This window comes from Phocoena phocoena, chromosome 5 (assembly GCF_963924675.1).
Source record: "Phocoena phocoena chromosome 5, mPhoPho1.1, whole genome shotgun sequence".
Classification (NCBI taxonomy): domain Eukaryota; kingdom Metazoa; phylum Chordata; class Mammalia; order Artiodactyla; family Phocoenidae; genus Phocoena; species Phocoena phocoena.
This window is the reverse complement of record NC_089223.1, coordinates 67,240,397-67,312,485: the sequence shown is the minus strand read 5'-3', so window position 1 is coordinate 67,312,485 and position 72,089 is coordinate 67,240,397. Positions and strand designations below refer to the sequence as shown.

The window sequence follows — 72,089 nt, the reverse complement described above, 5'->3', positions numbered from 1 at the left end:
CAATGCAGAGGACAAGGGTTCAAGCCCTAATCCGGGAAGTTCCCACATGCCGCGGAGAAACTAAGCCCGTGCGCCACAACTACTGAGCCTGCGCTCTAGAACCCGCGAGCTACAACTGCTGAGCCCGTGAGCCACAACTACTGAAGCCCGCGTGCCTAGAGCCTGTGCTCCGCAACAAGAGAAGCCACTGCAATGAGAAGCCCGCGCACCGCAACAAAGAGTAGCCCCCGCTCTCTGCAACTAGAGAAAGCATGCACTCAGCAAGGAAGACCCAACGCAGCCAAAAATAAATAAATTAAAGAAAAAAAAACAACAGTGTGGACTTCATATCATTAATTCTGGAAAGAAAAGCACAAAGTCCATTTTCTAATCTTAATTTGTTGTACGTGAGTATCTTGTGCTGACTTCTGGCATCAGTGGGAGTTCGGTGCTTTCGTCCATTAATTGATTTTACAAGCATTTATTGATATCTGCTTTATGGCAGGGATATAGTGGCGAACAATTACAACCACAAAAAAACAGACTCTGCCCTCCTCAAGCTTACATTCTAATGGAAGAAATAGACAGCAAACAAAGGATCAGGGGTGGTTATAATTCTCTGGGGTTGCTGTGTGGAGTGTGGAATGTGGTGGGGTGAGGGGGAAGAGGCACGGTGGTGACAGCAGACAGAGATGACCAGGACAGAAGCGGTGGCTTGGCTGAGAGCAGTAGCAGTGGAGAAGGAGAGAAATGGACAGATTGGGGATAAGATTTGAAATAGAGCTACGGATCTCCAACATACTATATGTAAGGCTACCTTGGTCCAGCTTCCCAGAAACAGACTGAGATGGAGATTTGGGGGCAGGAGTTGCTTGCAGAGTGTTCTCAGAATGCCTGTGGTCTGTATATGTATAACTGATTCACTTTGTTATAGAGCAGAAACTAACACACCATTGTAAAGCAATTATACTCTAATAAAGATGTTAAAAAAAAAAAAAAGAACAGCTGTGATGGAGTGAAGGAAGCAGGGTAGGGGAGTCGACGTTGAACTGCAGTTACAACAGAGGCCTCAGCTGACCTCAGGAGGAGAGCTGAAGTTGGGCTGGCCCTTCCAATATGTCCCAAAATGAAGCGAGGAAGGGGTGGGTCTTTGTGCCCCTCATGAACAAGTCATCGGAAATGGGCTGCTCAAGGAGAGGACCTGGGCCAGGCAGCCCCCTTCAAAACAGGCAATTCCTGAAGAGGGACTCAACTGGGAGTTGTCAGGAACCAGCATTCAGTGGCTGGGAAAATAGGTGCCTAGGTCCTAATGGGGGGCATTTGGGTGGCACATCACACCACCCACTAGAGTACACGTAGCTCTCACTTCCCTAGCAGGTGTTATGTTCTAACCTAGACTGATGATAAAATGGTAATCTCAAATTTTTGAATTCTCCAAATTGAGTGAGCATCAGTCATCTGAGAGGTAAAGTGCATATTCCTGGACCCAGTCCCCCCAGTCAGAGGTCTGTGCTGTGATCAGAGATGCTTCATTTTTAATGAGTATTTTAAGTTATTCCGATGCAGGGGTCTGCAGATAACACTATGGAAAAAACAAAAAAAAATCTTGTGTTAGGTACAATTCTAAGAAGTGGCCAAGGCTTCCTGCCCCTGGTGTACATGCCCTGCATAATCTCAGGATTGTAAATTGGTGGATTTTACTCTAGTGATTAGATTACATTATATGGCACAGTGGATCTTAAGGTAGGGAAATTGTCTAGGTGGGCCTGACCTAACTACATGAACTCTTTAAGATCAGAGAGCCTAGCCTCATCATGTGAGACACTTAAACCTACAGAACAGTGAGTTGATAAATGGATATTCTTTTAAGCCACTGAATTTGTGGTGTTTGTTATGCAGTAACAGAAAATTAATACAAAAATTATTGCATTAAGCATATCCTGGAGACAGAACAGAGAAGAAATAGACTTGGTTCTGAGACTAGTTGTTCTAGGTGAGAGCATGGCAAGAAAGGGGATGTCCCCTTAAGTTCTTCCCAGTTAAATGGAGATGATATGCCCACCATGCCTCCCTCATGGGATTTTTTTGGGGTGGGAAGGTCCAATTCAGGTATAAACGTAACATACAAAAGACTGAATCGTTATTACAATATGAGCTCTAGGACTTTTACAAGATTCTTCATAGTGATTCTTCCAAACTAAATATATAGATTTTTGAATGAAAAAATTTTTGTGTACCTTAAAGATATATTGAAAGTACTTCCTCTGACTTTGAAACAAACAATAGAGCACCAAGCTACTCACTGGCTTGCCTGCCCAGTGCCAACACACCGTGGAACCCGGGTGAGCAGAGACTCAGGGTGCACTCCTTGCACATTGTAGGGCTGGGTCGAGACTCTGTTAATGGGGGCAACAAGGGTGGACAACAGAGAGTGGAGTTAGGATCCAGCCAGGAAAAGAGAAGCCACATTGGCTATTACAACAGAGGAAATATAATGTACAGAATAGGTGTTGGAGGGCTGATGGGGCAAAATGGAACACTGGTGTAAACAGATAATAACTACAGGGAGTACTGATCACCACTTAGAACCGTGGGAAGAAAAGAAGAAGTTGGGATTAGCAAAATCTAGAAATTCAGAGGAGGGACCTCTTGGAGCTGGGATGCAGATCTCTGACGAAGAAGCCCAAGTGGTGCTGGCACCACAGAAGAGGTGAAATGAGGCAGATTCTGGGCACGTTGAAAAAGCTGGAGTCTGGAACAGCTACTGCTGCTGGGGCAAACGGCCACTGCTAAGCTCGCAGTCTCTTTAATACCCCCTGTTGGCAGAACCCAGTAGGGGAACAAGCAGGCAGAAGGAAAAGACTGTGTGCAGAGTCCAGCCACAGCATCACAGAGCAGGTTGTGAAAGGGTGGGTTTGGAGCTAAGAAGCAGTACCTTAATAACCAGCGGCCAGGGAAGTCTGATCTCATTTGAAGGATTCAAGACAGTGGTTGGAGATGGGAATGGTGGGAGAGGGCTGACTTATTATCAACTCCCCCTTTGCCCTAAGAAAAGATCCAAGGTCTAAGGAGCCTGAAAGGGACAGCTTTCTGACAATAGAAACCCTGGGTTGGAGAGAGAGAGATGAGAGCGGTAGGTGGCTGGCTAGAGACTACCTGTCAGGGCATGTTCCGATATGTCCCAAAATGAAGCGAGGAAGGGGTGGGTCTTTGGAGAGCATATGAGTGATGCTCTCCATCAGAGCCAGGCTGGGGGACTAAGCTCCTACTTCTCCAGTGAGGGTACTTGTCCCCCTGGAGGGACATAGAAGAATTCCAGGAAGTGTATAAAACTATAGGATGAGCATGGTGTATCTTCTAGGAATGTCACCTTTTCTGGAAGGTTTTAGGGAAAATATTTGAAGAAATCTAGGGGTTTGAAAGTGGTAATGGTGTTCTTGAACTATTTGGATATTACGAAAGTCATAGTGGAAACTATAGCCATAATAAATCTGTACAACATTCCATACATCATCTTTTGGGGATGGAATTATGTTAGCTCCTTCAGGTGACACTGGCTGACATACAGGTCTACAAGCGGAGGCCCCTGAAAATATTTTCATATTAAAAATGTATTGTGGAATGGGGTGCAAATTTTACTTTTAACACTAATATATAAGATGTCGAAGCAAATGTGTGTTTACAATAGACAACATCAACTCACCCATCCTTCCAGAGTCCTTGAAAAAGTTTGGGGACTTCTAGTCATTATGAACTGTCACCTGAATTTTTTAATGCTCAAGGAGGCGGTCTCTATTTTTTTTTTTTTTTTTGGTCTAGAAAAGACTTTTTCTTTTCTATTTGAAATTACAAACATTTTATTTTATTTTTAAAATAAATTTATTTATTATTTATTTATTTATGGCTGCGTTTGGTCTTCGTTGCTGCACGTGGGCTTTCTCTAGTTGCGGCGACCGGGAGCTACTCTTCGTTGCGGTGCACGGGCTTCTCGTTGCGGTGGCTTCTTTTGTTGACGAGCTCGGGCTCTAGGCACGTGGGCTTCAGTAGTTGTGGTGCACGGACTCAGTAGTTGTGGCGCACGGGCTTAGTTGCTTCGCGGCAGGTGGGATCTTCCCGGACCAGGGCTCGAATCCGTGTCCCTTAGCAGGTGGATTCTTAACCACTGTGCCACCAGGGAAGCGCCTGAAATTACAAACATTTAAATTATAAAAATTAAAACTTAGTTTTCTTAAGCCTTTCTATTAAATTTAGAAATCTTGTTAGACTTTTTAATAAGCCTACTAAAACAAGAAGAGTCATCTTTGTTCTCAGATTAACGGTAGATTAACTCAATTTGAACAGATGAAATCCCCCGCACATTGGTCGCACTTATAAACTTAATTAAATTCCCTTAAACATTTTAAATTGCATTTGTACATTTAATATATTTGATTTTCTTAAGTGTTTCAAGTGCCCAACAAGGCAAATTTATGACCTAAAAAGCAAAACCTTTCTAAGTACTTAGATAACTCTCATGTATTAAGTAAATTAAATTTATAAATATAGTTATCTTTTTGTTCTCTTAAATATTACAATGCTGGTTAAATATTTCCTCAAGGTTTCTTTTGTTTTTCAACTTAAAATTAGAAGTCAAAAACCAATTATACCTTTCAAACTGAGTTCACAGGATAAGCCAACAGATTTTCTAATCTGCCATGTTCTCTAGCCCTTTAAATAACCTTGATTATTACAAAACTGATTCCAAAAGTGAATATAAAATTATGAGTTATATGGCTTTGATTTGCTTCTTCATCTCTATTCAATTCTAATCTTTTCCAGTGTTGAAAGGCATTTTCCCAAATACAGGAAAACAATTGTACCATCTTGGGTGGGTCCATATGACAGGATTAACCATTCCTGACTACATTGTTGGGATTTTGATCAGGGTACAGACCTTTGGGGTCCATGAATCACAAATGATCATGTTGGATCATTTTTGAAGATGGAGGTTTGAAGCCCTATCTTGGGTTACATTTAATAAATTTGTTTTCTGGCTATTTCTATTCTATACTCTATTTTTAAAATTGAGATATAATTTGCATATAACATTGTGTAAGTTTAAGGTATACAAAGTGTTGATTTGATACACTTACATATTGCAATGTGATTACCACTGGTAGCACTGGCTAACCTCTCTACTGTGTCACAGAATTACCATTTCTTTTTTGTTGTGGGAATAATTATGATCTATATCCTTTCATTTTCTCCTCTTGTCTGATATATTAGTGCCTTCTCTTGTCTGGGTCTGGTCACCACTTAAAGACATTTTCATTTCTTATCTTCTGGTTCTCCCAGCAGAGCATTATTCTGCTGTGGTGGCAAGATAGCAGGTGTGGGTACATGTGGGAGAAGGCCTTCCATCTCACCCTCTGGATACAACCGCAGGTGCAAAAAACACTTAGTGTGAATGAACAAATGCGTTTATAGGAGGAGCCAGGAGAAGCAAGAGTCAGCATCCCTCTCCCACTCTCACTTTCCTTTCTGCCGTTGCCACTGAAGGGATGTAAAATTTGTGCTAACCAGACAGGGGCCAGAAGAGAGTAAGGGGCTTGGGCTCTAAAAATACCTCTTGATGTACACCCCTGAAGGAGTTAGGAACTTGGCGTGTGGCTTCAAACAGACTTGGATTTGAATCTTGCCTCCACAATTGAAGAAAAGCACGGAAAAGTTATCTGACCTCTCCGATCCTATTTTCTCAACTTTGAAGTCCCCAACTCATGGCATGATGGTTATAATCATTTGAAATTGTGTACATAAAGCAGACAGCACTGTGCCCAGCACACAGTTCACTATAATTGCCAATTTATCGATTCATTTTTCCATCTCCATCTTGTTCAGTGTACTGTCTCCGGCACTTAGCATAGAGCCTGGCACCAGCACTTGTTGGATGGATGACTTCCTATCCATGACAATATTTGGGCCAGCTGCTAGAACTGTCAATGTTGGATGCTACTTGTACCCAAGTGACTTGCTTGGGCCATGCATGGAGCATCGGTGTTATATGAATGCTATGGTGATTGTTTTGTGTGATGTGTGTTTATGCTGTTGGATATCAGGGTAAAGCCACAGTCATGTATACAGAGTGAGGTCAGACCTGAAGGATAAGAGAATTCATTGTGTCATCAACTAGATAAAAGGCCTCTATTGCAGAATTGGGTGGGAGAAGCGTAGGTGGGTAAGAGAACAGTGATCTTTCTTTCTCTTGGACTTGACCACAGAGGTGTCAAGATGACTGGGAAGAGATTGTGACAAAGTCTTTACATGACACCCTTCATATATGGCCACTTTCTGAGTCTTAGCCCTATCTTATTCTAATTGCCATCCGAGATAGCTACACTCTGACTCCAAAAGGCTGGGATTTCTTCTTTCTCCTGGCTCTTAACCGGTTACCAGGGATTCTCAATTTCATCACTATTGACATTTTGGCCCAGATAATTCTTTGCCGCAAGGGGCTGTCCTGAGCATTGTAGGAGGGTTAGTAGGTACTGTAGCGGGGAGCAATGGGATGCTGTACTCACGAGATGCCAATAGCATCTCTACAATTGTGACGATAAAAAATGTCTGCAGACATTGCTGAATGTCCCCTAGGGAAGCCCGTTTGCAAACCACTGAACCAGACTCTTTCTTATGTTTTTTGTATTTACTTCCCTCATATGCCCTTTGGCACTTTGTAAAGTCTTCTTGAAAATTCTATCCTAACTGTGCTAAGGAGTAAGGAAACATATTTTGCATAAGCATAAACCAGGTCCTTAAAGGAGCAGACCGTGACAGGTTGATGGTGGCAGTAAGAATCAAAGCAAAAGAATCTTAAGGGGAATTAATTAAAATGCAGTTTCCCATCTGGAACTTCTCTTTAAAGCATTCGACACTAAGAAGGATGGTGGATTTGCTTATGTTGATTTTGGAATTTTTTCCACTCTGAGACAGGTGCACATTTAAGAAGTTCTGAATAAATGTCATGTCCCTTTATGGAGGCCTAATTAGAGCTGGGTTTCATAGTTTTTAACTGGGAAGGGAAAATACAAAGGGTAAAAGTTTAACGTGGCTGAAAGCCCAAGAAATAAATTTGCCAAGTGCTTTATGGCCTTTCCAGCTGTATCAGAAATTAAGAGAGAATGACGGTGCCATTTCCTGGTAGCCAAACATCTGGAAATGTTTTTCCCTTGTTTTCATGGGCACCATGGTTGACTCACAAGGGACTCTCCCTCTTGGCATCTTTTACATGGAGTGCTAGTTGCAACTTGTTGGCAGAGAAGATTGATGGATCCTTCAATTCCCTACACTTTCCTTGTCTTTCGAAACATTCCATCCAGGCCCCAAAATGCAATCCAGTGGAACAACACAATGGGGTGGCCTGCAAAGCAGGTGCAAAGTTTTGGAAGACATTCCAATACAGGTATCTCTGGGCAAGTGACAAGTCAATAAATGTATGTCCTAGGGCTAATTTGCATTTTTTAAAACCTGAGATATTGTGGAATAGGTAGGGGACAGTTTGCATATTAAGTTGAGTTCAAGAGACATTATTAAATGATGCAAGGGATTGGGCTGGACATCGGACTAGACATGGGACAGGGGAGGGGAGTTTGGTCGGGCAGGATCGCTTTTGGAAACATCCTCAGGTTGTAAGGGAGTGAAGTCAGGCATGAAAATAACTGTGATACACTTTGATACCCTGTAGAGGCAAAAGGCTATGGGAGAGAGGAGGGGGGAGAGGCTACTTGTGATCCAGAAGGATGTGGGATGACCTCATGGAGGAGAAAGCATTTGAGCTCTGTAGGATTTTGACAGATGGAGTTAGTTGGTGTGGAAGGACCCTGTAGCTGCAAGGAATGGAAGAGTACAAGCAAAGGAACGGAAATGTGAAAGAGCAGGATGTGTTCTGGGGCTCAAGTGTGGCTGGGTACTACTGGGGGTACACAGGATGATTTTAGGTGGGCTGTGCAGGGCTGGCACTCAAGTAGTAAGAACCAACAGAGCATTGCTGCTCATTCATTGTCCCTTAAATGTTTCATAAATAATCCCTAGGTACATGGGTACATTTAAAAATGTTAATCATTATATTCAACTGTGAATTCAAGAACTGCTGTATAATATAAATTTTTCTCTTAAAATACATTTATTTAGGAAGAAAAAGTGAGTTAATTTAAAGAGAAAATTAAATAATAGAGTAGGTGGATAAGCAAATTCTGAAGATGGCATGTGAATGACTGAAGTTTGGGAAACACTAGAACAGAGGCACAAGAGATCAGAGGCAGAGGACTGGTCAATAGCCATTGGATTGACCGTTTTTGCAGTCAGCTAGATCATGACCAGTATTTGTGACCTGTGGCATAACAAGTGTGTAGTACTGAGCCCATCCATTTTTACATTTTTAAAAATGTAAAAAACATTTACATTTTTAACCTTTAACCTTTTTACTTTACTGTGCATGAAAAGCTCTATTCAACTTAAAGGGATTTCTAAAAAATCATATACAAAAGCTTGCTAAGCCTGTAATTCTACTTCTGTAAATATTTTGAGCATTTCCTTCTAGACTTTTCTCCACTTACCCATGCACATATTTGATAAAGTTGGGATCATACTTTGTAAACTGTTTTGTATCTTCTTTGGCCATCTATGATAGTTTCATGTGCATTATCCCACGTTACTCTGTATTCCCTCAAAAAAGATTTTTTCCATTTGGAGGAATGTACCATGATTTAATCATTCCTAATGTTGGACTTTTAGGTTGTACCCAGTTGTTTGGACAGATAACAAAGTTGTTAGAAACAGTCTCTTTATGGCCATCGTCAAAAAAAATGTACAAATAGGGGCTTCCCTGGTGGCGCAGTGGTTAAGAATCTGCCTGCCAATGCAGGGGACACGGGTTCGAGCCCTGGTCTGGGAGGATTCCCGCGTGCCGCGGAGCACCTAAGCCCGTGCGCCACAGCTACTGAAGCCCGCGTGCCCAGAGCCCGTGCTCCACAACAAGAGAAACCACCACAATGAGAGGGCACCGCAATGAGAGGCTCGTGCGCCACAGTGAGGGGTGGCCCCTGCTCACCACAACTAGAGACAGCCCGCGCAGCAACGAAGACCCAACGCAGCCAAAAATAAATAAATTTATTAAAAAAAAGTACAAATAATAAGTCCTGGCGAGGGTGTGGAGAAAAGGGGACCCTCCTACACTGTTGGTGGGAATGTAAATTCATAAAGCCACTGTGACGAACAGTATGGAGGTTTCTCAAAAAACTGAAAATAGAGCTACCATATGATCCTGCAGTCCCACTCCTGGGCATATATCTGGAAAAGGCAAAAGTTCTAATTTAAAAAGATACATGCACCCCAGTGTCCACAGCAGTACTATTTACAATAGCCATGACATGGAAGCAAACTAAGTGTCCATCAACAGACGAATGGATAAAGATGATGTGGTGTGTATATATATATCACTCAGCCATAAAAAAGAATGAAATCTTGTCATTTGCAGCAACATGGATGGACCTAGAGATTATCATACTAAGTATAGTAAGTCAGATAAAGAAAGACAAATATTATATGATATCACTTATATATGGAATCTAAAAAAATGATACAAATGAACTTAAAACAGAAACAGGCTCAAAGACATAGAAAGCAAACTTATGGTTAACAAAGGGGAAAAGGCAGAGGAGGGATAAGTTGAGAATATGGGATTAACAGATGCATATTACTATATATAAAATAGATAAACAACAGGACCTACTATCTAACACAGGGAGCTATATTCAATATCTTGTAATAAAATATAATGGAAAAGAATCCAAAAAAAGAATATAGATATATACATATATATGTATAACTGAATCATTTTGCTGTACACCTGAAACTAACACAATATGGTAAATCAACTATACTTCAATAAAAAAGAAATAGCCTCTCCTTCTTAAAATGTACAATTAGAGGTTTTTTTAGTATAGTCACAAAATAGTCCAACCATCAACATTCATTCCACAACACTTAAATCACCCCAGAAAAAAACCCCATAACCCATTAGTGGTCACTCCCATTTCCTCCCTCCCCCACACCAGCCCCTGGCAATCACAAATCTACATTCTGTCTCTATAGATTTACCTGTTCTGGACTCTTCATATAAATAGAATCATATAATATGTGGCCTTTTATGACCAGTTTCTTTCACTTAGTATAATGTTTTCAAGGTTCATCCACACTGTAGCATATATTAAGAAAGCATTAAAAATCCACTTATCTTCCTTATTTAAAACAAAACAAAACTTCTAGTTAGCTTCTAACAGAAAGGTGTCTCCTCTCCTCTCCCCTCCTCTCCTTTTCTTTCCCCACTCCTCTTTCTCTCATTTATATTCCCTCTCTCTCTCTCTGTCTCTCTCTTATGAAAAATAATTGTCTGCCTGCTGTGGGTTCTCCTGATTTTAGCACATCTTGATATGATGTCCTTCACCTCTTTCCCCTTTTCTGCTCCAGTCTCCATTTCTTCCAGGCTAATTTAAAGAAACAAGAAGGAACAACCTCTTTTTTTAGCTACAGCTTTCTCATCTGTATCTGCTGACTGATCATAAGGAAACTTACCTTATTCTGGAAATGATGGTAGAGGACTTCCTTTCCGGACAATGTTGTATGAAGAGCAGGCAAGCACTATTTTGCAGCATTTTCTTAACCTAGATCACGCATTTACTCAGTGCATGGCACCATAGGGGATGCTCTGCGGCCTATGAAGGTGGGAAAACCAAAGACCTGCTTTAGCTAGCTTGTATTCTAAGAAGGGATCTAAAACGTTCTTGATAATTCTGCTTCATAGTCATCCACTGGACTACACTCCTTCTTGGGTTGGACCCACGTTCTGGTTCCAGAACACCTGCAGTGCTTTGCACAAAGCAGCCCTTATTTTTGTTAGGATGTCTTAAAAGAGATACACATAAAGTGCTGAGAAAGGTCAGGTGAGGTAGGGGCTAATTCTGGCTGGAGAGACCTAAGTAGGCTTCATGGAGAAAATGGTTTCTGTGGAAGGCAGTGAAGGAGAAGTAGGAGTCAGGCCTGTAGAGCTGGAAAGAGAATTCTAGGAAAAGAGGAAAGGTACAGAGGTGAAGTGGTGTGAGGCATGCAAAGGGAACCATGAGTCAAGTTAATGAGGAGTTAAGTTTGAAATAAACAAGAAGGGGGCTTCCCTGGTGGCGCAATGGTTGAGAGTCCACCTGCTGATGCAGGGGACACGGGTTCGTGCCCTGGTCTGGGAAGATCCCACATGCCACGGAGCGGCTAGGCCTGTGAGCCATGGCCGCTGAGCCTGCGCGTCCGGAGCCTGTGCTCCGCAATGGGAGAGGCCACAGCAGTGAGAGGCCTGCGTACCACAAAAAAAAAAAAAAAAAAGAAGGAAGTTCAGAAGCTCACATCAGATGTCTCAAACTTCCAAGTAAGGAAAAAAGCAAGGGTGTCTTCAAAACATGAAAGGAATGGGGGTGGAATTTGGGTCCAAAGGAGTGTGGAAAAGGGTTTGGCTGTAGGATGTGGGTTGGAAACTCAAATAGACACAAGACATGAGATCTTGAGGTGTTTGTGGTCATACGTATGGAGATATCTACAAATATTGAACCATCTAGATTATAATTCAACCAGTATCTTAAATATATTGGTGCACATATTTTACATTTTAATAACTTACTTTCTATTAAAAATTAAAGTATAGCATACATTCATTTATTCATCATCTAGCAACAAATGTTACTAAACACTGTTTTAGACTCTGGGGACATAGCAGTGAACAAGATAGACAAGATTCCTGCCTTTTTGAACATTTACATTCTAGTGGGGAGTGGGGAGATAGCAAAAGCAAACAAAGCAAGTAACAGAAAGGTATATAATAATAGCAGAGACAAGCATAGTTAAATATCATTAATTCAAAACGATTTATTCCAAATAATACACAAACATTAAAAGGCTGTTTCCTAGCTAATGCCATTTCCTAATATAAATATTAGAAAATCCAAACATGGTTCATTTGCGTGTATTTTCTCAAACACTTCATATGTCAAATTCACAGGGTTTTATTGTACCAAAGCAAAAAAGTTATTCAGTACAATATGAAAGGCAATTTGAAAATGTCTGGGACATTTCAACACAGGGTATATCTGTAATTAATGTCCAGAAAATCATGCTAAGAGTTATAACATCTTGGTAACAATAGGTAACACTAATTTTTTCCTCTTGAATGTATTTATGTACATATTTAGATGCATAAGATGCAAAGATACATAAGATACCATTCCTACTTTCAAAGAGCTCCTAGTCTGGAAGAGGAAAGAATCCATTAGAAAGCTAACAAAATACACTGTAAATAACTGGTCCAAGTTCCAAGGGAGGCAAGCTGGGCCTTCCCTTGAACCTTCACTAACGTCACAACCTGGCCTTGAAGGATTCGGGGAGGGGGTGGGAAAGGTCTGCTTAGGTAGAAAGAACTGCATTAACAAAGGTGAGGAAGAAGCAGGTATAGAGAAAAGGAACTAATATTCATTGAGTTCTCAGCTCAACCTTAGGTACATAGTAGATACTCTCTAAATGTTTGCTCAGTGCCTAGGCATCTTTGTTGAAAAAGGACCATTAGAGCCATTTTGGAGATAAAGACACTGAGTGTCAGACAGATGAGATCATATTTCTAAAGTCACGTAGCTAGAAGTTGGGAGATTTAGATATTGACCCCCTGGCTGTCTACCTAACAAACTTCTGTTCTTTGCCCTGTCCAGATGGGTAGCTAAAGTCTAGGGTGTGTAGTGAGGGAGCAGAGTGGGCATTGTAGCTGGAGGGGAACTTAGACACACAATTTGGGACTGGACTGCAGCCATCCCTAAATGACATTCTAAGGAACATATGCTGCTCCTAGTAGGAAGCCACCAAAGATCTTAAGGTACGAGAGTAATGTCATCAGTCTTTATTTTAGGAACAAAGTAAGTGTGATAAGAGTGGAAGTTAGGGGGTGGGAATGGGGAGAGTGGCTATGAAAGTAGACTGATAGACAAGTTAAGAATGCTATTGTACAGAGTTGATGAGGGTGAGTAGATCTGAGACTGAACAGGGGCTGTGGAAATGGAGACCCAGGGGAAAGAGGCCTGGAAACAAGTCACCACCATTCACTGACCAGACGGATCTGAGGGACGGGAAGGGATACACGATAGTGCTGGGATATCTAGTTCCGGTTTGGATGATGTCATTAACTGAAACAGGGTAAATAAGAAAAGGAATGCAGTTGGTGGGCAGAAGATAATATTTTGGACATTTTGAGTAGAGCCATCCAACGAAAGATGTATAATGGACGGCAGGAAATATGAGATGAGCACAAAGGAGACTGGCTGGAACAAGAAAGTGTTGGAAACCACTGGTCTCTAAGAGACAGGGCCAGATGATGGGAGGGCCAAGGAGAGGTGTAGAAGGAGGAGAGAAGAGAGGAGAGGGGCAAGGCAGAGGAGGGGAAGTCAGCAATGGAGGCTAAGGAAGGAAGGCAGAGAGGTACCAGGAGACCCAGAGAAGGCTTATGGAGGCCAAGGGAAGAGTCTGGGGGGAGGTGGAGTTGGCTGATTGAAGGTTTTCAGTGACCTCACTGAGATCAGCTGCCCGAGAACGGATGGGGCAGAAGCCAGGGTGAGGAGTAAAGAGTGAGTGAATGATTAGGAAAAGACAGTACAGTCGATTCTTTCAGAGTTTCACAGCAATGAGATGAGAGACTGTATAACTTGAGGGGAGTACAGAGTAGAGAGAAATCTTAGTGTGGTCCTGTGGGAAGTTTGTGAAGTGGCATCTGCCTTCGTCAGTCACCAGAGGAGAAAAGTGAGTGAAGCACAGTTCTCTCCCTTCCACTCGTGGGCAATGCAGCTTTCCGAACATGGAGTGGAGAATCCGACTTAGTAGCAGCATCCTTTCTACCACTTTTAAAAGATCGGAGTATTGCAAAATTGCTGTTCTTGGGGTATGTCCTACTGATCGCTTTATAATGATGTTCTCTTCGGGAGGGAGAAAGATAGGACTGGACTTGTAGCAAAAGGCTGTAGCAGGTGGCTAAGTGCCTCAATTCTGAGCCAGGCTGCTGAGACTCAAAGCCCACCTGCCATTTGCTGTGCAACCTTTGTCAGTGATTTAACCTCTCTGTGGCCCAGTTTCCTCATCTGAAAACAAGAGTAGTAGTAGTGCTACAATAGTGATGGATTGTTGTGAGCATTACCCGAGTTAATAAGACAATATGAAGAACTTGGTATAATGCATGGCATAGAGTCAGCCCCATGGAGGTATTAGCTGTTATTGTTAATAGTTACGCCAAGGATCTTGGGCATCAGTGCTGCAAAGGACCCTGGGGTTTAACTAACCGTGACCTTTCCACCTGCCACCAGCCCATGTTACCGCTATGATTGCTTTGTCTGTTCTTCACCAACATGAAATTCTTTTAATTTTGCATGAAACAGACCTGCAAATTAATATTTGCTTTTTCAAGATTAGAAGAGGCAGTTCTTAAGTAGAAAAACAATGGACTCTCCTGCAAGGTAATAAGGAAGAAGACACTCTTTAGGAGAAACTCATTTTGGTGTAGTAAAATTCTGAAGCACAGTGCTCATAACTGTATAACCAAATAAATAATTATAATACTGGGGATGGAGGGGTGTCTACATGCATTTAATTATCTGACTCTTTTGATTTGTTTTAACTGTATAGGGAAGCTATGTTTATGCTTCACATCTTTCTTAAAACATTTGTCCTCTAAAATATTCCAAAGCACCAAAGTAAAACCTCTGGCCTCAGGCAGTATGCAAAAATAACCTTTTATTTTGTTGTTAGCTTTGATGGCAATGCAGTCTATTATTTGGAATTGCTCTACTTCACTGTCCCCTGCTGGTCAAGGCCCAGGACAACCCACAGTTCCATGACCACACTGGTCAGCTTCTGATTTTGTGCTCCCCAAAGGCTGCAAAAAGATAGCCCAATTTCTTCTAATTAAGAAAATACATTGCTATTTTAACTTACATCCTGGCCAAGTCCTGGTTTTGTGTGACCTGTAACTTATTCAGTTTGGGGGACCCTCTTTAAGATGAAAGAATAAAAAATTAGAAACACAAAATCAGATATGGAAGAGAATATCTATTTTTGAATGAGAAAAGAAATAACAGGTCACAAATTTCAAAATGCTGACAACTGCTACAAACACCACATAATCCAGAAAACTAAAATAATTTTTATTAACGAGCTCTCTCACACACCTCCCTAACACTCTTTTTCCCTGCATTAAACAATTCTTCGTCTCTTAGTTAAAAAAAAAAACGATTTTGTAATATTTTCTGTGGTGGGAATAGAAAGATAATTCAGATTTCCCTTGATCATGGTTCATCAAATTTTTTTACTGTTGAGAAGAATTTCTCTCAACTTCACAAGCCATTTGTAGTGTTGCATGCATTTTAGGCTGGTGGTAAAATTTGGGGAAATTTCTATGATCCATGTATGAGATTTCAGGACATTTTCTAACTTTCTTGTATAATATGTAATCTTGAATACTCTTTGAAATTGATAGCACTTATTAACCAGTTTATCTCTATTGTTCCAATTAAAGGTATTTTCGCTTCCCTCCCTTAATGGGATCATCAAACAATCCAAAAACCAATTTATTACTTCTATTTGAAATTCGTCTCTTCCTCTTGATGAATTACTGCTTTTGGTATGATCTGAAATTTTTTGGTCACAATTTGCTTTTCAATGTCAGTCTAATTTCTCTTGGTTTCATTCTTCATAGTAAGCACTTTTGTTTCATATTCCACTAATTTTTTAATCCGAATTTTCTTTCAAAATGGTAACTATGTGAGGTGATGGGTGTGTTAGCTAACTTTATTGTGATAATCATTTCACAGTAGATATGTATATTACATCACCATGTCGTACACCTTAAATTTATACAGCTTGGTCAATTGTACCTCAATAACGTTGGAAAAAAATGTTTTCTTTCAGTTCTTTAATAAAATAAATGACAGATCAAATGATGTTTGTCGCTTCTCATTTGTTTTACTGAGATTTTGCAAAACAACTTTCAAAACTGCAGCTGATACATTCCCCACCCTCCCCAATTTCTCCTCAGCAGGAACCATAACTGCCTGCAGTCACTCTAATGCCTTCGATATGAGGGAAATGTGATAGACAAGAAGTTGGAGTGGAAAGGGACAGCTATCTAAACCAACTGTGGTTAAAACATCTTACTTTTGAAAATTTTGTGTAAATGGATGATCATGTGAGCACAGTGCTGGGACCCCTCGCAGGGGTCATTAGCTGCACGGGGACTCTTCCACATCTCACTGTAATCCCTTCTGTTTCCAGGAAGTGCCAGAGTTTGGGGACAACACTGTATTACTTATTGATTCCTTTCTGCTGTTCCTCTCCATGCAGAAAAGTGTTTTAGTTTAGATCAGGTTGATGGAAAGTCAGTCTAAAAGAGAGAAAATTCAGAATTAGGAAATATTTTTAAATGTACATTAAAAAAAGTAGATCCACAATTATATTTGATGATTTCACCTCTCTCAATAATTGATAGAGCAAGTAGACAGTCAGTAAGGATATATTAAACTTGAACAACATTGTGAATAAGCTTGTCCTAATTGATATTTATAGAGCAGTGCATACTTGAAAATGTACATTTTAAGGTATGAACTAGAAATCAAGAGACTGGTCTAGTTTTGTCCGTGCAATAACTTGACCTTGGGTATGTCACTTACTCATTTGTAAAATGAGAGAACTGGGGTATCTGCCTAACTAAATAACTGGATCCCTTTGGTTTCTAAGATCCTTTTTAATTCTAAAACTCCATGAACTTGATAAACATATGGAACAGACACTAGGCTGATTGCATGAAGAAGGCAAATCAGACCTTTTTTGTTATTTTATTTATTACTTTTTGGCATATGAAAGTTTATTACTATTGTGCTTCCACCATCAAAATTTATGATCTTGGTCTTTCCTTCTTGCCTTTGTATAGGGCCTAAAGAGAGATGTCGGCTACTTTGACAACCTTAAAGTGGACTCTAGGAATGTCAACAACAGCATGACCTTTGCGACCAAATCCAGCAACTGAAACTTCATCATTTTCCTCAATAAAATTCAAGCAACCATCATTGGGTACAAAGGCTGTGATTTTTTTTTGCCATTCTTGATTAGCTGAACCATGACTTCCTGATGGCAGAATTTGGCTGCTTGGCTTCAACCATTACGTTTTCAAGTGCAATTCTCTTGGCGTGAGAAGCACCTCCAAAAGGGCTGGGCTTCAGGGCTGTGTCAAAATGGGCTTTCTTGTACTGTTTATCATGCCACTTCTGGTCTTTTCGGTGGCTACAGAGCTTCCTGACAGTACAGAAACCGCAACACTTGACCATCCTGCCGGCACCAAGGGTCTGAGTGAAAGAGAGATGCAGCACTGGAAGGAGCCACAAGCCACCTCGAGCCCAGACCTTTTTTTTTTTTTTTTTTGGTACGCGGGCCTCTCACTGTTGTGGAGCACAGGCTCTGGACACGCAGGCTCAGCGGCCATGGCTCACGGGCCCAGCCGCTCCGCGGCACGTGGGATCTTCCCAGATGGGGACACGAACCCTTGTCCCCCGCATCGGCAGGCGGACTCTCAACCACTGCACCACCAGGGAAGCCCGATCCCAGACCTTTTTTTAAAAAAAAAAAAAAGAACTTGCAATAATTACTTGTAATTAGTGTGATTATTTCTTGTGTGCTATTAGGCTTGAAAACTTTGGTTTTAATAAATGGCCTAAGCGTTTGCTCTCTCTATATTATTATATATATTATATATTATTAATTGGCTTAGAATCCCACATTCTTCTGTTATAGTATACAATTTACTTACAGCCCAGTTCTATAGTGATTACCACTGATTTAATATTGTCAAATTAATATTGTATGTATATATTTCTAGGCAGAGCATCATTGGGTCGTTAGACTTTTTATTGTTGAAAATGTGCCACCTTCTAGGGAAAAAGTAGTTTTAAAAATAATTTAAATAAAAAATAAAAGTCTTGTTGCTATAATCTGCTTTGTATTCTCAAATTTTATTGTCTCTTGGAAAGATCGATGCTATTTCCATCTGACCAGCCAGTTTGCAAGTCTGAAAACAGGTATTGAGACCCAAAGTATTGGGTCCCAGATTCATTCTCTCCCAGGTGGCCCTGGGCTCCTTATGAGAATTTCTTCCATCCCTCCCTGGCAACCTACTTTACATCCTAGAGATCTCCAGGAGCAACAGTGCCAGAATTCCTTCTGATACACCCTCTGCCCTCCTCCAATGTCTCCTGGACAATGCATCTGTCTCATAAGTAAGAGGGACTGATCAACTGATCTTTTCCAGGACAGATGTTATGCTGCAGTTTCCACCACTGGACACAGGACCAGCTGGAACGAACATCTTTGCTCAGTGGGCCTCTTGTTTCAAGTTGGCCTTAGCAAGGTCCCCATCACATAGACCACCCAGTGCACACATGGTTAGTAATGCCACATATGGCACGGACGTCTTGGCCTCTAGGGACACGTTTTAGGAAAACACACCTGTCCTCTCATGCCACCTTACTCCAATTACCCCCCAGGAGATGCTGGTGGTTTGGGAAGGAGTTGTTGGCATACAACCCTCAGGTCCTCCTCCTTTTCTCTCTGGGATCACTGCAGAAAGCACGTGTCATGTCCTGCAATTGACCACCCAGTAAAAACTCAGCCTGGTAGGGTGAGGCCTGTGGTTTTCTAGGCCTGCCTGTGGCTGACTCCCTCAGATCTTACACTATGTGCCAAGACACGGGAACTAAGCTAATCAAGACACGGTTCCTTCCCAGGACATCTAGCAACTATGAAGATGTAAAAATTAATACAAACTTGCGTATTGTATTACACACCCAAATTAATACAAAAATTAATACACACCCAAAACTGGGCGCTTCCAACACTTTCCCAATTTATCTACCCGCATAAATTATTCCAGCTTTGGAGAGTCATCCCACAGGAATACTCCTGACTTAATTGCATATAATGGAGTGGGTAGTACTGCAGAATGTTTTCTGTTTGCCTATTGGAATGGGAGAGAATAGACAGGGAGGTGAGGAAAGAGGAGGAGGGAGCAAACTGGAAACATTTCAAGCAGACTCCGGTGCTGAACTCGTTTTAACTTGCCAGGACGCTGTAGAGTACATCATCACACACGCCTCGTCCTGTTTGTGTTAAGTCAGTAAGGTTCACTTGAGCGTGTCCTAAGTGGCAGGTACATTTCACATTCTTTGTCCTTGGTTTCAAGGTCCCTTCATTAGGCCGCACTGGTATGTTTGGGGAAATTTCTGTTTTAGACCAAATGATTACTCCCTGAACCCCAAATACAACTTCACTTTTCCTGACTTTGTTCCTTTTCTAGATGTCACTGCATTTACCTGGAATGGCCTTCCCCCAATCCCTGGCCTTTGTAATCTGCATCCTCCCAAGCCCACCTGCCTTGGTCACCTTAGCAGATGTGAGCTTTTGCTCTGTGTAAGAAAGACCCATCCTTTGCTGTTTCTGAATCTGTTTCCTTAGTGAGTTACCTGCAGAATTTTATTTTTTTCTCCAGTTTTCTCTAGTGGGGACCCTGAATCGGTTTCTCACAGTTCTGTCATGGCTGGAGTCTAACATATAATGACTTCACAGACACAGAAGCAATTTCTCATACTTCTCAAAAAAGACACCCGTATGGATATCTACTTGATTCATTTGTTCATGTATCTTGTTTCAGTTCAGATTATATATTTTTGGAGGGATATATGTTTTGTATCTTCTAAGATACTTATTTAACAACCGATGTTCAGTTAATGGCAGAAGAGAAGGAACACATTCCCCCTGAATTCTGGAAGACATAAATCAAAGAAGTCTACCATGAGCCCCCAAACCTTTATCCTAAAACTTTGTATGCATTTTACAATCCTGTCTGTAACATACCCCTGTTTGTTTTAACATGAAAATGTTATGAACTGCTTATACTAGGTAAACTTAATGCTTTGAAAAGGTGTGCCATATTGAATTTCTGAGTCTATATATCCTCTGATCCACCACCGCTCACCCCTGCTGTGTATTCCAGTTGAAAAAGCATGGTGGTTAGAAGTTAAATAAATGTTTATGGGATGAATAAATGAATTAAAAATCTGATAACACTAATGGAAATTTTGTATTTAGGCAACTCCTTCCAGAAATTTATATATTGGGTCACAGTCTTCCAAGGGAGTTAACTCACCAGCAGGAGTATGATCTGTGTTTCTTTCAAGTCCGGCCAGCTAGTGCACAGATGCAATCATTCCTTACTATAATTAGCTTCACTTTACAGGTGGGAAAGTGGAGGCTTAGGCAGATAAACAAGCACCACAGTAGCCGTGAGTAAATAGACCATAACACCCCTGTCTCTCAGGGCACCCAGGCCAACTCCCTCCTGCAGGGGCCCCAAGCGCCCGCAGCTCAGGCCTTCACGTAGCACTTTTCATGCCGGGTTGAGATTACTTGAGCACTTCAGACTCCACCCATGGGCCAAGAGCTCCTCCTTGCTGGGACTATGTCTTGATCATCTCTGCGCACTCAGCTTCCCACACAGCGGGCTCCTAGGAAGTGTGAGAATGAATAAATAAAAATATATAAATCCAAAAAACTGCTGAATGATCCTTGATTTTCCAGGCCTGTCTTCTAAGTAGGCCCTTGTTTTTTTAACTTGTGCTAAGAGTACAAGTCTAAATGAAAAAACCTAATGCTTACATTAGAACATGAACTCAATGTTTCTCAAGACTTTCTTATTCTATTTTTACTGTATTGAAAATGTTCACTCAAACATATCTTCTTTACTCTGGATTGATTCCCTTTCAACTCTTTGGGAAACCCTAGTGGACCAGGCCACAGCGATTGTTTCTGTCTCTGAGAACAGGCACTCCCTGGCTGCTGCTGCAGGCACACAGCTTGGCTGTCTTCTGTGGGGATGACATGAATAATCTTGGTCACCACTCTTACAGGACCCTGAGTTAAATTGACTTCAGATAGATACAAGGAAAATTCCTTGTTAACTATTTTATAGGTACAGATGGCAAATCTACAACTTGTAATGGTTTTTTTTTTTTTTTTTTGTGGTACGCAGGCCTCTCACTGTTGTGGCCTCTCCCGTTGCGGAGCACAGGCTCCGGACGCGCAGGCTCAGCGGCCATGGCTCACGGGCCCAGCTGCTCCGCGGCATGTGGGATCTTCCCGGACCGGGGCACGAACCCGTGTCCGCTGCATCGGCAGGCGGACTCTCAACCACTGCGCCACCAGGGAAGCCCTATCTGACTTTTTTGATTATAGCCATCTTAGTGAGTGTGAAGTAGTATCTCATTGTGGTTTTGATTTGTATTTCCCTAATGAAATGATATTGAATATATTTTCCTGAATATACTTTGCTTATTGGCTACTTGTAGATGTTCTTTGGAAAAAGGCCTATCAAATCCTTTGTTCATCTTTAAAGTGAGTATTACTGAGTTGTAATTTTATTTTATTTTATTTTATTTTAAAAATAATTTTTATTTATTAATTTTTGGCTGCATTGGGTTTTTGTTGCCGTGCACGGGCTTTCTCTAGTTGTGGTGAGTGGGGGCTACTCTTTGTTGAGGTGCACGGGCTTCTCATTGCGGTGGCCTCTCTTGTTGAGGAGCACAGGCTCTAGGCGTGTGGGCTTCAGTAGTTGTGGCTCACAGGCTCTAGAGCGCAGGCTCAGTAGTTGTGGTGCACAGGCTTGGTTGCTCCACGGCATGTGGGATTTTCTTGGACCAGGGCTCGAACATGTGTCCCCTGCATTGGCAGGCAGATTCTTAACCACTGTGCCACCAGGGAAGTCCCTGAGTTGTAATTTTTAAAAATATATATTCCAGATACCAGTTCCTTACCAGATGTATAATTATAAACTCTCCCATCCTGTGCATTGTCTTTTCACTTTCTTGAACTGTGTCCTTTGAAGCACAAAAGCTTTTAGTTTTGATGAAGTCCAATTTATTTATTATTTCTTTTGTCATTTGTGCTTTTGCTGTTGTATCTAAGAATCCATAGTCTAACTAAAGATCATGAAGTTACTCCTATATTTTAAGATTTTTATAGTTTCATCTCTTACATTTAAGTCTTTGATCCATTTTGAGTTAATTTTTGTATATGGTGTGAGATTTTGGGGGTGTGTGTCCGATTTACCCTTTTTCCTGTGGAATTTCAATTGTTCTAAATCCATTTGTTGAGAAGACCACCCCTTCCCTCATGTAATTGTTTTGGCAAGCTGTTGAAAATCATTTGCGCCTAAATGAGAGGGTTTATTCCAGGACTCTCAATTCTATTCAATTGATCTCTATCTGGTGACAATGAGTACTAGTAAGTAATTAAGCGATTTGGAACTCTTTGCTCAAAACTGCTCTTAACTGTTTTACACTTTTAGGCAATCCATCATTGTTTGTTTAATTTCAGAGCAAACCTTCCGAAAGTGGTAAATGACAAACTGTTCCAAAAAAATTAAAGCGAATTAAAATAAATTGTTTGAGAAGGTTCTAAAAATCTCAAAACATCCTGGGGTGTGGTAATATTTGAATGAGAAATAACTGGCCTAGTTCACTCGCTCCATTGTTAGAACGTCTCTCCCTTTCTCCTCAGGGACGGGCACTCTCAAAGATCATTATCCATAAAGTGGAGGAAGGCAGAACTTCCACTGCCATCACTGGTTTTCTCTTCCCTGAGCAAGTGTTGCGACGTCTCTAAAAGCCATAGAAAATTCTGTAATCTCTAGAATTTTTCAACCGCCTTCCCAGAATGCGATTTGTTTACTACCAAAGCTGAGAAGGAGAAGCGCACACCTGGCCATCGCAGGTGCCCGCTCGCCCGAGAGCGTCGCCCAGGCCTTAGGAACGCCAAGGTCCTGTTCGCACCTGCTCGCCGGAGGCGCTAGAGCCCCTGGCAGCTCAGGCTCCCCACCTGCGTCTAAGCCTTCCCCTCGCAACGCGCCCCTGGGCCTCGTTTAAAGGGCACCGCGGGTGCAGAGTTGCAATGATGCAGTCCTCTCGGGCGCTCGCAGCGCGCCATCCCCGGGGCCGCTCTGCCGGCGAGCCCGGCCACCTGGTTTCTTCTGGGCGGCAGGTCGGAGGCCCCCGGGTCCAGCTCGCTGTGCGGTGGCGTCGGCGGAGGCGGTGGCGCGGGACCGCGGGCCGCGCAGAGGCGGTGGGGCCGGGAAGGCGGCGCTGGATGGGACGGGGCGGGGGCAGGGGACAGGGGGCAGCGGGCCCCACCCTCGCCTGGGCGCGGCTTGCGGGTCGGCGGGCGGCCGGGCGGCCGGCGGCAGACTTGACCGGAGCCTGAGGCATGGACGCCGACCCCGGAGAACTCGGCGGCCGGCGCAGGGCGGCGGGTGTGCGGGCCGCGCGGCTTCCCTCGGCGGCGCCGCTCCGGGCCTCGGCCATGCCCTCGCTGTGGAGAGAAATGCTCCTGGAGAGCCTCCTGGGTAAGCCGAGGCCGCCCGCCGCGCATTCGCCGGTCCGCTCCCCCGGCCCTGCCCGGAGCCGCGGTGCTCGGTCGGGTTGGCTGAGCTCCCGGAGGGAGGAACGCGCGCTTGGTGCCCGGAATAGAGATGCTTATCGTCCCCTGGCAACTTCTGCTGCTGGAGGAATTGAGAGAGAGAGAGAGAGAGCTCCCACGCCACCCTGGTGTTGCGCCCAAGGGGCCCGACTTCTTCACCTGTCGGCCTTGAACCGCGAAGCTGGTACCAACCCCGAGTCCCCCTCACCCGTGATCTTTAAGTTTAACTGAATAAATTTCAGCACCGAACTTTACCTTTTAGAAGGAAAGGGGCACCCGTTTCCCCCGGTAGCTGTAGGTGAGCGCTCAGCGCGGTGGCTACCGCCTGGGTTGACCCCTCACAGGTGGCCTTGGGTAGTGGCTGCACATTTGAGTATTTGGCGGAAAACGTCGAACTGGAGTCCCATGTGCTCACTTAGCAGCTTTGCAAAAAGTCCCAAGAACAATTATTGTTGTAATATTGTCGGAGTTGTATGGTTGAAATCAGAATTCCAGACAAACGTTCAGGAGATTGCTAGCATCTCGCTGTTCACGATGAAGGGGAGGGGTGCCTTCCTAAGAACTTGATTTTCTGGGAGCTGGTAATGCTTGAGCTGGGGGGCGGGGCTCATTTTTTGGCCCAGTCTGTATCTCACAAGTACGTGACGTAAAGCGAATTACATTCAGTGAGTACCTAGGGTGCTAGGTACTGTGTGTACTTAATCTTTTTTAATCTTAATAACTGCGAGGTGATTAAAAGTACTGCTTTTGGTGGTTAAGGATGGTTTGGAACCAGACCGCTCGGTTTTAAGTTCGCTCTGCCATTTGCCACTTTTGTGACCTTAGGCAATTACTTAACTTTCTGAGTCTAAGGAGTTTTTGTTGTTTGATTTTGCATTTGTGAGAGGGGAGTAGAAATAGTGTCAATTTCATAGGATGCAGAGGAAGAGAGAAGATCAGAGTGAATACTTAGCACAGAGCCTAGCGCATGGTAACTGCCCATTGGTTAATTATCATCATTGTAGAAGATTGCACAGTCAGTAGATGGCAGCTGTGAAAGTAATGTCAAATCTGGGTTTTCCACTACTCTACACTGTCTCCTAAGGGTTAGGTTTAAAATAGTTTGCTCACAAGAAAATGGTTATTTCCTAACTAACGTGCCTTTGGCTGTAGTCTGGAGTGGGAGGAAGGAGTTCTGCCGTTCGTTACTCTTTTTGATTTTCAAAGGGTCGATTTAGTTAAGGAAATTTTATCAATCAGGGTCCTGACAAGAAACCAGATTTAACCTAGATGGTCCAAATGAAGAGCTTTTAATAAAGTGACTACCTACCTACGGGAGGGATGAACGAGGTTAAAGGGACAAGCAAGGGATGCTGAGCCATTCTCATTCTGGGCCTGACAGGAAAGGGGAGGAATTCTGTTACTGGAACCCAGTTAAGGCCAGGGTCATGAAGGAGGGCGGCCGGCCGGAGGAGTTTTAGTGGAGGGAAGGGCTACTATTTGAAACAATGAGAAAGTTATACTTTCTCTCTCTCTTAAAAACTTTTGTTTTCCCTAGGATATGTTTCTTGGTCTCTCTGTGATGGCCTGGGACTGATGATCTATTACTTTCCCCTGCAAACACTAGAACTCACTGGGCTTGAAGCTTTTGCCATAGCATTTCTTTCTCCATTATTCCTCACAATTACTCCTGTCTGGAAATTGGTTAACAAGAAGTGGATGGTAGCCCTGCTGCGGATAATTACCGTTGGTAAGATTTAAAAGTGATTCCTTAAGCTTTTTTTGTTTTTTTTTTAGTGAAAAATCAAGTGAAAATATGTAGACTGTTCTTTCAATGCTAAATGATTAAATAAAAAATAAAAGATTTCTCTGTCTCTTACTACTACCCTGAAGAGTTTTAGTAGAATTGGAAGTCTAGACCAAGAGTCAGCATATTTACATGTTTAACTTTTCCGTCGGTTTGGAAGAACTTAAGGATCACTGAGATGAAGAGGGGAAAGATACCTTGGAGAACAGCTTAACTCTTGAACATATTTTTGTTCTTTTTTCCAACTATGACACGATACTCTGAAGCCATTAAAAAGTTGTTAAATGATACTGCCTAAAAATATGAAAATTATGCATGATGAGCACCGTATTAAGTAAAGACAATCAACAGATTAGGACAGCTACTGCAGCTCTTCCAGTCAGAGGGCTAATTTCATTAATATATGGAGTTCTTACAAATCAGTAATAAAAAAGGACCAATAGTTCAACAGAAGAGAAAGCAAAGGATATGATCAGTTTACTGGAAAGGAAATATAACTGGTTCTTAAAAAGATACTAAAATGTATAGAATACAAATCATACACACACACATATATGCATAGACAGTCTCACATATCAGGTTGGCAAAGAACAAACTCTGACAAAACTGTTGTAAGCGTGGGAAAGCAGGCGCTTACGCATTGCTGGCAGAGCTGTAAAGTGTCACAACTTCTGCAAAGGATCAGTTAGCATTGTTTATCAAAAGGACAAATATGTATCTTTCACTCAGCGATCCCACTTCTGGGAGTATATCCTGTAGATAAACTCACATATGCGTAAAATGATAAAAATAAAAGATTCTTTAATCATTGCAGCAATGTTTATAATAATAATGTTAGAAACAACCTATATGTCATCTATATGGGATAGGTTAGGTTAAATAAGTTATGGTTATAAAACTTGGAGTACTATAGAATACTATGCAGCTATATTAGAGAATGAGAACATTTCTGTAAGGAAATGGAACGTTCTTCAAAATATGTTGTTAAGTGGGAAAAAAGAAGCGCTAAACAGTATGTGCAGAATGCTAGCATTTGTGTAAAATAGGTTAGATGAAAATATATTTAATAATTAATTGGACATGCATTAAGTAGGTCTAGAAGTATTTTTTAAAAACCTGATACCATTTTAGTTGCTTCCAAGGTGAAAAATTTGGTACCTAGACACAGGTATGAAAGGGAAACTTGGCACTGTATACCTTTTGTAGCTTTTGAATTCTGAATTTCAGTACGTCACATTGCCAAAACCCAGCAATTAGAAAATGTACACTTACTATCACAGACACTTGAGGTTATTAACATTACTAAATATTGAGAGACCTTGGAGAAGTACTGGTAGTAAAAAAAAGTAAGGTGTAGTCATGGAGAAAAGGTTTTAAAAAACAAAAACACCAGACTCCAGTCTGGTGGAATCTGTAGCTGAAAAGTCTGCCTGTCTTGCCCTTCTGCTATAACACAGTTGGTTTCTCTGAGTTTTCCAAGTGGCATTTGTTCTTGAGCCACGCTATGTATATCTTCTGTCTAGGAACGGCCACTTGACTTTTTTCAGAAACAGTGACAGAAATCACTAGGGAATTGCCTTCTATTTTTCCGTGCATCAGTCCCTGAAGAAGGCAGAACGTGGTTAGTGAGTGTACTGAGTTATGTGGTTACCCACAAAGGTCTAGAGCTCAGAAATAGCAGTGGTCAAGACCACTGGAAAATGCATCCTTTTAAAAGATGATGTCTATAGGAATGAAATAACCATGAAATTTTCAGCTCTAGAAATAATAGAAATGAAACTTTCTTCTTTTTGAGTATACATAGTAACTGAGTTAAGCTGGCCTTGGCTTACAGAATCCTTCTATGAATGACGATGGCCTCATCACACTCCTTGGTTGGCTTTATGAGAGGGATCTCCTCAGTGGCCCTTTTTCGCTGCCTTTGCTCAATGCTGCCTGTGGCAGCTTTACCTACAAAGCCACCCACCGAACAGTTACTGGGACAGTTTTGTATTTTTGAGTCCAGTTCTGGCCCAGGAACTTCTGGAGGCTATAATGTAATAGGAAATAACTTCGACGGGGGGTATGGGATTTGAGATGCTTCTTGTTGCTCCCCTTTCATCTGCTTCTTCCCTGAAAACCCATCACCTTGAGTAGAGGTAGAATTGTATTTGAGAAAGGGGAGTGGGTAGGAAAGTGACTCAGAGCTGCATGAGGAATGAAGGATGAAGAAACCAGTTTCTTCTTGAGGATGAAGAAACCAGTTGGTTGTTTTTTTAACACCTTTATTGGAGTATAATTGCTTTACAATGGTGTGTTAGTTTCTGCTTTATAACAAAGTGAATCAGTTATACATATACATATGTTCCCATATCTCTTCCCTCTTGCGTCTCCCTCCCTCCCACCCTTCCTATCCCACCCCTCCAGGCGGTCACAAAGCACCGAGCTGATCTCCCTGTGCTATGCGGCTGCTTCCCACTAGCTATCTACCTTACGTTTGGTAGTGTATATATGTCCATGCCTCTCTCTCTCTTTGTCACAGCTCACCCTTCCCCCTCCCCGTATCCTCAAGTCCATTCTCCAGTAGGTCTGTGTCTTTATTCCTGTCTTACCCCTAGGTTCTTCATGTCATTTTTTTTTCTTATATTCCATATATATGTGTTAGCATACGGTATTTGTCTTTCTCTTTCTGACTTACTTCACTCTGTATGACAGACTCTAGGTCTATCCACCTCATTACAAATAGCTCAATTTCATTTCTTTTTATGGCTGAGTAATATTCCATTGTATATATATGCCACATCTTCTTTATCCATTCATCCGATGATGGGCACTTAGGTTGTTTCCATCTCCGGGCTATTGTAAATAGAGCTGCAATGAACATTTTGGTACATGACTCTTTTTGAATTATGGTTTTCTCAGGGTATATGCCCAGTAGTGGGATTGCTGGGTCATATGGTAGTTCTATTTGTAGTTTTTAAAGGAACCTCTATACTGTTCTCCATAGTGGCTGTACCAATTCACATTCCCACCAGCAGTGCAGGAGTGTTCCCTTTTCTCCACACCCTCTCCAGCATTTATTGTTTCTAGATTTTTTGATGATGGCCATTCTAACTGGTATGAGATGATATCTCATTGTAGTTTTGATTTGCATTTCCCTAATAAGCTCAAAATGGATTAAAGACCTAAATGTAAGGCCAGACACTGTAAAACTCTTAGAGGAAAACATAGGCAGAACACTCTATGACATAAATCGCAGCAAGATCCTTTTTGACCCACCTCCTAGAGAAATGGATATAAAAACAAAAATAAACAAATGGGACCTAATGAAACTTCAAAGCTTTTGCACAGCAAAGGAAACCATAAACACGACCAAAAGACAACCCTCAGAATGGGAGAAAATATTTGCAAATGAAGCAACTGACAAAGGATTAATCTCCAAAATTTACAAGCAGCTCATGCAGCTCAATAACAAAAAAACAAACAACCCCATCCAAAAATGGGCAGAAGACCTAAACAGACGTTTCTCCAAAGAAGATATACAGACTGCCAACAAACACATGAAAGAAACCAGTTTTTGTCAGATGCTCTTCCAGGTAGCCATTGAGCTTTGTTGATGCTACAGAGAGGTTGAAGTAAGCCATGATTTGCCTTAAAACTCCCTTTTCAGATGCTTCTTAAGGAAACGAAACAACTTTGTTTTTACAGAGTCCTAAGGCATTCTTACATAACTACAAAGAAGATCTGAGTGTTCTGTGCTATCTCATCGCTGACACTTCAGATATTTTAGGTTGATTACTATGTAGTTAACTATTAAACTAGTTCATACTACCAGTGATTTAGGTTATTTTGGACCTTAAATATCTTGACCCACTAAAATGGCTACGTTCAAAACCATAGACAATAAGTGTTGACAAGGATATGAAGAAATTGAAACCCTCACACACTGCTGGTGGAAATGTAAAATGGAGCAGCTGATTTGGAAAACAGTTTGGCGGTTCCTCAAGATGTTAAACATAGTTGTCATATGACCCAACACCTCCACTCCTTGGTATAGACCCAAGAAAAATGGAAACATATGTTCACATAAGACCTGGTACACAAATGTTCCTAATATCCTTATTCATAGTAGCCAAAAAGTAGAAACAACCCAAATGCCCATGAACTGATGAATGGATAAACAAAAGGCAGTATATCCATGCCATGGGATATTATTTAGCCATAAAAAGGAATGAAGCACTGATACATGGTACTACATGCATGGACCTTTTTAAAAAAGATTTTCTAAAATTTTTTTTTGCGGTATGTGGGCCTCTCACTGCCGTGGCCTCTCCCGTTGCGGAGCACAGCCTCCGGACGCGCAGGCTCAGCGGCCATGGCTCATGGGCCCAGCCGCTTTGCAGCATGTGGGATCTTCCTGGACCGGGGCACGAACCCACGTCCCCTGCATCGGCAGGTGGACTCTCAACCACTGCACCACCAGGGAAGCCCCTAAAAAAGATTTTATTGAAGTTTAATTGGTTTACAATTTCATGTTAGTTTCAGGTATACAGACAGTGATTCAGTTTTGTATATAATATAATATATTTTCAGATTCTTTTTCCCTATAGGTTATTACAAAATACTGAGAATAGTTCCCTGTGCTATACAGTAGGTCCTTGTTGGTTATCTATTTTAAATATAGTAATGTGTATATGTTAATCCCAACCTCTTAATTGTCCCCCTCGCTTACTTTTCCCATCGGTAATCGCAAGTTTGTTTTCTATGTCTGTGAATCTTTTTCTCTTTTGCAAATAAGTTCATTTGTATCTTTTTTTTTTTGTAAGATTCCATATATAAGTGGTATCATATATTTGTCTGTCTCTGTTTGGCTTACTTCACTTACTATGATAGTCTCTAGGCCCATCAACATGGATGAACCTTGAAAACATTATGCTAAGTGAAAAAAACCAGTCACAGAAGGCTGCGTATTTTATGATTTCATTTATATGAAATGTCCAGAATAGGAAAAATCCATACAGATAGGAACTAGAGAAGTGATTGCGGGGGGCTGGGGGTCGGGGTTGGGGGGAAGAGGAGGAAAGGGAGGGGCTGCTGATGGGCACAGGTTTCTTCCTGGGATGATGAAAATGTTCTGGAATTAGATGGTGGTAAGAGTTGCACAGCTTTGTGAATGTATTAAGAACCATTGAATCGTACACTTTAGCAGCGTGAATTTATGGTACGAATGATATCTCAATAAAAATTTTCAAAAAGATTTATGCACGTAGATAATTATATATTAATTCTACCTTCCCGAGTGTAACCATGGCATCAGACACAGCAGTTATCAAATGCAGATCATCGAATACCAATGCATGACTGCCAGAAATGTTTAGCTCTCCTTCATTTGCAGGTAGCATAGCCTCCTTCCAGGCTCCAAATGCCAAACTTCAGCTCGTGGTTCTCGCGCTTGGTCTGTCTTCCTCACTGGTAGTGCAAGCCGTGGCATGGTGGACAGGAAGTGGTTTGCAAAGGTATGGTTCATATCTTGTGCCTACAGACAAACAAATGTGGTCAATTACCAAAGGGAAGGTTGGGACTAGGAGCTGCAAGATATAGTCTTTACCTTGCATAAGGCCTTGTAGAAGTCTCACTTTTCACAAAATCGGGATGTGAATATTTGCCATCAGTCTCAATAACATTGTGAGAATGAAGGCATTATAACAAGTTGCCTAGGTAACGGCTATACAAAGGCTAAGTCATGTGCCAACAAGGCTAAGTCATGTAGATTACCAACAAGACTACCTCATATACTCCTATGACACTGTGAAATTCACAATGGACATAGTACGTTGAAACCACATAAAAAGTTGTTAAAGGGCTTCCCTGGTGGCGCAGTGGTTGAGAGTCCGCCTGCCGATGCAAGGGACACAGGTTCGTGCCCCGGTCCGGGAAGATCCCACATGCCGTGGAGCGGCTGGGCCCGTGAGCCATGGCCACTGAGCCTGCACATCCAGAGCCTGTGCTCCGCAATGGGAGAGGCCACAACAGTGAGAGGCCCGTGTACAGCCAAAAAAAAAAAAAAAAAAGTTGTTAAAAATACTTCTGTACTTACAGGTACTTCAGAATCTGGGGATTCATTTTAGGACAGATTCTTCTTGTTGTTCTCCGCATTTGGTACACTTCACTGAACCCAGTCTGGACTTATCAGATGTCCAACAGAGTGATACTGACATTAAGTACCATTGCCACACTCGATCGCATTTACACAGGTAAGTGTAGGCCCAGTTTATTTAGGGATTTTCTCTTTCTTATCTGAATGTAACACATCTTGGAAAGATAAAACTAGTCTTTCTGCACTCTATCTCCATTTCTACTTTTTCTCCCTCTGCAAGAGTAGCCAGCACAGGTAGTGGACTGTTATCTAAGCAGAAGGCACCTTTTCCTCGCCAGCATAGAGGGTGACAATAGCAGTCCGTCTCTGGCTAGTCTCAGCGTGGAGTGCAAGAGTAGACCCAGGCCTCATACTCCCTGCTGGCTTTCAGCTGTCTACCTCCTCTTTCCCTCTGGACAGAACTTTCCAGGACGAGGACTGTGGGAACTGCATGGGTTTGTTTGTTTGTTTTTTGGTTTGTTTGTTTTTTGCTTTTGTTCCCGCCCTGCCCCGGGCCCAACTCTGAAGATATTTAAGCTCCAAATATGAAATTTAAAAAGAAAGGAAATCCTACATATTCGTACCACCTTTCAGATCACCTGTCTGGAGCTGACAAACAAACTTGGACATTTGCTTCACATGGTAACTCTTCTGAAAAAAGACTCTTCTGAAAAGAAGGGACAAGTGTTACTAGATTCTACATAACTTGCTCCTGGCTTTGTGTGTAACTCTCAGTGAGTCGCTGTTCTTTTGTAAATACAAGGAGAAATCTCACAGATGAATGGAAGTTTAGAGGGTTTGGCCCACCATGAGCAAAGGGCTTGTATAATTCCCCCTTGGCCCCAATTTTGGCATGAAGTGGGGTTAGTGAGAACAAGGGAACATCAAGCCCGTAAATTGGTCGAGGGACATTGAGATTAATTAGAACATTTAGAACTCGGTCTCGTGCCCTAGTATATGTTTTCTATTTCATAGATCGCTAACATGAAGTAGAAACTCAGGCAGCACATTTCACGGGTACAGCCTGATAAGGATATTCAGGGTATCGCTTACATTTCCCGACTGGAGTTTTCTTCTTTCTCACCTCTGTTTTAAATTTATGTGACCCAGTTGTTGGTCCCTTCCTGTTTTTGAACTGTGCCCCATTTACAAAACTTGACTCCCCACCAGCTTCCCCAGGATGTCTGATCATCCCAGGCATTTTTGGGGGTAGCTTTGTTGAAGATTTGCTGGGTCTTGGGGGAGGGTCACCCACCATAGTACGAAGCAGTGTTAATCGGTAAATTCAGCTCAGGCTTCCCTCTTCTCCAAAGACTGTCTCCTAGCCTCCAGGCCCTGGCCTCCTTCCGTCCTCACATCTTCTCTCCCTCATCCCTGTAGCTTTCAGCTCTGCTTCTCCTTCCCCTCACTCCTTTATTGGCAGAATGGCTTTCTTCCTCTTTGTGAAATCGGCCTGTCACCCTCACAGGCAGACCCGAAGTTTTCTTTCTATCCTGGAGAGGGCTTCTCAGTGTCATGAAGCATCTACCCAGCAGGCTCTCTGTTCCTACAAAGAAATTCTCCTGCCAGCATTTTCTCCAGTTGTTACATTTCTGTACGTGGAGTCATTAATGCAACACACTGAGACCTCGTGGTTAAACAGTCCCGGGAAGTAGAGTATAGTGAAGTGCACAGGTGCTGCCTAAGTTCTCTTTACAAGCTGTATGATCTTGGGCAAGTTACTTGTTTTCTCTGAGCCTCAGTTTTTTAACCTGTGAAATGGGATTAGTAATAGAGCCTACCTCGTAAAGTGGTTGTGAAGATTAAATGAGTTCATGTAAAGGGCTGGGCCTAGGGCCTGGCCCATGGTAACTGCTCAGGCGATGCATTGTTATCACTCCGGGGACGCAGAGGGTTATAGATGAGAGCCCTGTTCTTCTGGGGAGAAGCAGCCTGGTATTCTGAAAGTGTTCCACTCCAGGTGGACTGCATTTGTTCCCTGAACATACCTTTCACTTTTCGTACATATATTTTAGCTCATACTCTTAATTTCACTTTAATGAAGTAAATACATTTCTGCATTTTCAGTGGTCAAATTCCAAAATGATTGGTTCTCCCTAAATCGTTCCCGATCTAGCCTGCCTGAAATAACCCCTCCCACTGACTACCTCCCAGCACATTCTGCTTTGGACTGGGTCTCGTCTCCTCTTCTGAAGTCAGCTCCTTGAAGCCAGGTACCATTCTGTTAAATATAGAGGGTAAATTTCCACATAACTGATCCTTTTCCATTTTTCATTCTAGATGGTGCCTGCTGTAGACCTGAGGGGAAGAAGTCTGGTGAGGCAGCCAGGGTGATGGCTTCTAGACCGAACTGGTTGTTGGCAGGGGCTGCCTTTGGCAGTCTCATGTTGCTTACCCACTGGATTTTTGGAGAAGTCTCTCTTGTTTCCAGATGGGCAGTGAGTGGGCATCCCCATCCAGGGCCAGATCCTAACCCATTTGGGTGAGTTTGGGTGTGGAAGCAATCCAGAAATTGGCTAGTATTGTTGAAGAAATTCCTCCTCTGTTTGAGCAGGTAGACCTGCACCAGCCCGATGTTTCATATTCCTCTTTCCCTAGATGTCAGAAACATTGCAGGACATTACTGCAGTAGGACAGTACTGGATCTACTCTGGAGATGACGGAGCTGGAGGGGTATTTGCCCCAGTGCTGAAGGATTGCTGGGAGGTAGATGAGGGAGGACTAAGGATTGTACACGGCTAAGTGAGAGGTCCTGGGAGCTCCTGCATGGGCACGCTGAGGAATTCCTGCCAAGAAGAGCATTCTCAGTGGCAGGGAAAGCATGGCATTTCCTCCAGATCCCCCTATTACAGTTTTGGGCCCTGGGTAGGACGAGACCAGAGGGCCTTCATGAGAGACCAGATTGGCAGCAAGGCAGAGAGCTTTAATCTCTACAAAGGAGAGAAGCCTGGGGGAGCTCTGCATCCTCTGTACTTTGGGACTTGTTCCAGCCATGGGGCTCCCAAGGAGTTAGCAGTCTTGAGCTTAAGTGCTGGTTCCTGTGCTTGGTCCTCACTGACCCTCTCTCTACTCTTCCTGACACCTCTTTTCTCCCATGGTCAGGTCCAGCCTTTCACATAAAAAGGTACGAGGAACCCTTAAAACATCTGCCTCAGATATCTGTTTTCTCCTAAAGTGCTGAAATTCCCACATATGGAGACACACTGGCTCTTTCCCCAGAGGATGTCTGGGCACATCCCACAGTTGTCTCACATGCAGTGTGTCCAAGTCTGGCTCAGTAGTTTTCACTACCCAGACATGTCCTTCCTCCTCTGGGCCTTGGTTAACTCTGTCTGTCCCTCTACTGTCTAAGCTGGAAACCAGGAATTATCTTCGAATTGTGTGTCTTCCTCATTTTCTGCATCTCACTTGGTATTAAGTCCAGTCGATTCTACTACTTCTCTTAAAGCACCTTTCCCTCCCTCGCCATCTCCCACCATATCTCCTTAGTGGATCCTCCCATCTTTCATCAGGCTACTGCTCTGGTCTTCTAATGGCCTCTGTGCAGTGTGGCCATCTCCACACTGAGAGTGAGAGCTCTAAAATGTACACCTGACTCCATCATTCTTTTGCTTAAAACCTTTCAGCAGTTTTTCTCCCCCAAACCAGGTCATATGAGACAGGATCTGCACCCTCAGCCTCACTTAATGTTTTAAAGATGCTCCCTGGGGCTTCCCTGGTGGTGCAGTGGTTGAGAGTCCGCCTGCCAATGCAGGGGACCCGGGTTCGTGCCCCGGTCTGGGAAGATCCCACATGCCCAGAGCGGCTGGGCCCGTGAGCCATGGCCGCTGAGTCTGTGTGTCCGGAGCCTGTGCTCCGCAACGGGAGAGGCCACAACAGTGAGAGGCCTGCATACTGCAAAAAAAAAAAAAAAAGATGCTCCCTGCCTTATCCCCAGGCTTCACCTGGGCTGAAATCACTTTCAGTTCCCTAGACGTGCCAGATTGTCCCAGCCCCCCATGTGTATGTACATGCTCTTCCCTGTGTCTGGGCTACCTTCTCTGCCTTGATGTCTCAGCAAGCTCTTACTCACCCTTCAAAACCCAGGTCATGCATCTCCTCTGTGAAGTCTTCTCTGATTATCCCACAAACTACCTTGAATGCCCATCCCACCCCCACCCCCTTGTACATCTCTTATTATTATTCTGTATTACAAATTGTTTATACTACAGTTATTTTATGTCCTTCATCCTTTCTAGACGCTAAACTCTTTGAGGGCCAGGAATGGGAAAAGGAACTAATACTTATGAGTTCCTCTGTGTCCAGCCCTGAGCTAGGAAGTATACATATGTGATCTCATCCAGAGTCTATATCTTTTTGATATTGGATGCTCTGGCATATTTGGGAGGAGGGGAGAGAAGGAAGAAAGGCACAGAAGAGAGGGGGAGGGAAGGAGTTTATTCTGATGTGTTAAAGCTTCATTTCCAAAGCTCCCATGAAAACAAGCATAAGATGTGAGGAAGAGTGACAGGAGAACTGGACCAGGAATCCGAGGCCAGTCTTGAGGGTTGGAGTCCTGGTTGGCCGACAGCAATTCACCATTCAACTTTGGACCAGTCGCCTAACGTCCCTGGCCTTGTTTTACTCACCTTTAAAATGAGGGTTTTCATTTTATGATTTTGTATGCTGGCGTGACACATTGAAGATGGAGATGCACTGCCTGAGACCAGCATTTCCCAAATTGTGTTGTGTGGAACACTGGTTTCTTGAGATGTTAATGGGTAATCTGAGAGAAAAAACAAGCAAAACCCAAACCTCTTTTAGATCAAGTAGGTTTTGGAAACACTGTACTTCATCTTCCTTTGTGATTCACAAGGCACGTTAGCATCACAGAGACACTCGGGAGTTTCTCCAACTTACTGGAGCATGGAATTCCTTTGTTAGAACACCTATCAACACATCATAAAATTGGTGTTTCTCAGAACCCTGTCTGAGAAGTGTTGCATTAGATCATCATCACCTATGACCGTCATAGTAGGAATTGCTCTCTAAAATTCTCTAGTTTCTACTTAAGGGAATGGGTCATAAATCTGTTTTGATGGGCTGAAGATGTGGGAGATGGGAGGAAGCTGAGAGATAGGCACAGATGGTGCTGAGGGGACTTTGGGAAACCAGAGGATCAGTGCAGACCACAGAGCCTGGGAGGATGAGGGAGCAGGACACTGTCTTAGCCACATGTTCCAACTTCCCATTAGCCCACCCCAGCACTCCCGACCCCCAAACTCTCCCTCTTCTGTAGTCTTCTACCTTCTAATATCCTGTATTATTTTCTAACTGTGTTTATTGTCTGGCCCTCTCCCCCACTGGAATGTGAGCGCATGAAGGAAAGGGATCTTTGTTCACTGACGCATCCCAAGCCCCTAGAACAGAGCCTGGCGCACAGTAGGTCCTCTGTGGATGACTTGGGGATAGACAATGATCCACAGTGTCCTCGCCAGCCTTTTCTCTCTTCTGTAGACCCAGGACCACCCTTAACCTTAGAAGGTGGGCATAGGCAGGAGAACGGCTGAGAGCCTCACTCCAGAGCTGGAGGGGCTTTTTCGGATTCTGAGTCCTATGTGGGCGACTGTGTACAATCTGTGGCAGGTTTCTTAGTGCTCTTTCCCCCAGTGTCCTCCTCTGCAAAATGGGGATAAGTATCGCATTTACCTACAGACTTGTGAGTGTTAGATGAGCTAATATATGTAAAAATCTTCCAACAGTGCCTGGTATGTAGTAAGTACTATGTTTTTTAGTTTATTTATATTACAGCTGTTTTACTGAGTGCCATGTTGTAGCTTTTATTGCTGCTGGATTTTCCCCTAAAGTTTAAATTCTTTTTTTTTCCTCCTCCTCCAAGTTTTTGCCAAAGTAGCAAAAGAATGAAATAGTTTGTGGTTGTTTTTAAAAACACACAACTACTTTTTTTTTCCGTTTTATTTTTTTTGGTTTTTTTTTTTTTTTTTGCATTATGCGGGCCTCTCACTGTTGTGGCCTCTCCCGTTGAGGAGCACAGGCTCCGGACGCACAGGCCCAGCGGCCATGGCTCACGGGCCCAGCCGCTCCACGGCATGTGGGATCTTCCTGGACCGGGGCACGAACCCATGTCCCCTGCATCGGCAGGCGGACTCTAAACCACTGTGCCACCAGGGAAGCCCAGGCAGAGACTATTGATAAAAGCAGTACTGAGGTTGAGAAAAGAGTGAAAAGAGACACACTAAATAGAAACTATTCCCAGTGTCTTTTTCTTTTTATCTTTGGCAGAGTCATTTAAAATGTCACGTGGCCAGTATGAACTATAATTTAATGGTCTGAGAAAACTCAGTTACTGTGTTTACACCGACCATGAAAGACTGCAGGTATCGTTTATCTCAAAAGAGGTGCTTTTATGTCAATGTTCTGAATGTATATAATATTGGTTCCCAGTGGGCTTTCATTATCTCACTGGTTGTTTCGCACTCATATTATCTCTTGGATGTGCCTAGAGGTAGTAGATACATATCTGTTTTATATTTGGGACAATGGAGTAGTAACAATGTCAGATGTCCTATAACGTATCATTTTTTTACAGAGGTGCAGTTCTGCTGGGCTTGGCGAGTGGATTGATGCTTTCGCCTTGTCCGTGGTTTCCTGGTTCCAGTTCAACCTGGTGGATGACAGGTGTGTGGTTTCCCTACAGAAATGCTTCGGTGTCCAATTTACTTGCAGTTGTCCAATTTACTCCATGTGCCCCTGGAGTGGAAGGAGATGACCATACAACATGTGCTGTTGCCCGGTGGGATAGTCTCACCAAGTGCAGCCACTAAAACGCAGATGTCACCACGGTTACCAGTGACTACTGGTTCCAGGTCCCTGCTTTCTCCTCCTTCACTTTCCCTCTCCTCCTTGGCTGTCTTATCCCCTGACTGTGCTGATATACTCTCCCCTGCCTCCTAAATGACTTATCCAGGCACAGACGTCAGGAACAGTTTTACCGACAGTCTGCGGAGATGGAGGGTCAGACATTGCCCCTTTGCCAGACCTCTTCTCCTCTCCAAGCGCTTCTCTGTTTTCAGGAATACCTTCCTTTGGGACTCGATAATGAAGCTCACTTTCCCTTTCTCTTTTGTGTGTAACAGTTTTGGCCCTCCTCTACCCAGCCTTGGGGTCCATGTTTGCTTATTCAAAGGCTTGGACCCTCTCGCCTCATTCACACCCTTCAGGAATATAGAATATCAATGGAGACTATCATATCTCTGGAGCAATTTACTTATTTTTATGATTATGACCATTTCATTACTGTGACTGAAACTGAATTATGCCACTCTGCTCCCTTCCCCTTAAAAGGCAGGAATGGTGAGAGTCAATTTTAGTGTTAAATAAAAAAATTCCCGCTCTGTGACAGGGCAAATACTATGTTTGGTTTCTGTGAGATGTCCTTATACATTTTAATTAAGCAGGTGATTCAGAGTTTTGTACTAGAGGCTGGGCATGGGTTTCTGAGACTACACGTAACGGTAATGGAAGATGAGGGTTAAATAACCTCGTAGGTACGTTTCTGTGCACCCTCAGTGCCATCATCCTTGCATGAAGACGTGCATGTCATCCAAATAGGCTGCTTAATTCCTAAGGTTAACCAGGTCCTCATCCTCCTGGAGCTGTGTGAGCAAACGGTTGCGGTCATGTTGAGCTGTTTTTACTTGCTTGTGTATTTTCGGGTAGACATTCCATATGGGGATGCTTGTGTGAATATAATGTAGGAGGAACCTTTCTTCTCATCAGAGAAATGCCTCCTGAGATTCCGCACAAAAATGGCCAGGTAACTTTGTAAATGTGGAGTGTGCAGTGAGCATATATAGCTTCTTAATCTCTATGCAATTAGGAAAATGAACATGAAATACATTGAAAGTTGTGCAGCATTTATATCATGCCTTTTCTTATGGAATAGGAGCAGAAGGCTTATTGGGCAGGTAATTAGCAGCTTCATTTCAAACATGGGAACACTGAGGTCCACAGAAACATAAACTTAAAGAACAGAAAAGCTGTGAACTTGTTGTTTTATGCTTATGCTTATTTCCCCAGATAAGTAAACATAGCCTCCAGAGTTAAACCTAATTTAGTTTGACTGTCTCTCTGAAGTATGAAATAAAGGGCCCTAGGGGCAAGCAGATTTAGGGCTTCTAATGGGCTGTTTGCAGTAGAGAGGAAAGCAGGACCGTAATTTGTGAGCTCCATCTCCCTCTCTGATGGTCTCCTCACCTGAATTGAGTAGGAGCTCACAATTATCTAGAGATGGTGCCCACTTTTCACTGTGATTCGTCTCTGGAAAACACCTCATAAAGCAGAATGCAGAAAAAGAAATCATATTTTTTCATTGTACAATTAAAGTCCCAACTGGGTCCCAGTATGAAATTAATTATGGAAGTGACCAATAGAATTTCCCAAATGCAAAGACACAGGAACTTTAGATCTTGATGGTGATTAAATTAGTAAAATCAAAGTTCTATTTAAAAAGATATAAATGTACTAAATGCACTGATAGGACCCCAGTGTACTATACAGTGTGCTTACAGTTTTATTGTATGAGAAACTTGATCTGTTTCAAGTGAACATGTTAGTTACTATAAATATCATTGGAATATTCAATTACCATGAATTCTGCTTGGTGTCTTAGATGTTGTAAAGATCTGGGGGGGATTATTTGGGAGGACTCAGTCTCAAACAAAAAATAGTTAAGCTGTATAGTTAAGAGAAAAAGGTAAAGTAACGGTGTATCATATGCTACCACTGGTGTACAAAAAGGGAAATGCACACACATGCATTTTTCTTCCTGTGCACAGACTATCTCTGGGAGGATGCAGAAGAAAATGCTAACATTGTTGGCCTTCGCTAGGGGAACTAATAGGTGACAGGGGACAGAGGGACTCTTTTTACCTTTCAGAGTTTGGATTGAATTTATAATCTATTTAAAAGTATAATTTTAGGGGTTTCCCTGGTGGCGCAGTGGTTAAGAATCCACCTGCCAATGCAGGGGACGTGGGTTCGAGCCCTGGTCGGGGAAGATCCCACATGCCACGGAGCAACTAAGCCCGTGCACCACAACTACTGAGCCTGCGCTCTAGATCCTGCGAGCCACAACTACTGAGCCCACGCGCCACAACTACTGAAGCCCACGCGCCTACAGCCCGTGCTCCATAACAAGAGAAGCCACCGCGATGAGAAGCCCGTGCACCTCACCGAAGAGTAGCCACTGCTCGTGGCAACTAGAGAAAGCCCGTGTGCAGCAACAAAGATCCAACGCAGCCAAAAATTAAAAAAAAAAAAAAAAGTACAGTTTTAGTGGATTTAAAAATATGTAGCCTGTTTAAAAGTAGAAACTAAATTAAAAATGAAAGTGGTAACAGTCGAGGGAAATTTGAAGAGATGTTTTCTTTCCCTTCAGATAATTCTTTGTAGTAAGACAGACACAACAAAGTCATTTTGATATCTTTAGATTAAAATATCAAACTAGGACTCATTCTTTTGAAAAATAGTCATTATAAGCTGGTAAACAGGAAAAATTCCCTCTCCCTAATAATCAAATAAATGAAAATCAAAATATGCTATGACTTAATCATTAATTTGGTAAAGATTTTTAAAAAGAAATGCTTTTGGCAGGATTCAAAAGGCTCACCTTTTGGACTTCTGGCAGGGTTTCTGGAGGAAGTGAGAACTGGTATAACCTCCCGGGAAGGCAGTTGACCACAAGTATTGACTCTTTAAAATGCTTTTGCCTCTTGACATAGTAGTTGTACGTCTAAGAATCTTTTTAAGAATTATTTTAAGGAAATAATCAGAGGTGTAGTAAGAGATTAATTGACAAAGAAAGACGTTCCTCACAGTGTCAGAATCTTCCTAAATGGCCAAGAATAGGAAAATGGTTGCTTATTTTTGTGTGTATTTATCCAGTGCAAGAGTGTACGTACATAAACATGTTTTAGAAGAAAAACATTAATAAAACGAAAAACATGTTCTTGATATAACGTCCCACAAAAAGCAGAATATAATCCTCAATATGTGGTACAATTCCATTTATGTAAAAATACTTCTTCATATACACAGAAAAAGACATAGGGGAAATACATAGGAGTATTAGCTGGGATCATCTCATCTCAGTCCTAGGCGATCCTTCATTGCTTGTTCACAGTTCTGTATTTTTTAAATTTCTGCAGTGAATAGGCATTATGTTTGTTCATTTCAAAATGAAAAAAAACTTTTGTCATTAAAATAATTGTTGTTGGATCTAAGATTTTGAAGGTCTAACTATGGAGTTAAAATCTGTGGGTTGTTTTTGAAGTGGGGAGGAATAGGCAGTCACATGGCATTGTCCTGTGATGGTGCAAGTAGAACTTACTGACGGGTGAGCGCCATGGGGCACTAAGAAGCTGGCTGGATCCTCTTCCCGGGGTTCTCGCCGCAAGCAGTGAGGAGACTGCTGTAGACATACTTGAAGGGTGGCTCACTGTTATACAACATTGACTGAAATGGCCAATGTCTAGAGGATGTCATATTCTCTGCAAAGGTGTTATATTGATGGCTCCAAAATGGGGTGCTGTAAGCCCCTGCTGTGCTGCTGTCTCAAAGCGGATTTCATAGGACTATGGAGAAATGTTATATTCCCTCAGATTTGGCTCAACGAATTAGCAAACATTTACTAAGTGCCTGCTGTGGACCGGGCGGATTGCACAGCCCCCAGCACCTCCGAGGCTGTTGTGTGAATGAATGAACTGCCTGCAGAACTGTAAAGCAGTGAGCCTACAAATGCAGTCTCAGTCACAGCTTCTTTGGGGGGGCTGTGGGTTTGGTAAAGTCAACTTATATATTGTGGGACGAGGGGCAACATTTAAACTCCTTTAGAAAGTTTCTTAACAAAAATGTTCTACAAACATGACTCTCCATGTTTTCTAATGTCCTAGATCTGGCTGGTTAAATTAAATTAACAAATTTTGGTATTACAGGTAATTTCCTTTTTTTTTTTCCCCAGTGTTTGCTATGAAGATCTTAACACAAATAAACTAAAAATGCCTTCTTCTCTCCTGCTGCTCTTCCTGAAGAAATAGCACTGGACTGAGATTTACTGGACCCACATTCCACCTCCAGTTGTGCAAGTAACTAGCTGCATGACCTTGAGCAAAGCATGTTAACCTTGCCAAGACCTTCGTTTCTCACCAGTCTAGAAACTGAACCAGAATGGCCCTAAGGTCCCTTCTGGCTCTAAATAGCTATAAATCGGTCATCCTATATACGTTTATTATTCCTTTTTTTTTTTTTTTTTAAGAAAATGGAAGAGACTATTACTACTTTCCTGTCTGATTGTGTTTCTTTCTCTCTCTCACAAACAGGAGCGACCTCGGCTGTGGGTCTCCTTTACCTGCCCACGTGGGCAGCCGCTCTCTCTGGCTGTGTGCTCACCCTCTTCACGGCGTCCACGTGGCCTCAAGTGCTTGGACACCTTATCAGCTCAGGGTCAGGCCCTGGGAAAGCCATGACCACTGCCATGGTACTTTATCTTCTAGAAATATTTTTCTGTGCATGGTGCACAGCTTTTAAATTTGTCCCAGGAGGTGTGTACGCTAGAGAAAGATCTGATGTGCTTTTGGGTGAGTACATGTGAAAGGTCTGGATTCAAGTAACTACTCAAAAATCCCCTTCAGGACAAATAGACCCTCTTGGTTAAAAAAAAAACCTAGAGGAATGTCTAAATTACTATTTAAAAAGAAATTTCTTAATTCATTAATGAGTTTCAGTAATATTACTGCAAAGGCCTTGGAAGTGAGTAGCTGTGAAAAAAACAAGTTTAATCCATAATAAGTTATAAAAAGGTCCCCGTAACCCCATATTATATGATACGTAAGGAGAAAATATGATCATGGTGCTCACATTGCTATTTTGGTGGTAGGCTTGTAAATATATATAGGAAGTGTGATTTTTTTTGGTTCCCTTGAATTTTATGTATGGTTTTTATTTACCCTCTTTTTACCAAAAGATTTTTTCATATGTGAATCTTAGTGTAAATGGTAAATTCTCAAATCATAGAGTACATATCTTCCATTTCAGTGGTTATGAACTTATGTACCAAAATTCAAATAGCATGAACTTAGTTCAGTTTAATATTTCAGAAATTGTCTTCTGGCAATAGTGAAATTACTGATGTGTACCAAGCAGATACAGATCAAATGTTGCCTGTCATTTTAGTTTAAGTAAAACATGTCCAAAGCCTCCAGGATAAAATCTTTGAAAAACTGAGGAGACAAAACATGTTAATAGGGGATTCAGTTCTTGTTTGCTCAGACATTTTTCCATTTGTTCACTTACTCATTAAAAGATTATTGTGTACCTACTATGGTCCAGGCACAGTGCCAGGTGTAGGGGATTTAAGAGACATAGGGTCCTACCCACCTGGAGCTTCCGTGTAGTGGGGGAGATACCACACATCAGATTAGACAAATTCTTAGGGGGTTACACCTGGGGTAAGTGCTGCACAAAAGTCTGGGCTTCTACTTATGTTCGTCTGCAGTTCCCCCTTGTGCCCTTGGAATATATCCAATCACCCTGTACATTTTCACATAAACTTTTCTCCTCTATGAGCTAGACATCTGTTAGGACAGGCTGATTTGGAAGAGGTATTTTTCAATTATGTGAGATATTTTTAAAAACTTTTGAGGATTTGCTATTTCTGGTGGGACATCCAGGCTGTCAGCTGATCAGAGACATACATCGCTGCATTTCCTCTGTGATAATCTCGGCTTTGCGAACTTTGTATTTCTTCTGATTTCTTTCAGGTGTGTGTGTACTCTCTCCTGCTCTATCTTCCTATCCAATGCCCTGCTTTTTTCCTACTCCAGCTTGTTTGGGGGTCTGCCATGTGGAGCAAATGAATGAAAGTAAGAGCCATTCTAAGCATATATTTCTTTCTTTAGAATGTTATGAATGAAGGGTGTTTTTAGTTCCTTTTCGCTACTTAATGGAATTGCAGAAATCGTGCTTTATTCCAGCTTCAAACAACTAAGAATTCTTTTTAGTAAGAGTGACATTATGTCAATAAGGCCACAAAAACTAAGGAACATTAGTAATGTTCAGAGTAGCTTTGAATAATGATTGAAAAGAATCTGTATTAGATCAGAAACTAGATATAAATGTATTGTCTAGGTTTCTCCTGCTATTTCCTGGAAATTGCACATAACTTTTTTTTTTAGCCTTCCACCTAAGCATAACTTTTACTTGACATTCTCTAATATATATATAGTTCAACCATACCACTGTTTCCATTCTCATTATATACAACGTTAGAAGTATGTAGACTTCACGTGTAAGCTACATTGGAATGCACCCCAGTTAAGTTCATCTTTCTTGGCCCAGTGTGAGTTCCAGCATGCATCCTCTGTGTGGACCCACAATCCAGGCCAGAACTGTTGCCACAAACACTGCCGTATTAAGAACCTACAAATCCTCCTCTTGTGCTCCTCAACTCGGTGCCTGTGGTCCCTTCAGTGGAGAAGACTGAGTCCCTAAGGCAGTCCAGAAGGCTGCTTTCTCTTCTCCCCACCCTTCCCTGCATGACCAACAGTCAGTGACTGGCACTATTACCAACCTAACAACTAGGAAACACTCAGGAAATTCAAAGAAACCCCTCATCAGAAAAAGTTTGGATTTTTTTAATGTAAAGCATAATTTCTAGAACCCTACCTGATTTCTTATGATCATCTTAATTATCAAAAGTAATACTGGAGTAATTACTTAGGTACTGAGATAACTCAATAACTGAGTTTTCAGGATATGTCCATTTAAATGAAATCGAGGCTCCTGGAATTTACCATTAGAAGTATTTTTGGATTAGAATGTAATATATTCATCTTTCTTTTTTTTAACAGTGACAGTGATGCTAATTATTGGACTGAATATGCTACTTGGTCCCAAGAAAAGCCTTGATTTTCATCTTCAAACAAAAAGCAGTCCTAAAATGCTTTTCAGAGAGAGTGGAAAATACATGAAACTTGGTGAGTATAGTTTTGCTTCCTTTTTAAAAGCATTTTATTATCATATATGGCCTTTATTATGTTGAGGTTCATGGACTTCAGACTATACTACAAAGCTACAGTAATCAAGACAGTATGGGGACTTCCCTGGTGACGCAATGGTTGAGAATCCGCCTGCCAATGCAGGGGACACAGGTTCGAGCCCTGGTCTGGGAAGATCCCACATGCCGTGGAGCAGCTAAGCCCGTGCGCCACAACTACTGAGCCTGCACTCTAGAGCCCGCGAGCCACAACTACTGAGCCTGTATGCCACAACTACTGACGCCCGCGTGCCTAGAGCCCGTGCTCTGCAACGAGAAGCCACCGCGATGAGAAACCTGTGCACCACAACAAAGAGTAGCCCCAGCTTCGCAACTAGAGAAAACCCGCACACAGCAACAAAGACCCAGTGCAGCCAAAAACAAATAAATAAAATTTGAAAACAAAAACAAAAAAAACTCTAAAAAAAAAAAAGACAGTATAGTACTGGCACACACACAAAAATATAGATCAATGGAACAGGATAGAAAGCTCAGAGATAAACCCATGCACATATGGTCACCTTATCTTTGATAAAGGAGGCAAGAGTATACAATGGAGAAAAGACAGCCTCTTCAATAAGTGGTGCTGGGATAACTGGACAGCTACATGTAAAAGAATGAAATTAGAACACACCCTAACACCATACACAAAAATAAACTCAAAATGGATTAAAGACCTAAATGTAAGGCCAGACACTATAAAATGCTTAGAGGAAAATATAGGCAGAATACTCTATGACATAAATCACAGCAAAATCCTTTTTGACCCACCTCCTAGAGAAATGGAAATAAAAACAAAAATAAACAAATGGGACCTAATGAAACTTAAAAGCTTTTGCACAGCAAAGGAAATCATAAAAAAGATGAAAAGACAACCCACAGAATGGGAGAAAATATTTGCAAATGAAGCAACTGACAAAGGATTAAGCTCCAATATATACAAGCAGCTCATGCAGCTCGATATCAAAAAACCAAACAACCAAAAAAAAAATAAAAAAAAAAAAAAAAACCAAACAACCCAATCCAAAAATGGGCAGAATACCTAAATAGACATTTCTCCAACAAACACATGAAAAGATGCTCAACATCACAAATCATTAGAGAAAAGCAAAGCAAAACTACAATGAGGTATCACCTCACACCAGTCAGAATGGCCATCATCAAAAAATCTACAGACAATAAATGCTGGAGAGGGTGTGGAGAAAAGGGAACCCTCTTGCACTGTTGGTGGGAATGTAAGTAAAAGAAGCGAAATTGAGTTATTTGTAGTGAGGTGGATGGACCTAGAGTCTGTCATAAAGAGTGAAGTAAGTGAGAAAGAGAAAAACAAATACTGTATGTATGCTAGCACATATATATGGAATCTAAAAAAAAAAAAAAAAAAGGTTCTGATGAACCTAAGGGCAGGACAGGAATAAAGACACAGATGTACAGACTTGAGGACATAGAGGGGGGAAGTGCAAGCTGGGATGAAGAGAGAGTGGAATTGACATATATACACTACCAAATGTAAAATAGATAGCTAGTGGGAAGCAGCTGCATAGCACAGGGAGATCAGCTTGATGCTTTGTGACCACCTAGAGGGGTGGGATAGGGTGGGAGGGAGACGCAAGAGGGAGGGGATATGGGGATATACATATGCAGATAACTGATTCACTTTGTTATTCAGCAGAAACTAATACAACACTGTAAAGCAATTATACTCCAATAAAGACGTTAAAAAAAGCATTTTATTATGAAACATAAATTTTCAGACATATGAGATTAAAGAGTATGATGAACTCTCATGTACCCTTAAACCAGTTCCAACAATTATTAACATATGCTAATGTTGTTAATACCTATCTTATATTTTATGGTAAAATACTTTAAAGCAAATCTCTGATATTGTGTTTTTTCAACCATAAATACTCTGTATTAGTTTTGTTTCACTTCTAATGTAGATTTAACAGGTAGGATTTCCAAAATATTTTGCTGTGATAGTTGAGACCATTTATTTCATTTCTTGTTCTTTTTTGGAAGATTTAATATGTTAATGTTTGGAATATTGATGAGCTGGAAACTCAGGCATGAAATTAGTTTGCTATTCAGTCTGACTCATCTCAAAATATACTAGATTAAATAAAAATGTTTATTGAATGTGTAACATTTGCAGATAGTGTATTAGGATACAACATACTGCATAACTCCACAGCATTATGTAGAATACAAAGATATATAAAATCTGGTCTCTACCGTCAATGACTTGATGCTTTACTAGAGAAGACAGAATCTTATGGTGTAAAGAGCTAAAAAACAATTAAGAAGCTAAATAAAATTTAAATATATTTCTAAAGGAAATGTCATGAAGCAGTAAGATCATTATATAAACACTTTCATATATGTTCCATCATAATTTGAAAAAGTTATATTAAAATATAGGGGAAAAATTTTAATTTAGGTTGTTTTTTTTTTTGTATATATTCTTATATTTTAGGTTTGTCCCTTGAAATCAGGATCTGGTGGCTTTTGTTTGTTTGTTTTTAGTCCTGATAATCTTTGTCTTTATTATTACTATTATTATTAAATTATTTAATTCATTCATCAAATTGAGGCACTTGAAACAACTTATTCACAAAGTTGTTTAGATAGCTTTGTATGATTTTCCAAAACAAGCTTTGTTTTTTGGACCCATTTTTGGTTCACAGCAGAATTGAGCAGAAAGTACAGAGATTTCCCATAGGACCCTCTGAGCCCACTTATACACAGCCTTCCCTGCTAGTGACACGCCCTACCACAACTGATGAACCTACAACGAAACAGGACTATCACCCAAAGCCCTTTGTTTACATTAGGACTCATTCTTTTTTTTTTTTTTTTGCGGTACGCGGGCCTCTCACTGTTGTGGCCTCTCCCGTTGCGGAGCACATGCTCCGGACGCGCAGGCTCAGCGGCCATGGCTCACGGGCCCAGCCGCTCCGCGGCATGTGGGATCTTACCGGACCGGGGCACGAACCCGCTTCCCCTGCATCGGCAAGCGGACTCCCAACCACTGCGCCACCAGGGAAGCCCAGGACTCATTCTTGATGTTGTACAGTCTGTAGTTTTTGATGAATGTATGATGATATATATCCACCATTGTAATATCATATGGCATAGTGTCACTGCCTTAAAAATCCTCTGTGCTCTGCCTGTTCATCCCTCCCTCCCCCTGCCAATGGCAATGACTGTCTGCTTTTTTTAAAAAAATTAATAGATATTATTTTTCAGAGCAGTTTTAGGTTTACAGACAAATTGAGCAGAAAGTGTGGAGTTCCATATATCGGCTCCCACTCCCACCTCCTCAGTTTCCACCATTATTAACATCTTGCATTATTGCGGTGCATTTGTTACAATTGCTGAGCCAATATTGATACATTATTATTCACTAAAGTCCACAGTTTAATTAGAGTTCACTCTTTTTTTTTTATGTGTTCTGTGGGTTTTGACAAATGTGTAATGACATTTATCCACTGTACAGTATCATACAGAATAGTTTCACTGTCGTAAACATGGTAATGTGCTCAGCCAGTTCATCCTTCCCTCCTTCCTCCAGACCCTGGCAACCACTGACCTCCTTACTGTCTCCATTGTTTGTTTTACTAGAATGTCAATCTTCATCTTTTAACTTGAAATGTAATTTATTTTTGTCGTGATTTCCCTTGTGTTATGATTTATTTCCATACTCTTACTTTGCTTGTTCTACTTTCTCTAGGTGTATTTTTCCTCTTTTTTCTTCTTGCTTTTGCATTGACTGGGTTTTCTTTTTCCTTTTTTCTTATCCTTCTCCTCTCCACTCCTGTTTCTAGGTTGGAAATTATACCTTCAATTTCTTTTTTTCAGTAGTTGGTTATTTTTTTCTCAGAACATTAAAGATAGTATTCCCCTATCGTCTGACTTCCATTTTTTGCTTTTGAGAAGTCAGCCATCAGTGTAATCTTTGCTCTTTTGAACATACAGTGGCTTTTCTCTCTGGCAGCATTTAAGATTTTTCTTTGTTTTGGTGTTCTGAGTTTCACTGTAATACATCTGGATGTGGATCCAGCCCCTCCCTTACTTGCGAGTGTTTGGGCTTTTTGAATCTGAAGAGTCATTTATTTTAATCAATTCTGGAAAATTCTCAGCATTATTTCTGCAAATATTACCTCTTTCCCTTCTCTCCTTTTTTGACTCCAGTTAGATATGTGTTGGATCTTCTTATTCTCTTCTTCATGTCCCTTAACCTCTTTCATATTCTCTACCTTTGTTTTTAAGCTGCCCCTTGTACTAATTCTCCATTAAGTTTTGTCTAATCTGCTTTTTATCTTGTCCATTGAGTTTCTAATTTTAATTGTTATAATTATCATATAATTTTATTTCTAGAAGTCTAATTTCTTTACAAATTTTCTTGCCCATTAATTTAATCTCATATTTCTTAGTTATCCCATTGAATATCCTCTTTTATTTTTCTAAACATGTTAAGCATGTTTATTTTATATTCGATTCTAAAATTTTTAATATCTGAAGTATTTTGGGTTTGATTCAGCAGGGTGTTTTTGCTGTGGTTCCTGCTCATGGAGACTTGCTTTCTTGTATATTATTTCCTGTATATATTTGTGATTTATTTTTATTTTAGTTCATGGTTCTTGGAACATTTTTAGGGAAGCTTCTTTGAAACCTGAGTTTGAAGTATGGGTTATATATGCATGTCACACATGAAAATTAACCCAGGAACTAGACATTGCCCCTTTACATACAATCTCGGCCAATAAATTCAATATTTTCATAAAGTTATTTTTTTAAAAAAGAAACTTAGTTTCTTCTAAACAATTATTTCTGGTTTCTGTTTAGTTTTGTGGCTGCTTTTCAGTGTGGAGTTGTTGGGATCAGGACTACGGCATAAAACCTATGAGAAGAAATTGGGAAGAGGGGTAAGTCATTAAAAGTTTTGATATAGAATTTTATATGATATATGGCCTACAGAGCACAGAAAGGAGTTCTGACTTTATTTTTCTTGCAGTGGAAGCCACCAGAATATTTCAAGCAGGAGCAGGAAGAAATATGATCTATATTAACTTGGCTGCTCTGTGAAGAATGGATTGTAGAGTAGAAGCAGGGAGATAAGTTATGAGGCTTTTTCAGTTGCCCAGGAGAGAGACCCTGGAAGTTTGGATGGGAGCCGTGGCCCTGGAGTTGGAGAGGAGTGGGTAGACTTAGAATATATTTTGAAAGTAAAGCTGATAGGAGTTGCTGATGGATTAGATGACACTGAATGAGAAGAGAGAAAGAATCAAGGACGACTTCTGTGTTTTGGCTTGAGCAACTGGATGGAGGGTGGTGGCATTTACTGACGTGGGAATAACAGGTTTTGGAGTGGTGAGAGCCAGAGTTAATCATAGGTATGTAGTTATGTGAAAAGCTATAACTTGATGAATATAATCGCCTCTCAAAGTCTCTCTTGATGGTTCTGTTCTCTTTATAGGACATTCAGTAAACTGAGTAATATTGCTTGCATAGAGATGTGATTCACACCTCACTGCTGTAGCACAATGAGCTGTTTAGGTTAAGTGGTGGCCTTCCTATGTAAAGAGGTGGTGCTTACCCTTCTCTCAGCTTGAACTTGTATGTTCCACTTTGAGTTGTTTTTTTCAGTTGTGGTGATAGTGTTGGTCTAATCTGGCCATACTCTTTCACAGGATCCCTGTTGTTGATCCGTTGGTATTAGTTTGAAATAGATGGTTAGTGTTGGGCACTGCATTCTCTGACTGGACCCATGGGCTCAAAAGAGGACTCTTCAGAGGGTGCTGTGCTCCTGAACCTTGGCCTTGCCAGCGCAGTGGGGAGCAACACCACGTATAACGCAGAGTTGGCAGACCACTCTGTAAATATGGTAAAGGACTCTGTGTACCCCTCTGTGGTCTCATTCTCTGATATAAGGGTAACCCCTTCCTGCATATGCTCGTTATCATATTCATGCATTTCTTTATATTGTTATTACACATGACACACCTCTATACAATATTGTATTTTTCCATGTTTTTAACTTTATCTAAATAACATCTGACATATATATTTTGCAACTTAATTTTTTTTTTTTTTTTCTTTGTGGTATGTGGGCCTCTCACTGTTGTGGCCTCTCCCGTTGCGGAGCACAAGCTCCAGACGCGCAGCCTCAGCAGCCATGGCTCACGGGCCCAGCCGCTCCGTGGGATGTGGGATCTTCCCAGACCGGGGTACGAACCCGTGTCCCCTGCATCGGCAGGCGGACTCTCAACCACTTGCGCCACCAGGGAAGCCCTGCAACTTAATTTTTTATTTAAAATAATCCTGGTGAGATTCATCCATATGGAAATATGTAGCCCTAATTCATTTATTAGGGCTGTGTAGTATTCCATTTTATGTATGATCTTTTTTTATTCATTTTCCTATTTTTCCTATTGAAACAACAGCCAGGTTGTTTCTAATTTTTTGCTTTTATAAACAGTGCTTATCAGAAATATCACTTTCTAAACATTCTTCCTAACTTCCAAGCCTAAGCTAGAAATTCACAGATTATAAAATACCTACTAGCAAATATCTCCTTATTATTATGCATTAGCTGTGGGCAGATGCCTAAAAAATATCCTTTGCTGAAATATGAATTTTGGTGGAGAGAGGTGGAGAAGAGTGGATCACTGAAACTGCCATTGTTCATTCATCCTAAATTATCATTAAAACAATTCCTCAGGCACCAGCCACAGAGGTCTCTGCCGCCATCTGGCCTTTCAGGTTTGGCTTTGACAGTGAAGGATGGTCTAATTTAGAAAGATCAGCTCAACTGCTCAGTCAAACAGGTAAGTCTTACTGAAATTATTTCCAGGTTTTGAGAAACTCCTACTCTTATGTTTATTTTGAGCAAGATCGTAAGTAATAGGAGGAGGGTTTGCTGGGTCACAAACTAATCTCTTAAAAGGGCTTTACTTTGGTGGGCGGCTACAGGAGGATTAAGCTTCTGTAACCACATCTGTGTTTGCTTGAGAGCAATTAATTCAGTTGATTCTGAACAAAGTCTCGTACTGGGTATCTGCAGGAGAATCTTGTCATGCCTTTGCTCTTGGAAATGCCCCTGCTAGTGACTCCTGTCACTTGGGAACCCACTGTTGGGGACCAGAAAATTGTCAGATGAAAAGGCAGAATGGGTTGGAGTGATACTCATTTGCAAAGCAAATTGCTTTCTAGAGCCTGAGGGCCAATTTTATTTGTTTCTGTGCCCTGGGGTACTCATCTTTGGATGAAGCATCCTTTAAAATATGTGGGTGTTTTGTTCTTAGATCAGCTACATGGAGAATGGAGCAAGAGATTTAAAGGGCTAAACTGTTCTAGTTATTCCTAATGATAAGCATGTCTCCTGAGAAATAGCTGAGGGTCTGTATGATTCTAATGCCATTAAGAAATTTCTCTGGCCCTTAGTCCTTTAGTCCTGATTACAGGCCTCTGGGGCACATCTGACCAGGGTATCTGAATAAACTTACTTCTGTGTCAGTACAATGGAGATGTTTGCCCAGGAATAAAACACTACTGTATACTCTATTGTTTCTGAACATAAATTGGATATTTGAGAAAGGTATTAAGCTTATTTGAAATTTGGGGAATGATGTTAATATTTGAAAATTTACAAGTTATGTTTTTATCCTTTCCTACATTTCTTCAAGGTGTCCCATGTTTTAATTATATTCAAAATATGGTAAAAAAAAATTTTACAGCTCAGATTTGAACCAGTTCACTTTAGTAACTCATTAGGAATTACTTTGGTTTTTGATTTACGAGTAAAGGCAGGGGATTAAAGAATCAAGTTTTGCTAATTGTTTTCACATTGCTATGGTTAATCACCATGTGCATTTTTTTTTTTCTGAACAGGTGCAGATTTCATAACAATTTTGGAGAGCGATGCTTCTAAGCCCTATATTGGGAACAATGACCTGACCATGTGGTTAGTGGAGAAGCTGGGTTTCTATACCAACTTTGGTCCAAGTGCAAGGGATCACACTTGGGGGTGAGTGTCCCTTCGGAATTAATCCCAAACATATCCCTGAAAGACTAGGCAGCATGGGCTTGGAGTGGAAAGTTGATATTGTTATACCTTAATCCTATGAATATGTCCCAGTGATGCTTCTTGGAGGATGAGGAGGTGCTGAAGATATGCATCTTCCATCCTGTTTTAATGGCTTCCCTTTTGCGGGATACTTTCAGTTCTTCACTCTTATAAACCATTTAGTGTAGGAGCTGAGGCTACAGCACTAAACGTGTCTGTCCTGGATGCTGTCCTCATGGAGCTTACATTATAGTGTGAAGAGACGGAAAATAATCATGGACACACAGAAATAAATAATTTGAGACAATGGTAAGTGCTGTGTAGAAAAGGAGAGCGGCTGGGTGGGCAGGGCAGCAGGGGATGCTGCTGTAGGTAGCGTGGTCAGGAAGGTCTCTCTGCCGACCTCATGATGGGGAGGACCCAGGACCCACTGTGGGAGGAGCCAGTGTAAAGACTTGAGGCCAGGTCAGTCTTGGTGTGCCGGAGCACAGGGTTTGAGGGGGAACTAGTAAGAAAGGAGGTCAAAGGTGGGCCCCTGATCTTACAGGGTCCCATAAGCCATGCTAAGCACTGATTTAGTTCAGTTTTTTAAAAATAAATTTATTTATTTTTATTTATTTTTGGCTGTGTCTGGTCCTTGTTGCTGTGCGCGGGCTTTTCTCTAGTTGCGGCGAGCTGGGGCTACTCTTCGTTGTGGTGTGTGGGCTTCTCATTGCAGTGGCTTCTCTTGCTGCAGAGCACGGGCTCTAGGCACGCGGGCTTCAGTAGTTGTGGCTCATGGGCTCTAGTTGTGGCTCACAGGCTCTAGAGCGCAGACTCAGTAGTTGTGACACACCGGCTTAGTTGCTCCACGGCACATGGGATTTTCCCGGACCAGGGCTCGAACCCATGTCCCCTGCATTGGCAGGCGGATCCTTAACCACTGTGCCACCACGGAAGCCCTTTAATTCAGTTTTGATAGGAAACCACTGGAGGATTGTAAACACGGGAGCAATCTGATCTGATTTACATTTTTGAAAGGTCATTCCGGCTGTTCCTAGAAAAACAGATTGTCAGGGGGCAGGAGTGGGAGCAGGGAGACAGGTGATGAGGTAGGGGCATTAGCACAGGTGAGAAATGACAGTGGGAGGCGTGGAGATGGAGAGAAGGGGTCAAACTCAGGAGCTATCTTGGAGCAGGGCTGACAGGACTTCCTGATGGTTTAGATATCGGGGCCGGAAGTGACAAGGATAGCACCAGGGTGTTTTACCTGAGTCCCTGATAGGAGATGATGCCCTTTAATGGGACAGGAATGACCAGGTGAGCATCAGTATTGTGCTAAACTGAAGATGCCCCTGGACGGTCAAGTGACGTCCATAGGTGCTTGTGTGCAGCCTGGAGGGCCGAGTGGGACAGCACAGGCTGGGCCTGTGCATTCAGGGATCATCACTGTAGGCATGGTTCTGTCAGAAGAACTTCAGGAGGAGGCCAGACAGTGCGCCCAGCCTGAGGTCTGAGCTCTGATCATCCTTTCCATATGTAGTTCTTTGACTTAGAGTGAGGCGGAACGGGTTCTCCTATCTTTATCGGACCATTTGTAATTTCTAATTTTGTAAATTGTTGCACTGTGTCCTGGCTGGCAAGGTCATACATTCTCAAATGCGTTGATTAATATTAGAATTGTTTATGCAGATAAGTTGCCAGAGTAACAGTGCTAGTAAAATGGAGTTTGTGTATCCTAATTCTGCCCTTTTCGTGTTTCCATAGCACTTTTTTTTTTTATTAATTAATTAATTTATTTTTGCTGTGCTGGGTCTTCATTTCTGTGCGAGGGCTTTCTCTAGTTGTGGCAAGCGGGGGCCACTCTTCATCGCGGTGCGTGGTCCTCTCACTATCACGGCCTCTCTTGTTGCGGAGCGCAGGCTCCAGACGTGTAGGCTCAGTAATTGTGGCTCACGGGCCCAGTTGCTCCGCAGCATGTGGGATCCTCCCAGACCAGGGCTCGAACCCATGTCCCCTGCATTGGCAGGCAGACCCTCAACCACTGCGCCACCAGGGAAGCCCTCCATAGCACTTATTAAACAGAGTTGATAGTGTTCTTGGTGGCACAGTGAGACGTGCTGAATAGCCCAGATGCAATGAACAGTCTGGCAGACTGCCCCATACCTCTCTGCCACATTATTGCTCTCAGTGCCCCTCAGTGGGTTGCTTGAAGTGTGCACATCCCTCTTGAACACATATTCTTAGTCCCGTTTGCATGATATGGTGGGACCAATAGTGACGCACGTGTTTCTTTCCATTGGAATACAGGATTATGGTTTTGTCAAGATACCGCATTGTGAAATCAGAGCATCACCTTCTTCCGTCACCAGAGGGCGAGATTGCACCAGCCATCACTCTGACTGTTACCATTTCTGACAAACTGGTGGATTTTGTTGTGACCCACTTTGGGAATCGTGAGTGGGTTTCTTCGGTCTTTCTTGAAGTACACAAATGCCAAGAAATATTATTAACACATTACTTTGACTTCCATGCATTGACCTTTCTTACTTTCTTCTTTTTTTTTTTTCCAAAGTATTTTACTCTGTGTTGCCGGTTTTAAAAATCAGGCATAGAGGGAGTTCCCTGGTGGCCTAGTGGTTAGAACTCTGGGCTTTCACTGCCGGAGCCCGGGTTCAATCCCTGGTCCAGGAACTGAGATCCTGCAAGCCGTGTGGCGTGGCCCCCCACCAAAAAAAAGATAAAGGAAAAAAAATCAGGCATAGAAACCTTTGAGATGCAGGCAGTCCTTAACGGTGGTACAAGGCAGCATGATGGCCATGTTAGCCAGCAGTTACTGAGCAGGTGCTGTGCTAAGTGCATTATTGTATTTAATCCTCATTTTGTATAACGTTAGTACTATTATAGCTCCATTTTACAGATAAATAAACTAGACTGAAGGTTAGAAGACTTGTCTATCCTGGGTCACACAGCTAGGAATTAAGTAGACCCAACTCAGCCTGCAAGTGCTTAAAACCACATGGTAAACCAGACTACGGAAAGATGAAATTCCCTTTTCCTACAGGATTACTCCAGTTGGAAGTACTGTTGGGATTTGAGAGTACTAAATAACATTTCTTTTTCCCTCATGTTTTCAGTCAACTGAGAGGTAGGCAGAGGAATCTGGCAGGAAGATCAAAATATCTCTTTTGATTCTGATAAACGTATTTGGACAACATGGCTTAAGTGTGTCCACATGGACCTGCTAATACATTCCCCCAACAATACATGATGCTGGCTCCCCCGAAGCAGCTGACCTACCTGGCAGGGGCAGAGTCTGTCCTGTCAAACTCTCCCCTTAGTGGAGAAGATAACACAAGGAAACACCCTTTCTGCAAACCGGCAGGTTCCAGAGAGAAGAGTGAGGAAGTGTTTGAGACAAGCATGCCCAGTTTATTCTTACAAACTTAATTAATTACAAAAATCCTCCTAAGAAGTAAAGGGTGAGAGGGAGAGAGGCCAGAGATGATTTTCTGAGTCGGTTCCCCTCCAAGGAGACATGAAGAATGGGGAATGAATTTTATCCCCAAAGAATAACATTCACAACCAGTGACTTAGTACTGAATAAATCACGAATAATACCAGCAATATGTTGTTAAAGCAAAGATAAAAGTATATAATTTATACTGTACCGTACCAAACATTCTCTAATAGTAATTGAAAACACAAATGCAAAGTGCTTAGCGTTATAAAATACAGCGTATGGGCCCTGTCCACATTAATGATACAGGAGGCCACAGAGCTTTACAATGACATACAGAACATTAGAAAAACAACAAACAAAATACGGGTAGCAGACATATTCGTTCTGTTTAGGTGAAACTTACGGTATGACAGAACCCAGCATTGTTGTACTGTAAGTTTCACCTAAGCAAAATGAGTATGGCTGCTACCCATATTTTCCTATTCCCTTTTTCTCGCAGTATTACATGGATCTGTGAAGGCGTACTTGACTGTTTTCTGAAATAAGTCAGAGCATAAGGAATATAACCCAACCATTCAAATGTAATTAATGTGAACTGTTTGCTAATCAGACTCTTGCTGGTCTTCTTAGAAATGGGAAGGGTGTTTGGAGGACGGATGGTATAGACAGTCCACATCTCTGTAAAAAGATGTTTGAAGAAACGCTTTCTGTTTCTCCCAGCAATTTTCAGGTTGCAAGTATAGACATTCAGAAATTCTGCTGAGCTTAAATTGCACTTGAATTGGGTTTATCTTTTAAAAAATAGGCACTTTTGTGTTTAAAGGTTGCAAGGTCTCAACCTAAGAAACAGTTGAGTATACTCCATCCTGTTTTCCTTTGCTTTTTTCCCCCTGCCCCCTGTAACTCCCTCTGACCTCTAAAATGTGAAGAATAGACTTGTGAGGGAAGAGAAGAGTAAAAGATAGCCCTCAAATAGTTTGGAAAAGAGGAGGGAAGGATTACCTTTCCTAACTTTCTATTAACCACATATGTAAAGCCCTGTAGCTAACAACATACCCTTTGCTTACTACCTTACTCACTTGATTTTATAATAATGACAACCACAGCAGTAATGATAATAGCTAGCACCTGTCGAGGAGATGCGACTGTAAGGGAAGAGAAGGGAAGCAGTATAGTTTAATGGCTAAGAGCATGAAACTCCAGAACCTGGAATCAGACAATCTGGTTTGAATCCTAAGTCAAGGTGTATCCTTCACCAAATTATTTAACTATCTTGAGCCTCAGTTTTCCCATCTGCAAATCAGGAGCGATAATCCTACTTATAGGATTCTTGAGGGAATTAAATAAGATATATTATCTCATGCAAAGTATATGACTAGAGTAACTGCTCAATTAATACTGGCCATTATTATTACAGCAAATCAGACACCTCTAAGTGTGAAGCGCATTGAGTAGCTTTAAAAAAAAGTCATTCATCAAACACGAATCAAGCATCTATTGTGTCCCAAGCACAATGCCAGGTGCAGCCTTTTCCCTTAGAGCCTTAGCTCTTGTCTCACTCTTTAGAAGCCCTGTCCACTCCCAACAAGTGACATGAGAAAGTTCATGCTTCAAATAACTTGTGAAGCCATCACTACATATTTTTGCTTGCCTTTGTTTTTATAATACTAGATAAAAAAATTCTTACTCTGAAAAAATATTGAGTGATTTTATTTTCTAGTGATTATGGCATATAAACATGAAATCATATTAGGAATGAATTACGGAATGCTTATGCATGTTATTAGCTGATTCAATGGGATTTCTAAAATAACTGATGACACAAATATCTCTTTACAACCAATAAACAGAAAATAGCAGCATTCCTTAGAAGTTACTTAGGTATACACTAACTAAAATTGGTATTATTTTAGGTAATTAACTGAGCCACCAGTTAATCACCGTGTTTGTTTCTTATAACGCGCATAAATGTACAAAGAAGAAAGAGCACAGAACCTGTAGTCTGTAGTTACAGTTTTGGTTCTTTTGTAAGATAAACTCATTGAGCTCCAGTTCCCTTGTCTCTGAAAATCAGATAAAATTATTTTTTCTAGCCCACATCATAGGGCTATTGGGCCGATCAAATATCAACAGATAAGAACATAAAACGTGTTCAATCTCTCTCTTTCTCCCTGACTCCTAATTCCTCCCCCTCCTTTCTTTATACCCATACATACATATAGGTTTTATTTTTATTATTATCACTGGATAAAATTTATCTCCTGAGAAAATGTAAAGCCAAATTCACAGATTATTTTCCGATAATATATTGCTAAAACCTATTTGAATGAAAGCTCTATCTGTGGTGCAGTGACTTTGGCATCCTCTAGATTGGATTTGAATCCCAGTTGTGTGTCAGAAGGAATAGAATTCACTGCAGACTTAATGAAGGGACTACTTACCACGATGTTGGAAGGGTCAGAGGAACAGATAAGAGATGCTAAGGTACTCAGACACTAGTAATGGTGGGGAACCAGTACCATCCTTAGGGCTGAAGGAACAGGTAGAGGAAACAGTGTTCCCAGAGCCCCGTTTGACCTGGAACCAGAAGAGGGGCCACCAGGCATGAGGAATGCAGCTCGAAGAAATACTCCAATTTCCCTCTCTTCCTACCCAAACCTCACTGGAAATTAGTAGACAAGGAAGCCCAGGAGATGAAACCTGCAGAGACCAGCCTCCAGGGCATAGAGAAGGGCTGGGAATGGATCTAGGCAAAGATGTTTAGCAAATGGTCATCCTTTTCACTCTTCTGTTTCTCGAGACATCTTTTAATAGCGCTCAACTGTCTATACGTAAGAATGGATAAGCTTAGTCCTGTCTTCTGATCCTACCTCAATGAGGTTTCTCCAGTCTTCTCAGCTCTTGGTGATCTCCCTCTATCTTCTTTTGTCATTGATTTTTCTTAACAGTCATTTATTAGCTGTCTTACTCTGTAAGTGCCTGTGTTGGTCTGCTGCCTATTTGCCTTTGGATCCATTCCCGGTTCAGCTTCCTTCCAGCTACAGATTGCAGGAAACCACATTTCCCAGAGTCTAGTGCCTTCTGTCTTCTGGGTAGGTTTCACCAATGGGACGCACTAATGCAAGGCTGGAGGGCTGGAGGAGGGGAGGAGACAGAGTACTTCTCATTCTCTCTCTCTTCTTTCTCTGTTGTCTCTGGCAGCAGCTAAGTCTCTTCTGTGGCTCCAACTCCTCCTTCAATGGCCCTGGATCCTTCTGAGTAGCCTCGTCCGTAGTACCATTTCCCATCATTTAGGACTGGCTTGTGGACTCTGGGAATATCACCTCTTCCTGTTATCCCTCTAGCCCTAGAGGTGGTAGAGGTTTCTCACTGCTACTAAACTCTAGTTGCTTCACTGATTCCTGCTTGGCTTCCTATCACCTAGTAGCCAATCCCTTGTATTAAATTCACTTTGTTTGAAACACCTAGAGTGGTTTCAGTTTTTCTTGCTGGATCATGCAGATATGATGTCCCTATTTTTCCCCAGACAGACTGACTAGAAACCCCTCAGAGTCTTGATGTACTTGCCTGATTGTCTCAGTTACACACTCATTGTGCTTAACATGATCAAAGCAGTACACTTAGCCAGTATTTGACCAGGAGAGCCAGGGAGGCTTTCAGAAACTGTTCAGTTGAAGGAGCTGAGTAGGTTAACAAACCTGGTGTGTTCTGTGAATGTTAGGATTCTCCCTTTTACCGGTACTCCTTGCTTTTTTTTTTTTTTTTTTGAACTACTAATCTTTAGCTGTAATACTGATGACCAGGTCTTAGATTATTGTTATAATTTCTTCTGATGAAAAGTTGAGCAATTGCTGTTTTTAGATATTTCTATCCACTGGACTCCAAATGATCTGTGGGGAAAGGTCATGTTGTTCTTGGTCAAGTTTGTCAGCCTGCTCAGTTGAAGCGCTATAGCTGTCTTGCTAATTTGCATAACATTAAGTCAGTGTGTCCCAGTAGGAATTATTCTGGGTTTGTGCAGTGTTTGAAGATATTCTTTGGGAACTTAGTTAGGTACCTAATATTTTTTAAAAATTGTTTTGCAAATACAGTAAAGAGGTATATTTTTGCATTTTTTCAGAGATGACCTCGATAGGAAACTTCAAGCTATTGCTGTTTCAAAACTACTGAAAAATAGCTCTGAGCAGGTGATATTTCTGGGATATATCACTTCAGCACCTGGTTCCAGAGATTATCTACAGCTCATTGAACGTGGCAATGTAAGGGTAACACAATCTTAATAGGATTTCTGATTTCTTAAATAAAGTGTTTCTTCTTCATGTTTTGAAAAACCTAACCCAACATTGTAATATGTATCCTGATTATCTACTGCTGCATGGAAAACTACCAAAAAACATACTGGCTTTAAGTAGCATTCATCTTTTTGCTCATAAATCTGCAATTTGGACAGGACTTAGTGCAGATAGCTCATCTCTGCTCCACACAGCTAGGCGGCTCACCTGGGGACTGGAGGAGCCACTTTGCAGATGACACATTAGTGGCAAGTTGGTGGGGCTGTTGACTAGGAGCTCAGCTGGGGCTTTGGCCTCAGGGTCCTGTTTCCTCTCCATGGGATGCTTAGGCTTCTTTCCTGCGTGATGGCTGGGTTCTAAGAGTGAGTGTCCTAAGAGAACCAGGAAGAAGTTGTATTGCCTTGTATGACCTCGCCTTGTAAGTCATATAACGTGATTTCTGCTGTCATCACAAGCCTGCTCGCATTCAAGTGGAAGAAACATAAACCCCATCTCTTGATGAGAGGAGTATCAAAGTCACATTATAAGAATGCCATATGGAAAGTGGATTATTGTAGCCGTGTTTAGAAAATACAATCTGCCACATTGTACAAGTTAATCATGATGAGAGTAAGAGATAAAATGGCATACAGAGAGGCTGGCTGATCAGGGCCTCACTAAATGACACTGAATTTGTCCTTACCTGTCCAGGTCCAAAACGGTTGAATTTCTCAGTGTATCCAGATATCATACTCTGGGAAACTGACAGACAAATCAAATCCTTGAGACATATATACACTAGAAGGTTAAATGCATTCGTTTATAATGAGAAATACAATTATTATATTTAGTTAAGCCCTATGTAGATTTCTTGGTCCTTTACATGTCTTTTTTTTTTACTTTATTGTCTTGAGATAATATCTGCAAACAAAAAAACTTAACCATTTTATCAAGTGCTTGGAAAGACAGGTGAGAGAGAACGTTGTATGATGAGGGTATTCTGTATGTGACAGAAAACACAAAATGACAGTGGCTTAAATAAGAGAAGTATAGCTCTTTATGTAAAAGTCTGGGCAGGTGATTCACCACTAGTACGGCACTTTGTGGTATCAGGAGTGTGCTCCTTCTATCTTGTGGCTCCACATTACAAGGCTTCCACTCCCAAGTTTGCCTCATGGTCCAAGATGGCAGCATCGTTGTTCTAGTTAGCAAGAGGGAGGAAGGGATACAGAGGGGACCAAGTGCATGTGCAACTTACCTCGAAGGCAAATTCCAGGAAACTGACCTCTTCTACCTACATTTCATTGACTGGAATTTAGTCATTGGCCATACCTCACTGTACAGGAAGTTGAGAGATGCAATATTTAACCTTGATACCCTTATACCTAGCTAAAAATCCTACAACTTTGGAAGAGGGGCAAGGCAGATATTAGGGAGATGAGTTAATCTCTGCCCTGGTGGATAAGGCAGAAGTGGAGTCAAGATGGACTCCTAATTTTGGCTTTGGTCAGAGGGTTTATGTTGGTGACCCTTATTACTATAGAGAATACATAAGGAAGAAGAGTTTTGCAAAGAAGATGAGTTCAGCTTTAGGCTGAGTTGAGGCATCTGTGGGATATTAGTGGAGCTGTCCATTAGGCAGCTGGACATATGGATCTGGAACTGAGAAGGGCTGTCAGGACTAGAGATACAGATTAAGGGGTTGCCACCATCTAGGTGATCATTAAAACCATGGAAGGGGATGATATTGCTTATGGAGTTAGAGAATTGCAAGAGGAAGACCAAAGAAAACTCCTGATAGAGTCACATTTAGTGTGGCTATCATGGGGGTGATGGGTGAGGGAAGAGGAGGGAGATTATCTCAGAAAAGAGATTAAGGAGAAGTCAGAAGAGTAAGAGGAAAATCTGGAGAGTGGAATCACAGGGGTTGCATTAGTTATTTATTAGTGCATCACTGTGTAAGCTACAAACCTTAGTGGCTTAAAAAGAACAATGGTCCAATATCCTCATGACTGTGTGGGTCTACCGAGTGGTTTTCTGTTCTTGCCTGCCTTCATTCGTGGAGTCAGCTGTGGCTGTGGCTGGGGAGGTCTGACATGTCCCCCACTCACTGGTCTGGGGCCTCGGTGCTGGTTGTTGGCTGGACCTCTCTCTCCATGTAGTCTCTCATCAGTAGCCTACCTGGTGCCACATTTACCAGCTTTGTGACCTTGAGGCAAGTTATTTAACCTTTCTGGGCCTCAATGTCCACACCTATAAAGACGGGATAGTAATACCTATTGTATCATAGGGTTGTTCTGAGGATGAAAATAAAGTAATGCCTGAAAAGCCCTAAGCCTTGCATGTAGGAGGCACTTAATAAGTGGTAGCTACATATTTGTATTATGTATGTCTGGCTGTATGTATCAAATCACATTAGATAAATGTGTAAGTATATGGTCTATAAAGTATAGAAGACTACTATACAAGATGATATTTGGCAAATTTAAGAAAAAATCGATTGTATCCTAATAAGAGAGAGAATTTGTGTGTGTGTGTGTGTAAGAGGAATTTGATTTGATTTTTATTTAATACTCTGTTGGGTTCCATTGTCACAGTCAGAAGTTGTGTCAAGATTGGCAGTGGACAGACACTGTAAAACTCTTAGAGGAAAACACAGGCAGAACACTCTATGACATAAATCACAGCAAGATCCTTTCTGACCCACCTCCTAGAGAAATGGAAATAAAAACAAAAATAAACAAATGGGACCTAATGAAACTTCAAAGCTTTTGCACAGCAAAGGAAACCATAAACAAGACCAAAAGACAACCCTCAGAATGGGAGAAAGTATTTGTCAATGAAGCAACTGACAAAGGATTAACCTCCAAAATATACAAACAGCTCATGCAGCTCAATATCAAAAAAAAAAACACAATCCAAAAATGGGCAGAAGACCTAAATAGACATTTCTCCAACAAACGCGTGAAAAGATGTTCAACATCACTAATCAGAAGAGAAATGCAAATCAAAAGTACAATGAGGTATCACCTCACACCAGTCAAAATGGCCATCATCAAAAAATCTACAAACAATAAATGCTGGAGAGGGTGTGGAGAAAAGGGAACCCTCTTGCACTGTTGGTGGGAATGTAAATGGATACAGCCACTATGGAGAACAGTATGAAGGTTCCTCAAAAAACTAAAAATAGAACTACCATATGACCCAGCAATCCCACTACTGGGTATATACCCTGAGAGAACCATAATTCAAAAAGAGTCATGTACCAAAATGTTCATTGCAGCTCTATTTACAATAGCCAGGACATGGAAGCAACCTGAGTGTCCATCGACAGATGAATGGGTAAAGAAGATGTGGCACATATATACAATGGAATATTACTCAGCCATAAAAAGAAAGGAAATTGAGTTACTTGTAGTGAGGTGGATGGACCTAGAGTCTGTCATACAGAGTGAGGTAAGTCAGAAAGAGAAAAACAAATACTGTATGCTAACACATATATATGGAATCTAAAAAAAAAAAAAAAAAAAAAGTTCTGAAGAACCTAGGGGCAGGACAGGAATAAAGACGCAGATGTAGAGAATGGACTTGAGGACATGGGGAGGGGGAAGGGTAAGCTGGGATGAAGTGAGAGAGTGGCATGGACTTATACATACTACCAAATGTAAAATAGATAGCTAGTGGGAAGCAGCCACATAGCACAGGGAGATCAGCTCAGTGCTTTGTGACCACCTGGAGGGGTGGGATAGGGATGGTGGGAGGGAGATGGAAGAGGGAGGAGATATGAGGATATATGTATATGTACAGCTGATTCACTTTGTTATAAAGCAGAAAGTAGCACACCATTGTAAAGCAATTTTACTCCAATAAAGATGTTAAAAAAAAAAAAAAAGATTTGCAGTGGATTCTTTTTTTGTGTGTGTGGTACGCGGGCCTCTCACTGTTGTGGCCTCTCCCGTTGCAGAGCACAGGCTCCGGACGTCCAGGCTCAGCGGCCATGGCTCACGGGCCCAGCCGCTCCGCGGCATGTGGGATCCTCCCGGGGCACAAACCCGTGTCCCCTACATCGGCAGGTGGACTCTCAACCACTGTGCCACCAGGGAAGCCCTAAAAATATTTTTTAAATTAAATTTTAATAGTCAAATTTAGTCAACATAGTCAAAAGTCAGGTATATTTTTTAAAAGAAAAACATGAATATTTCTTTAGTATGAAAGCTCCATATTTAGAGTTTTGCCAACACATTATAGAAAAAAAATGTTTATGTTGTGATTTGCTGATGAAAAGTAACGCTGGTCTCAAGCTTTCAACGTCAAATAGACTCACGATTACTTGTGAAACGTGTGTTGCCAGTGACTCAATTTAACGAACAGATTGAGCTCCTGACAAATGCCAGCCTTCATGCTAGGAACCAGGGAGCCTAGGTGATTGAGTCTTTCTGCTCAGGAAGGGGAGAGTGGAGACATCTAAACAATTAACTATACAGAGTGGTGTAGCTGGTGCGCATAAAGGACTACACAGGATGACCGATGAGCATGCAGTCAGTTCTGCTTGGGATGAGAGACTTGGAAAACTGTGCGGAGCCAGTACCGTGTTGTGATTGCTGCCTAACTCTCTCTCTAGACCACCTTCATGGTTTACTCCCAGCATCTCATACTGGGGCTAGATGGGCATATGGTAGGTGCTCCAAAAACATCTATAGAATGAATAAATGGTTTTGACCTTAAAAAATCAGTAGGAATTAGGCAGAGAAAATAGCATGCACAAAAGAAAGGCATCTTTATTACTGTAGCTCACACATTTTCTTGGCAATTCAGAAGACAGCACCGTTTTTAATGCTTTAAACATTCTCTTCTCTCTTCATTATTAGGACATTGACAGCACAGATCAAGACAGATGGTGTGAATATATTATGTATCGAGGGCTGATCAAGTAAGCATAGGCGTTTGATTGTTTTTTTTTTTTCTTTTTATTTTGGATTGTTGTTTTTCTTAATCTACTGTTATTGTGATCTTTTGGGTCTATCCTGGAAGGAAAAACTTTCTGGAAGCAATTAGTTAATTGTGTTACTTTTCATAGACATTGATTTGACTAGTTACCCAGTTTAACATTTTTTTTCAATGTATAGCCTAATGAGTTAAGAAGGAGTAAATGGTTAAGCAAATTAAGTTTAATTATACAAAGAAGGTACTGTGTGAGTTATTAAGCATGATCATTATGTAACTGTCAGTACATGTTAGGAATGGCGCCATTTTTTTTTTTTTTTTTTGCGGTACGTGGGCCTCTCACTGTTGTGGCCTCTCCCGTTGCGGAGCACAGGCTCCGGACGCGCAGGCTCAGCGGCCATGGCTCACGGGCCCAGCCGCTCTGCGGCATGTGGGATCTTCCCGGACCGGGGCACGAACCCGTGTCGCCTGCATCGGCAGGCGGACTCTCAACCACTGAGCCACCAGGGAAGCCCAGGAATGGCACCATTTTTGACTGTATGCCATGGTGGAAACAGCATGGACCATGGGCTTGAATTCCAGCTTTGCCAGCTTCTAATCATGTAATCTTGGGTAAGGTAACTACCTTTTTGGAGCCACTACTATATTGTGATGAGCTCTCAATGTACATTATATTTAAAAAAAATATCACCCCATATCATCCCATATCAAAAAATTAATATTATCCATATATATGTAAAAATTCAAAAATACTGTAGCTGAAAGATCTCAGAATTCAAACACGTAACTGTGTAAATCTGTTTTGAAGGCAGTGTTGCTTTAAACAAAGCAAAGAGCAGTTTAATATCAAAAAAGGGACTAATCAATCAATCATTTATTCAGCAAGTATTTATTCAATACCTATTACATGATTGACATTGTTCTAGGCATTGGGGATATAACAGGAACAAAATAAAATCCTTGACTCATGGAGCTTCCACTCCAGTGGAAAGAGACAGAAAGTAAGCACGTAAGGAATAGACTATGCCAGGTGGTGATAAATGTGATGAGAAGAATAAATAAAGCCAGGTAAGAAGGACGGGGAGTACCGACGGTGGGCAGGGTCGCTGTTCTGATGGGGTGCTGTTCAGGCAGCAGCCTGAATGAGGGGGAGTCCACCTGCATACATCCTGAGAAGAGCATTCAGGCAGAGGGAAGAGGAAGTGCAAGAGTTTTAGGAGGGCATGCTTGGTATATTTTGATAACAGTGAGGAGGCCAGCACGGCTGGAGTAGAGTGAGATGGGAGGTGATGTGAGAGAGGTAAGGAGGGACAGATCTTGTTGACAGTGATGGATTCACAGGCCCCTCCACTTACAGGGTTCTTTAGTGGATGCAACATGCTGGCGACCATCCCTGAAACGCATCCTGAAATTCCGTTAGTACAGAATCTGTTTGGAGCTATTTGACCTGAGAACTCTAACTACCCTCCTTGGGGCAGTGCTGGGAACTGTGGGACAGTGGGGCCTTCTAGGGTGGACCTCTCTGGGCCTTACTTCCTCCTCCATACAGAGCAGTTCATCACCCAGAGGCATCTTGGCATTGCCTGCCTGAAGAGGGGAGCTGGTGTGGAACTGATCACCCCTTAGGTAACCTTCTGTTCTAAGATCTGTGATCTGCATTGATGAAAGAAATGGTTGCCTTCTGGAGATGATACAGAATCACAGGGTCAACTTCTCTCCCTTTGGAGATATGGCTTGTTCACTTATGAGTCACAGTCTGGTGAAAGCAAACCATTAGGTTCTACTGTTCTTTACCCCACTTGCCATTCAACAAGTATTGATGGAGCATAATGTATGTCAGCCACCAGGGGTATAGCAGTGAACATTCAGAGAAGCATCCCTCAACTGGCTGAGGGAAGATAGACAATGATTGGAATGATGGAGTCAATAATTCCATTGTGTCTTATTTTAGGAGGTGATAACTATAGTGAGGAAAACTTGAGCAGGGTAAGGAACATCCAGAATATGGAGATGGGATGCAGTTGTAAATAGGGGCTTGGATAGGTCTTAATGAGAAGTTGACATTAGAGCTAAGATTTGAAGGAGTGGCCCATGTGGCTGTCTGGGAGAAGACCTTTCCAGGTAGAGGGACCAGCTAGTGCAAAAGCCCAAAGGCAGGAGGGCTGATGTTTTTGAAGAAAAGTGATATTCGTGGGGCAGGAGTGTGTATATGGAGATGGAGGTAAAGGAGGTAAGTGGGGAGTGTATGGGCAGCGAGGGAAGGGAGCAGGTCTTGTGGACTCTTATGAAGGACTTTGGATATTACTTAGTAAACTGGTTCCTGGATAATTTCATTGGTTCATATGCTTACTGAGGTGGCCAGGGAGGCCCCTGAGATGCTAAGCTCATTCTGGTTACACTAATAATTCAGAAACTCTAAAGACCCAGCACATGCCCATATGGCTGCAGGACAGATAGCTTGACTATTATTTTGGTGTTCCCAAAACATTAAGGTGGGAGGGAGCATGCTAGTTTTGTAAAGTATATGATATCTCAGATTGAAAACACTGCTTCTATTTAAATTCATATTAAAATGGTTGCTTTAATGGGGTTATTAGAATTTCTAGAAGACAGTTTATGATATAGACTGAAAAAGGTATATATTCGAGATGTAAAAATTGTTAGTTGCCAAGGGACAGGGGTATTTATAGTACCAGTGTCCATAATAGTTGATCACTGGGCTCTGTTTGTACATTTGTGGCCCAAGACCTTCTTTGTCTCTCCTTAGGAGAGTGGGATGGCAAATATATGTGTATATTTAGAAATATTTGGATATATATATATATATATATATATATATATATATACACACACATACATATAGTGACTATGACTGTCAGAGATGGTATAATAGTCTGCTTAGGCTGACATAACAAAATACCATAGACTGGGTGGCTTTAACAACAGAAACTAATTTTCTCATCGTTCTGGAGGCAGAGGGAAAGAGCATGCATGCTCTGTGATATGTCTTCTTTAAGGACACTAATCCTATTGGATCAGGGACCCACCCTTATGAACTCATTTAACTTAATTACTTTCTTAGAGGCTCTGTCTCCAAATATGGCTACACTGGGGCAGGGGGGTTAGGGCTACAACATATGGATTTGGGGGGAGGGAACACAGATGTTTAGTCTGTAACAGACAGGAAGGTAATTTTGAAAATACCAAAATTAATGAAGTTAGGACTACTGTTATTCAGTTTCTGTCCACAAAACCAATTCTATAAACTTTACCTTGATCATCTAATTCAATGCCCTGCTCTCAGTAGGCACTTGATAAGTATTTACTGGACAACAAGGAGAGAGTCCCTGTTTTAGTAGAAGATTTGGATTGTCAGGTTCCTTATCGTCAAGGACTTTTTGAAGGCTGTGTCTATGAAATGGGTTAGAAGTTTGATCTTAGAGATTTGGGAAATAACCTAGATTTACTAGAGGCAGTGACATAGAATTACAGGGAACTGCACAGATTTGGGACCTGAGCTTAGACAAATGCATTAACCTGTCAGACAATTCAGACCCACGTCTGATGCCATCATAGCTCTTCTCTTACCTGCTGTGGTGGGCAGATTTGCTGCCTCCGCTGGTTCCAGCTCTGGGTTTCTGTCTCTATTTTGTATGGAGTTACAGGTTTTAAGTGTTCCTCCTACTGCCACTGTGGCCCAAGCCCCCATCGTCTTTTACCTAAATTGTTGCAGTGGCCTCCTAACTGTTCTCTCTGCTTTGACCCTTTCCCTGGAGTCTGCTCTCTACACAGCAGCCACTGCACCTCTGTACAAAACTCCGTGGATTACCATTTCATTCTCAGAAGAAAATCTCAAGTCTGTCAGGAAGGCTTTGCATCATCTGCTGCCCCCACCCCCGTGCAAACTCAGGTTTCCCCTATGCACTCCACTCCAGTCATTATGGAGTTGGTTCTCAGAAAAGCCAAGTGCATTCTACCCCAGGACCTTTGCATTTGCTGTTCCCGTTCCCTAGAACGCCCTTCCTCCAATACCTGTATGGTTTGCTCTCTCACTTCATTCAACTTTTTGCTCAAATGTCACTTTGTCAGAGAGTTATGCTCTGACCATCCACTATAAAATAACAGCCTCTGCCACCTAGCATGCCCTGTCCTCTGTACTCTGCTTGTTCCCCCATAGTACTTGGGTACTGATCACCATACATATATACATATTTAATTTGTTCTCCCCAACTAGGATGAAAGCTCTATAAGGGCAAGACCTTCGTTTTGTTCACTGTTTATCCCCAGTACCTGAACAATGCCTGCATGTAATAGGGACTGGCTATGAATTTGTTTTTTAAATAAGTGAATGACTGAAGCTGACATTTTTTAAGAGGCAAAGTATAAATAAAATAAAATGAATTCCTGGCTGCTCATGATTCTCCCATTTTTCCATGTGAGCTTCTCGATAACTATCCAGATAGATAACACCTACAAAATGCTTTGAATTTCCTGGAGAACCAAAAGATGTAAGCAAAAACAAGATGTACAGTTTTTTCAGACATGAAAATTGTGCAATTTTTCAGGCATTAAAAATCTTTTATTTTAGATGTTTCAATGTGAATGAAAATGTGCATGAGGTATTTGGATTTTTTAAGGTAAGAAAGAATTTAGGCCTATGCTCCTGTCATTCTGAAGTATTCCTGCTATTGGCGCAAAACAAATGTGTGAGAGGCAATCTGTACAGACAGAATATTCATTAGTGTAATAAAGTAGAGTAAGTTTGCCAAGTATGTTTAGTTAATTAAACCTATGTGCATATTCCTTATTCATTTATATCATAAAAGCAATATTTTGATAAATATTTAGAGTAATAAATCAAGTTAATTCTAGTGATATACAGAGTAGAGTTAGAAATGGGAAATTGGCTTGATAATATCTTTACAAACCATTTGTTTCTGCCACAGATTGGTTTATGCAAGAATCTCCCATGCTGAGCTGAGTGACTCTGAAATTCAGATGTCCAAATTTAGGATCCCTGATGATCCCGTTAATTATAGAGACAACCGGAAAGTGGTCACAGACCCCAGGGAAGTTCCCGAGAAAATTCACTTCAATCCCAGGTGAGTGAGTGCCTTTATGTCGTGAACTACAGCTATGAGATTGTCCATCCCCTCTAGGGACCTAAATATTACCTCACAATGAGCTACAAATTAGATTCGGTTCTAGAGGTTTATTCATGTTAAGAGAGCTCCTGGTAAAGATTATGACATCCTACTTGGGTTGAAGTTACGATCCCTGCTTTCTGGGATAGAGAAACATGTTGAAGTCCCAACCTCAGGCAAAAAAGATCAATGGCACCATCACCACCATAATAGCTAATATTAAAGTGTTTTTGTGTCCTAGACCCTGTTCTAGATGTGTCATGTGTTGTCTCGATTAATCCACATTGGATTAGTCCTCTTGTTATCCCCATTTTAGAGGTAAGGAAGCTTAGGCCGAGGAACATAACTTCATCAGGGTTACGTGGCTGGTCAGTGACAGAGCCAACAAGTGGGAAGGAAGCCTGTTAGCATCATTGGGCTGCTGTGATTCTCAGTGCTGGCTGCACTTAGACTCACCTGGAGAGCTTTTAAAAACTCCCTCTGCCTGGGTCCCACCCCAGACCAATTCATCAGAACCTCTTGGTGATACATGGGCTTTGGGTTAAAAAATAACCTTTTCAGGTTATTCTGATGTGCAGTAAGAATTGAGACTATGGAGAGTGGATTATTTATTTCCATTACAGATACTCTACCCT

The 72,089-nt window shown here is 41.7% G+C and overlaps 1 protein-coding gene and 1 pseudogene across 1 annotated transcript; one reads left to right on the top strand and one right to left on the bottom strand.

Annotated features, from left to right (window-relative positions):
• Positions 1–16,969: 16,969 nt before the first annotated feature.
• On the bottom strand, positions 16,970–17,399 carry LOC136123613 (small ribosomal subunit protein uS12-like; annotated as a pseudogene).
• A 6,071-nt stretch (positions 17,400–23,470) lies between these two features.
• Positions 23,471–71,416, top strand: CWH43 (cell wall biogenesis 43 C-terminal homolog). The gene is made up of 15 exons (XM_065877959.1): positions 23,471–23,518; positions 25,130–25,321; positions 30,753–30,873; positions 31,457–31,611; positions 33,774–33,975; positions 38,083–38,171; positions 42,872–43,129; positions 45,401–45,526; positions 50,434–50,513; positions 52,310–52,415; positions 53,479–53,614; positions 55,943–56,092; positions 61,216–61,360; positions 66,235–66,296; positions 71,257–71,416. Exons 1-15 carry the CDS (start codon positions 23,476–23,478, stop codon positions 71,414–71,416), a joined length of 2,025 nt encoding a protein of 674 aa, XP_065734031.1. The 5' UTR covers positions 23,471–23,475.
• Positions 71,417–72,089: the final 673 nt, after the last annotated feature.

Bases quoted from the DNA above. Each gene is read 5' to 3' on its own strand.
- CWH43 (XM_065877959.1), top strand. From the start codon at position 23,476: ATGCCCTCGCTGTGGAGAGAAATGCTCCTGGAGAGCCTCCTGG. The intron at 52,416-53,478 runs GTAAGTCTTACT...TTTTCTGAACAG, and splicing joins TCAACTGCTCAGTCAAACAG to GTGCAGATTTCATAACAATT. The intron at 53,615-55,942 runs GTGAGTGTCCCT...ATTGGAATACAG, and splicing joins GCAAGGGATCACACTTGGGG to GATTATGGTTTTGTCAAGAT.